The 55970-nt window shown below is 36.6% G+C and overlaps 3 protein-coding genes and 1 pseudogene across 4 annotated transcripts; 2 read left to right on the plus strand and 2 right to left on the minus strand.

The window, feature by feature from the left end:
* Positions 1-7477: 7477 nt before the first annotated feature.
* LOC116106625 lies at positions 7478-8417 on the minus strand. Its single transcript, XM_031392984.1, has 2 exons — positions 8045-8417; positions 7478-7842 (listed from the first exon to the last, which is right to left on the minus strand). Exons 1-2 carry the CDS (start codon positions 8415-8417, stop codon positions 7478-7480), a joined length of 738 nt encoding a protein of 245 aa, XP_031248844.1.
* A 10490-nt stretch (positions 8418-18907) lies between these two features.
* On the plus strand, positions 18908-20810 carry LOC116106589 (phospholipase A2-alpha-like). 2 transcript variants are annotated; one of them, XM_031392959.1, is made up of 4 exons: positions 18908-19156; positions 19242-19284; positions 19416-19541; positions 20608-20810. In XM_031392959.1, the coding sequence occupies exons 1-4, from the start codon at positions 19019-19021 to the stop codon at positions 20715-20717; spliced, it is 417 nt and encodes a 138-aa protein (XP_031248819.1). In that variant the 5' UTR covers positions 18908-19018; the 3' UTR covers positions 20718-20810. The 2 variants fall into 2 exon arrangements, with proteins under 2 accessions (XP_031248819.1, XP_031248818.1); XM_031392958.1 differs by having other exon boundaries at positions 18916-19156; positions 20542-20810.
* Positions 20811-22709: 1899 nt separating this feature from the next.
* LOC116106578 lies at positions 22710-24079 on the minus strand. The gene is made up of 2 exons (XM_031392950.1): positions 23798-24079; positions 22710-23101 (listed from the first exon to the last, which is right to left on the minus strand). Exons 1-2 carry the CDS (start codon positions 24022-24024, stop codon positions 22897-22899), a joined length of 432 nt encoding a protein of 143 aa, XP_031248810.1. The 5' UTR covers positions 24025-24079; the 3' UTR covers positions 22710-22896.
* Positions 24080-32717: 8638 nt separating this feature from the next.
* On the plus strand, positions 32718-54206 carry LOC116106626 (annotated as a pseudogene).
* The last annotated feature ends 1764 nt before the right edge of the window (positions 54207-55970 follow it).

The following is a 55970-nucleotide window of genomic DNA, read 5'->3' on the forward strand; positions in this document are numbered from 1 at the left end:
GTTTGAGAAGAAATGGAAAGGCTTGAAGAAACTCAATCTAATCTACATGACGGCAGTTGAGTTTTTGTTGGGAGTGGAGATACTTGAGGGCTTCATGATCGGAATATAAGATGAATTCTTTTGACAACAAGTAGTGGCTCCAATGGTTCAAGGCTCGAACAATGGCGTAAAATTCTTTATCATAGGTAGAGTACTTCAACTTTGCATCATTAAGTTTCTCACTGAAGAATGCAATTGGTTGCCTTTCTTGAGAAAGTACAACACCAATACCGACATTAGAGGCATCACAATCAACTTCAAACACTAGATCAAAATTAGGTAGGGCAAGCATAAAAGCCTTAGTGATTCTTCAAAGCTCTGTTGTGCCTTGACATTTCATGTAAAACTATCTCCCTTGAGGCATTTAGTGAGTGGGGCAACAATAGAGCTGAAATTTCTAATAAAACGCTAATAAAAAAGAGGCCAACCCATGAAAGCTTCGAACATCATGAAGGGTTTTCGGAGTGGGCCATCTAATAATAGCTTCAACTTTGCTCTAGTCCACTTCAATTCCTTGGTTGGAAACAACATATCCTAGAAAGACAACTTTGTTTGTTATTAGTATAAGTGGGGTGTCTTTTGTAATAAATAGAAACTAATCATGGGGTGTTCTTCGTAAAGATTCAAAACTGCATCAAAACACTGCGTTTTGATATAACGGCTGCATATAAATTTGCCACCAATTCTATAATTGATTCATTCATTCAATTCAGCTGAGAATTTTTGTTTGATTCTTCTGCATATTGTTTCTTGAATCTTGAAATCCTTCAGGGTATTAGAGCCCTAGACCAACGTCTTCGATGATTTTTCAATTTTTTTTATGCAAATTTCTTCTATTCTTTTGCAAATTCAGCTTCTTCAACAATGGAAGGTGATTCAAGTTTTACTAATTCAAGTGTTCCTCCTACACTATCGACGATCTCTGTAAAGCTATTAGAGAGAAATTATACTTTCTGGAAGTCACAGATCTTACCAGCTCTAATTTCACACGAACTCGATGGCTTCGTGACTAGTGAAAGGAGTTTTCCTCCATTGTTCTCGATTGAGAAAACAGATGATCCAGACAAAACCATAAAAAGATCAAACCCTAACTATTTCACTTGGAAAAAGGTTGATCAATTCCTGGTAAGTTGGCTTCTTTCCTCAATTTTTGAATCCATGTTTCGCCATGTAGCAAAATGTAGTATCTCTTATGAAATTTGGAACCTGCTAGAGTTACATTTCTAATATGTATCAAAGGCTAGAACTCTACATTTTAGGAATATATTGCAAACTACTAAGAAAGATTCATCTAGTATAAGTGAGTATGTTTTGAGAATGAAAGAACTAGAAGATGAATTGATTTCTAGTAGAGTGAATTTAAGTGATGAGGAACTGTTATTGTATATACTTGATGGTTTGGGACTTGAGTATGATGTTGTAGTGGTGAATCTAGTTGCAAATAGTGGCAAAAAAACCTTACAAGAAGCACAATTTTTGCTTCATAAACATGAAATCAGTCTTGAACAATAGAACAACTCATTTACAACCTTTCATGATCAATTAGCTTTAGCTTTAATAGCTGCTAAACATAGTTCCAATGAATCCTCTATGGCTCAACTAAACACCTTTTTAATTGCTCCACAAACCAATGCTTTAATTGCTCCCAACACAAATCTTGTTACTGAACCTTCCAAAGATTTCAACTCACAAGCATTAAGCTCACAAACATTGCCTCAGTTTCCCCAAACTATCTTTAAAGGATGACAAAGCTAGACTAATCAGATGGCAGATTTGGTTTGCAAATTATAGAATCAAATTTGAATATATTTCTGGTAAATCTAACTTTATTGCTGACTTTTTGTCTAGACATTTTGCAGAAGATTTGCAGGATAATGGCAGACAAGAAGGAAACTAGAAATCATTTCTCATGCTCCAAGTGTAAGCAACGAGGACACTTGAGAAGGAACTACCCTTTGAGGATTACTTCTACTTCAAAGGTTACTGCTAAAAAGGAAAAAATTGCGGATAAGCAGGTGGCTTCTTCTTCTAAGTAGGTTACTACTGTAAAGCAGGAGGAAGGAAAGAATCGTGACTATGATTCTGATACTTCGGACAGAAGAAACCCGAAATTTCAACGATTGAAGGGTGAAACTTCTACGAAGAGAAATATTTCTGAAAAGAGAGATACTATTAAGAAGGAAACGACTTAGAAAAAAGCAATAGTTTGCTGGTCTTGTAAACAGGAAGGACATGAACGGGCTAATTGTCCACTGTCAAAGATAAAAAATTCTGAGGAATCATCGTCAGGCGCTACAAGCGTGGTGACACCTACTCCACAAAAAAAAGCGGTTAATTGATGCAGATATTTGTGAGAGATTTAGCTTTCCAAAAGGCTTAAGATTAACTTCAACAAGTCAAACACTCTGGGAGGATCTGGAAACCCAAATTAGAATCACAATGGCAACATGACAAGGGGAAGTACAGCTGCAGAGGTGTTTAGAAAAGTTAGCAAGAAGGTTAGCATGGTTGAAAGCTGACAAACTGTTTTATGAGGATGAGGAGTTCAAGGGACTGCCTTACTCTACGAAGCAGGAATTCAAAAACTTGAGGTAATGAGAAAATGTCATTTTTTTTGACATGTCGAATCTCAAACTCGAGAATTTGAACGAATTAATAGTAAAATTGGGAAAAATTGACTTGACGGATTTGGTTCAAGGATTAGCGGTTTATCCTAATAGAGCTATGGAATTGTTCATTCCATGGAAAATCTTTAGAAAATGTTTCTGTAGAGATCTTTTGACTAACGGATGGATCGATACAATACAAATTGACGTACAGGAAGCGATGGTGGATCCGAATATGCCAGATGCGGTTAAGCAGACACTCTGTGTATTGAATCGAAAGGTCGTCACCTTCACTTACATGATTACTTCCTTATTGCAAGAAAGCTACGACGTTCAACCTGTACAGATATGAGAATTTCTTGTAGGAGAACCATGGTACTGAATTATGCTCGATAATGAGGTAAAAATGGGTTCTTATGCACTAGACGAAATTCAAAAGAAAGAAGAGGAAGATTGGACCAGGCTGAATATTGCAAAATTGCTACTGGTTAAATTCAAACTAGAGGAGCTTGTTAAAGCAGACGCTACTGTCCATATCCATAATGGGATAGTGGTAGTATTACCAGACAGGTATGCGACAATCCAGGATGCACTCTTCAAGCATAACCAAGCCCAGTTAAAAACGTTATTAGAAGGGTTTGATTTAGCCCATCTACCAAAGCAGGCTTTAATGGAAGGTACTATTGATCTTTTAAGGATGGTCTTAGCCCACGACCAAGAAGCCCAAGAAGATGAGGCTCTAAAAGATTTTATTGATCTTATAGAAGTGGATAACTTCAAAGATTGATAAAAATATGGAGGATGGAGATTTGGACAACCAAAAATATCCAACACGTAAGACACTGACGTGTATCCAACAAGCGGAAGTAATACGTGGAAATCTAGGATTTTGCCGACAAAAAGCAACGAGCCAAATTCAAAGAAAACCTTGAGTGTTGTGTCATCTAGTCTTATGTAACATGTGTAAATTATAATAATTTACTTTTGTTTAAAACATGGGAGACATGTGGACCCCATGTCATTTTCTTTAAGATAAATGTTAGTTTTTCATTAGGTTAATAGTCAAATCACATTTCTTTTGTGATTGACCTTTTGTTTTATATATTTTGTTTTACCTACGAATTCAAATCTTTTGAAATCCGAACTTCTCTATATAAAGAGAAGCTTTGTATATTTGCAATCAGAGAAAAATTAATAATAGTTTCACTTTGTGAAAAATTCAATCTTTCAATCTCTTGTTTTACTTTTACTGCCTACTCGAAGCAAAGAAAATGTTTATTCAAGACGATTGATACCCAGGTATGAAGTAATCTTTAAAACTGAATTTATGTGTTTTTCTCTCTAATTAATCAACCATGTTCTTTAGTTATTAATTGTAATAATATTTGTAAGACTAGGTATTACAAATATTATGTGGGTGTAAATGGTATCAGAGCTTTGGAAGACAAGGGGGTGTTTATACCTGTTAACTTGTTAAAAGTTCTTTGATAGCATGAATAATTGTTCAAATAATGAAGTCTGTTTAAATAAGACTTGTTTTCATTTGCACTCTTCATTCTTCAAGTCCCTTACAGTATCTAACAGACCCGTACCAGTTTCTAGACTTCTCCAAAAGCTCCTTACAGCTCCCTACAGTGTGGATCTTAAAAACCTGTAAGTATCATTGAGTCCAAAATTCTTGTTTTGTATATGAACCCAGTTAACAGTTTCTCATCCTTCGATTGCATCCGTTACATTCGTAACACAATCAATTATTAGGAAACTTCTACTAGACGGTATCTCCACCATTCTAGGTATTCCCAAGGTATAAACTCCGACCTTATCCTTGTTTATATTCGGGTTTGGAGATTTTCTTTAGGAATCCTTTGAAAGAATTTAAAGGGTTACGAATTCCTTTAAGGGGATCATCTTTAAACTCAGACTCCTTGAGTTTCGAGATTAGCTCATCGAGCTCCGCCTTTTTAGGACCTGGAGTAATTTTTGATCCTCCAGTTTCTTCTCCTTTCCTTTGTTTCTTCATTTCTTCCTCGTAATACCTACTGATTAGTTTAGCATCCAAGGTAGAAATTTCTGAAATATCAATCTTCTGTTTTCCATCAACTTTAGAAACAAAGTCTTCTTCCTTGACACCTTTCATAAAGAGTTTTTCCGCCTTTTCCCAATCACCTTGGGTTTCTTTGGCCACGAACTGTGCATATCCTGGAGGCAATCCGGGATATTTAGCCTGCAAACTGGCTGCGAACTGATCCAAAACATCCTGACCACCCATGGTCAATCTGAATCAGGTCTTAACTCAATTGCAAAGTCCGAATCTTTATATGGTGTAGGATCTGGATTCGGCTAGGATTCGCCGTACCAGTAAAGAATTACCGCCTCAGCTTTTTCCAACCGCTTATTCCGAAGTTCTAGCTCAGAAACTTCAATGGTGGAAATCCGACAAATAAAACACAAAATCTTTGTGCACCCTTGACTAAAAGCCTTTTGGATAGCATCCAAAAGTCGCTTTACCCCTAGCCAAGTCAAATATTCTTCTCGAATATCTAGGTTGCCGTTACAGAGGTCCAACACAACCCGTTTAACCTCTTGTTCAGTATATCTTTCAATAGGTCACACTTGTTCGATGTCGCTTAAAACCAGAGACATCTCATATCTTACCAGCTTAGTAAAATAGTTAGCACACGTTCCAGTGTTTTGACCTTTTGAAGTACAGAATTAACCTTTTCAATCTGGTTCCCGATCTGGGTTATTTCTTTGTTTAGAGCAAATATACGATACACTGTATAATTGACTCTCCTGTATAAGTTTTCAAGCTTTTGGGTCAAAAGCTCTAACTTATCGACGACAGTATTTAACAAACCGATCTTCGGTTTTCCCTCGAGACCATGATCCAAATGAAAACAAGTCTTATTTAAACAGACTTCATTATTTGAACCATTATTCATGCTATTAAAGAATTTTTAACAAGTTAACAGGTATAAACACCCCCTTGTCTTCCAAAGCTCTGATATCATTTACACCCACATAATATTTGTAATACCTAGTCTTACAAATATTATTACAATTAATAATTAAAGAACCTAGTTGATTAATTGGAGAGAAAAACACATAAATTCAGTTTTAAAGATTACTTCATACATGGGTATCAATCGTCTTGAATAAACATTTTCTTTGCTTCGAGTAGGCAGTAAAAGTAAAACAAGAGATTGAGAGACTGAATTTTTCACAAACTGAAAATATTATTAATTTTTCTCTGATTGCAAATATACAAAGCTTCTCTTTATATAAAGAAGTTCGGATTTCAAAAGATTTGAATTCGTAGGTAAAACAAAATATACAAAACAAAATGTCAATCACAAAAGAAATGTGATTTGACTATTAACCTAATGAAAAACTAACATTTATCTTAAAGAAAATGACATGGGGTCCACATGTCTCCCATGTTTTAAACAAAAGTAAATTATTACAATTTACACATGTTACATGAGACTAAATGACACAACATCCAAGATTTTCTTTGAATTTGGCTCGTTGCTTTTTGTCGGCAAAATCCTGGATGTCCACGTATTACTTCCGCTTGTTGGATACACGTCAGCGTCTTACGTGTTGGACATTTTTGGTTGTCCAAATCTCCATCCTCCAGATTTTTATCAATATTTGAAGTTATCAACTTCTATAAGATCAATAAAATCTTTTAGAGCCTCATCTTCTTGGGCTTCTTGGTCGTGGGCTAAGATCATCCTTAGAAGATCAATAATACCTTCCATTAAAGCCTACTTTGGTAGATGGGCTAAATCAAACCCTTCTAATAACGCTTTTAACTGGGCTTGGTTATGCTTGAAGAGTGCATCCTGGATTGTCGCATACCTATCTGGTAATACTGCCACTATCCCATTATGGATATGGATAGTAACGTATGCTTTAACAAGCTCCTCTAGTTTGGATTTAACCAGTAGCAATTTTGCAATATGCAGCCTGGTCCAATCTTCCTCTTCTTTCTTTTGAATTTCTTCTAGTGCATAAGAACCCATTTTTACCTCATTATCGAGCATAATTCGGTACCATGGTTCTCCTACAAGAAATTCCCATATCCGTACAGGTTGAACATTGTAGCTTTCTTGCAATGAGGAAGTAATCATGCAAGTGAAGGTATCGACCTTTTGATTCAATACACAGAGCGTCTGCTTAACCGCATCTGGCATATTCGGATCCACCATAGCTTTATGTACGTCAATTTGTATTGTATCGATCCATCCGTTAGTCAAAAGATCTCTACAGAAACATTTTCTAAAGATTTTCCATGGAACGAACAATTCCATAGCTCTATTAGGATAAACCGCTAATCCTTGAACCAAATCCATCAAGTCAGTTTTTCCTAATTTCACTATTATTCATTCAAATTCTCGAGTTTGAGATTCGACATGTCAAACAAATGACATTTTCTCATTATCTCAAGTTTTTGAATTCCTGCTTCGTAGAGTAAGGTAATTCCCTTGAACTCCTCATTCTCATAAAATAGTTTGTCAGCTTCCAGCCATGCTAACCTTCTTGCTAGCTTTTCTAAACACCTCTACAGCTGTACTTCCCCTTGTCATGTCGCCATTACGATTCTAATTTGGGTTTCCAGATCCTTCCAGAGTGTTTGACTTGCTGAAGTTAATCTTAAGCCTTCTGGAAAGCTAAACCTCTCACAAATATCTGCATCAATTAACCCTTTTTTTTTTTTTTTGTGGAGTAGGTGTCACCACGCTTGTAACGCCTGACGATGATTCCTCAGAATTTTTTATCTATAACAGTGGATAATTAGCCCGTTCATGTCCTTCCTGTTTACAAGACTAGCAAACTATTCCTTTTTTATGAGTCGTTTCCTTCTTAAGAGTAACTCTCTTTTCAAAAGTATTTCTCTTCATAGAAGTTTCACCCTTCAATCGTTGAAATTTTGGGTTTCTTCTATCCGAAGTATCAGAATCATAGTCACGATTCTTTCCTTCAACCTGCTTTACAGTAGTAACCTGCTTAGAAGAAGAAGCCACCTGCTTATCTACAGTTTTTTCCTTTTTAGCAATAACCTTTGAAGTAGAAGTAATCCTCCAAGGGCAGTTCCTTCTCAAGTGTCCTCGTTGCTTACACTTGGAGCATGAGAAGTGATTTCCAGTTTCCTTCTTGTCCGCCATTATCCTGCAAATCTTCTGCAAAATGTCTGGACAAAAAGTCAGCAACAAAGTTAGATTTACCAGAAATATATTCAAATTTGATTCTATAATTTGCAAACCAAATCTGCCATCTGATTAATCTAGCTTTGTCATCCTTTAAAGACAGTTTCATAAAAGTTTTTAAATATTTAGAGTCTATCCTTAAAGTAAATTCCTGACTGATTACGAATAATCGAAATCGGTCAATACATTCTTTCGCTGCTAAAACTTCCTTCTCATGGACATGATAGTTTATTTCAGCAGGAGAGAAATTTCCTGATGCATATCGAACAATCCGTTCAATATTATCAGTACCCTTAGCCTTAAGCACCCCCCTCCCCCCCCCCCAATACAAGTGAGATGCATCACTTTCTATAATGAGCTTATCTTCATCTTCTGGGAGTTTTAAAGGTTTTAATTGCTTTGTCAAGACTTTGGTCCGCTTAACACAGTTAGCATCTTCAAGTGTCAAAACCCAGGGCACTTTATCACTAACCTTAAGCGTCAAGCCATTAATTACATTAGCGAGATTAGAAACATATTCGCGTATGTAATTGGCTAATCCAAGAAATTGCTGGAGCATGTGCTTATCTTCCAGCACATCTGGAAATTCTAGCAACTTCTTTGAGATATGTTCTTGGACTTGAATACCTCCTTCAGCTATCTCAATGCCTAAGAACTTCACCTTGTTCTTAAACTATTCTACCTTTCTTTCAGATAGAATCATTCCGTTATCAAGAAACCTTTTTATCACCAGTCTAAGATGATTTACATGTTCTTCCTTGGTTTTACTAAAAACCAAAACATCATCAATATAGACTACACAAAAGTTAGATAAATCTCCAAAGACTTTATCCATTTTAATTCCTCTGGAATATTGATGGTGCCTGTTTAAGTCCAAAAGGCAGAACCATCCATTCAAACAATCTTTTCGAACAGGTGAAAGCCGTCAAAGGAATGCTTGACTCCTCCATTCTGATTTGCCAGAACCCTGACTTTAAATCAAATTTGGAGAAGATTTTTCCAAATCTAGCTTTATTTAAACAAGCTGATTTATTTGGTATCTTATATGCATCATCAATAGTTTTATCATTTAGTTGCCTATAATCGATAACCATCCGCGCTTTACCTCTTAATTGCTCAGCTCTATTCATGACCATGAATGCTGGCGAAGAGTGTAGACTTTTACTGGTGCGTATCAATTGCTTTTCCAGCAATTCTGGTATTTGCTTACTGAATTCCTCCTTTGCATCAAGAGTATAAGGATAGGATTTGGTTACTATTTTATCATCCTTCCTTTTTAATTTAAGTGAAACATATATACCATTAATTTCCCATAACTTTAATGGTTGATCATCAATGCATGGAAAAAGTTCATCTTTAAAGGATTTTACAAGTTCCTCAATCCTTAAAGAATTCTTTTGGCTCTCGTTTTCAACCTTCAAGATTTTTTCCTTATGTATGAATTTATCTGTGCTCTCAAGGCATGCACCAGAGAGATTATCCTCGTGCGATATACCTCATGCGATCCGATTTGTCTGATAACTAGGATACAACCTTTGAAAGAAAACATTACAAGCTTCATCCACTTCTTCTACTTCAGAAGTTTTCAACCGCCAGTTTTCCTTTTCTAAAATTTAGAAAACAATGTGATCTACTTCTTGCCGTAGTTTCACCGGTCTAAAACCGTTTCTAACTTTCGAAACTTCAGGCTTAGCAAGAATAGGGATTTTATGTCCTCCAAGGATAATGTGGTCGTTATCCTAAGTAAATGGCCTAACTTCTGCTTGACCTCGCAGAAAGCTATTTCCGAGAATAAAATCTACCTCTAAATAATCCACTACTAGGACTTCCCTTAGAGTGAATTTCTTCTCGTTTAACAGTACAACCAAGTTTTCTACCATATCCGTGATCATACTTTGACCTCCATCTACAACCGTATTTAGGATAGGTTTTTCCAATGGTTTTCAAAGCTCATGTGGAAAACATTGCTTCCTTGCAATACATTTGGTTGCTCCTGTGTCTACAAGAATATCCAGAGTATATTTCTCATATTCTGGAAAACACAGTTTAGCACGTATGCATGTGTCAATAGTCCCTTGAACTATCGCATGACAATGCATTTCATGACTCATCATCATTTTCGTGCTTGGAGTCTCGTCTTCATATACTGGGATTTGCACAGATTTATACCCAACTATTTTTCCTGCTATTGCTACTTCCAGCATCACTAGCAGTGTCATCTGTTTCCAGTATATTTTTCCTTGATATGATAGGTTGAATTTCCTTATTCCGCTCTAGAGACACTGAGTTTCTAAGCGTAGGAAAAGTAACCTCTACCTCATTATCAAGTTCCTGGATTTAAATTCCCCGATTTGGGTTTAATTCTACCACGCTAGGCTGCGATGAATATGCCAAAACCTATCGTTTCGGCCACGTAAGAGCCTTAGCATTGACTACCGTAGGTCGAATTGGAATTACAGAATCTTGTCCCAGGCCATGAACCTCAGTATCGACACTGAAGTTCATACGTATAGGATTAACAGAATTTATCAAGCGATAAATTAACTTATACTGAATAGCTATTCCATCACTAGAAGCCATTAAGTCTTCCAGTCCTGAAGTATGAATGCGAAGAACCATAATCTGTTTTAGGTTTGGATCTTGGAGACTAACCATATATCTTGGTTTAACAATCCCGTAGGCATCTGCCAAAGCTACGTTAGCGTGAAAACCTCCAACTAAAGCTTTTCCAAATGTAAGCCATCGTCTGTCCAATAAAGCGACCTGAACAGGTACATTCATTCCTCCACAGAATAGTCCCTGCACATGAATCTGTACAACACCAAGTTATACATAATTATACTTGCCATTTGCCCGTTTGGCAAGATTTCGAACCTTTCGTAGCCACTCGTTGTTCGAGAGTACTAATTCACCATCTCGAGACTAAGATAAAGCAACACAAACAAGTTTTTCGTGTACATCTTCCAAGCCTTCAACTTTAAATAACCACTTAGAGCGTTTCGCGAAAACCTCTCTAGGTGTTAACCTCGGAATTATCCAATTGTCAGGGTTACCTGAGTGATCCTCGTAATTAGATGACACACTAATTACTGAGTTATGATGTTCATCTTCATTTCTAATTGGGATAAGATCATCCTCATCACCAATTCCGCTATTTTTAGGATATTCATTAAGACTACGCGTCCGTTGCATGAATATACCTATGCTTTGTCGAGAATTCACTGGGATAACTATTACCAATAGGAACCTCGCAGAGGTAGTTGCCTTAAAAGCTTTAACAAAGCTTAGGCTTTGTGACAAGTGTCTGTTTGAAAATTTCGTCTATGAATATAGACGTTATTTTTATCAATTGCCTAGTGGCACACAAGAAGTCATGAAAAATAATTTCTTTGCTAAGCTTCCCCCAGGATGGGATAAGGCAACAAACGAGGCGTTTAAACTTCTGCTTGAAAAGAATCAGGTTGTTGATTCTTTGGGAGGAAGAATAGAAGCTGTTAGACAACTCGTGAGGACAAGATGTTTGAACGCGAAGCTGAATAAGGAGGCTATAAGGCTTGAGTTCAATGAATCTTGTTGTCAAAACTTTGATGGAGTGCCAGGACAATATGGTTGTGAGTTAAGGAACTCGACTAAACATCAAGGTTGGAAAACCCATATGAAACGAAAAAGATCGTTCGGTAAAAGAAACTTTAAGCCAAAACGTTTTCGTAATATGGTAAAACGACCTGTTACTAATAAACGGAATCTTTCGGATCATGAAAGATTTATTAGGCGAACAGGGAAAGGTAGACTTAACGCTAAGGAACGCGGAGCGCGTAAGTTTTGTGCTACCTGCCCATCTGGCAAAAACGCAAAAGATTGTAATTGTTGCTAGATTTATGGTGACAAGAATCATTTTGCAGACAAATGTCCTCATAAGGGAAAGAAGAATACGACGGTACGACTTTTGGAAGTCAACGTGGAAGACCAAATTTCTGAATATGAGCCAATTTGGGGATACGAAATTGATTCGGATGATGAGGTTTATGAATTAATTTCGGATTACTCTGGTTCTGATTCTTTAGTTCTAGTGCATAAGAACCCATTTTTACCTCATTATCAAGCATAATTCGGTATCATGGTTCTCCTACAAAGAAATTCTCATATCTGTACAAGTTGAATGTTGTAGCTTTCTTGCAATGAGGAAGTAATCATGCAAGTAAAGGTGTCGACATTTCGATTCAATACACAGAGCGTCTGCTTAACCGCATGTGGCATATTCGGATCTACCATCGCTTCATGTACGTTAATTTCTATTGTATCGATCCATCCTTTAGTCAAAAGATTTCTACAGAAACATTTTCTAAAGATTTTTCATGGAACGAACAATTCCATAGCTCCATTAGGATAAACTGCTAATCCTTGAACCAAATCCGTCAAGTCAGGTTTTTCCAATTTCACTATTAATTCATTTAAATTCTCGAGTTTGAGATTTGACATGTCAAACAAATGACATTTTTTCATTACCTCAAGTTTTTGAATTCCTACTTCGTAAAGTAAGGCAATTCCTTTGAACTCCTCATCTTCATAAAACAGTTTGTCAGCTTTCAGTCATACTAACCTTCTTGCTAGCTTTTCTAAATATCTTTGCAGCTCTACTTCCCTTTGTCTTGATAATTAACATATATTAACTAATTTATTTATTAAAAATTAAAGAAATTGAAGGACACATAAGCAAAATTTGACAACAAAAAGCGAAGCAGCAGACCAAGAGCCTCTCGCTGGAACCTTCAGAGAGAGAAAGGGAAAAGCAGCAGCAAAACAACAACAAAACAAAAAAATTTTAAAGGCAGCTCAACAAAACCAAGATCTTAGTTTTCTTCTTTTACACACCCATATATATATGTTTTGCTGAAAACCAAAAATAAATTATCCTTTCAATTTCAAAATAGTTTGTTTCAAGAATTCCCACACTAAAATGGCCGTTAATTCATCCACTACTGCGCGCTTCCTCTCAACCGTTTCTTCTACGTTGTGTACCTCCTGCTTTCTTCATTCAGACCTCAACCAGACCAATTTCACAAAAAAAAAAAAAAAAAAAAAAAAAAAAAGAGACAAGAGTCTTACCCAACAGTCGTTGGCGGTGACGGAGAATGAGGAGAACTGGAAAAGCTTCTTTTTTCCTGGAAGGGTCCAAGAGAGTAGCGAGGACAGATGCAGAGGGAGTGAGAGATGTCGACTCGAGGGTGAACTGAAGACTTGAGAGTTGAGAGAGATGTTACGAAAGGAAATGATTCACGGTTTAGGGATTTTGCTTTTGGGAATTAAGCGGGTATACCCGGATGACCCGTAAAAATATGGTCCGAGCTGGTTACGGGTAAAAAACAAAACGGGTCTCAACTGGTGGACCCATAACTCACAGCTGATAGCTCAGAAATTGTAGCAGCAGCTTAGTTTGAAGGGGACTATTGAACGCAAGAGATTTCACTTGTTGCTAACTGGTGAAGGACAACATTAGAAATAGGCAGCTTGGTTTGTGGGGGGAATATTGAATACAAAAGTCGAGTCAAAGTGTCAAACTCTGTGTGAAGAATGAAGTGCTGCCGTTTCAAGTAAATAACTGAGGTCAATACGTTGCCGTTTAAAGTGATGAGAGCCACTGAGTGTAAAATATGCATATATGTTGACTTTGTACTCCATCACTGTAGTTAGTTACACTTTACCAATTCAGTAAAGAATTTTCGTTCCTCTTGCTATTTCTCTGTTTTTCTCGGTTTACAGTTACTTCCTCACATAAGCATCTGTAAGGTTAAGTTTTCTGTATATTGGTGAAGTGATACAATACAACACAGACTCTTTATTTCAGAGGAAAATTACAAGGTCAACTGGTGCCAAGCCTTGTTAACCAAAACAGAGTCTCTCAACATATGATTATTGGTAATTTGATAAGCATCAGGTTTGCCAAAAGGGTAGGCTTCATTGATAAAAGAACAATAAAGAAATGATTAAAGATTAATTTTCCAATACCTTAATTTTCGGTAACTTTACAAACAATGTATGAGCTTTCTCTAATATTAACACCTTAATTAATCACAGTTGCTTTAATTAAGATTGAAGAAGATCAAGACCACATGAAGAAGAAGAAACTAAAAGAAAAAAAAAAAAAAAGGTCACAAATCAAAGTCGCAGTCATTAGGATTTCCTTTCATCTTTCCATTACCTGAATTGCCTTCAAAATTAACCTTCAAATCCGTACACAACATTCTCACCTGCACAGATCTTGAACGTTTAAGGAAGAATCCCGAATCAACTTCCCACTATACATAAATTTTCAAAACAAACATTAACCCACTTTTCTTTTTGTTCCTTATCTCCGCCACCACCACCTTATCCGGAGGCTTCTCCCCCTGTTGTTTACTATCCGCCGTAGACACCTTCACCCTAATCGTCTTCTTTTCATTTGAACCAACTACTAACAAAGGCTTATTTTGACCACCCTAGGAAATAGACGACGCAGGAAAATCATCGTCGTCGAGGAAAATGGAATTTTGCATAAGATCAAAAATAAGTTTTGTTCCCCATTGTTTGTTTTCGATCGTTAAATTTCCTTCCCATGAAGATGAAAAGTTATTATCAGATGATACGTTGAAGTTTTTTACGTAAAACGAATGGATATGAAAAATTGGAAACTTTGGACGTACGACAATCCACATAATCAAACTACCCAAGCAAACAAAAATAATTAACAAAATCATTCTTGACGACATCCCTTTGGATAACCCGCCTTTGTCTTGGCGACGGTAAGGCGGCGTATAACACGTATCCTGTGGCACTGTCGATGGTGGTGGTATAAAATGTTGTTGTTGATGAGAGTGATGTTGGTCGTATGAAGAATTAGGGTCAGGGCTAGGGTCAGGGAAGCCTGGTGGATTATATGGTGGAGGACAGCCAATTGCAGGTGGGTAACCTACGGCTGGTGGGTAACCTGTTGCCGGATTTTGATCGGGAGGTACAACGGGCGGAATGCACGTGGGAGCGGTGGAAGTAGCGTAGAAGGGCGGTGGTGGCAGTGGCGGTGGAAGTGGGTGTTTATGATGGTTTGTGGTGGAGGATTGACCATTTGTTTCTCCTGATTCTTACATGATTTGGTGTACGTTCTCCCTCTCTCTCGGAGAATTCGTCAAGAAAGTATGAGAGAGAGGAAAGAAAGTATGAGATGAGAAAGCCAAATCAGAACAAAATGGTAGAAAGAAAGAGTTCTATGTGTATATTTGGCTTTTCACTCCTCTTTATTCACATAATAATTTTAAGTCAAAATTGAAACGAAAAAAATATACATAATTGTGTTTCAAAGTAAAAGTGACAAATATAATTGAATTATTTTACATTGCTTCTGTATTCTTTTAAAATGCTGACCTGTTTACGGTCAATAATTAACGGTTTCATCTAATACTATTAAAAAAAAAAAAAAAAAATAATATAAAAAAACTATAATTTTTTTATTAAAAGAAAGCAGTAAAAAATTTATAATTTTTTACCAGCTAATCAAAGGTAAACAACGGTTGTTGACTTTAAATTTTACATTTATAAAAATAACGATTAATCGCTCTCGTTTGATTGACAATTTGACACATTAAAACTTTCATCGTGTTTTCTCCGGCACTTTTCTTCATTGTCTTGGAAATCAGTCACTACAGGTTCTGTGCTCAGGTTCTTCAACCCATGTTGCTTGTCCTGCAATTTTAATTGGTTCTTGGTGTACACCTGACTTGCAAGCAGGAAGTGGACTGTATACAATAATTCACCACATCAAGGCCACGTTCACCATACAAACGTTCTATGCATCTCAAATCAAAACCAGTCAAGTATCTTCAATCTTCATTGTTGTAGTCTGGATTTTATTCTGATCGATTTCTATCAATAAGCCTTTACCCTCTGAGAAGCTGAAGTTACATACTCCAACAACATATCAATCTCAAATCTATCGTCTTCGCATCTCAATAGGATTCTCCTCCTTTGTTCTTATGCATTTGTTTAGAATAGGAATTCCCACTTCTTGGAGCCACACATACCAACCTATCATTCAGAACTTGATCACCAATCTCCGATCGTGCTTACCGAAGGCATCGGAATATTCTCATGCAGAACCAGTGCTGGAAGAACTTGTTGGCATTTAGAAAGGCATGAACAGGTTTTACCGTATGCTTCTGCTGTTGGTTTCCTCCAATATTTTCTGCTGTTCGGTTTCCTTCAATAACTCTAATTTTGGGTCTTTTCTAATTCACAAGGCAACTTCATGATTCCTCCATCTTATTATCTCCATAAACTAAACCAACATTTCTCTATCAGATTCACACTGCAATCACCATCAGCCGAAGGGGAATCTATTGAGTCCATTACCATCCGATTGAACTCATCAAGCGAATAGGATGACCTTGGAAAAGAGCTGCAACCCATGACGTAGCGCTCTTGTACTGCGAACTTATCTTGATCAATTTGATTCATAATCTGTAGGAGAGTTCTTTATAGACATGTTCATCGTTCCGAAAACGCATTTTCACCTTGTTCAGAAATTCAATGGCTTTTAGATCTCCAACAGGATATTCTTCAGGAGTCCTCTCGCAATGTCATGATCGTCGTGTTGGCGAGGCATGAAGTAGTTGAAATTAAAAACAAGTCAGGATGCCCATCAAACAACTCAATATTCTCCCTGCAAGATCTGCAACTCTCATTTGTTTATCCCTGTAGCCTCTCAATAGCATGCGAAACTTGGCAACGTATCACTTTGTCCATCGAATCTGCCGTGCACTTCCCTGATATAAGCTGTAGCTTCAGTACAAGTTGTCTTTAGTGACTGAACACTGTCATCTCCACTTGTTGCTTTCATCAAAGTCTGATTGAACATTAGGGTTGTTCTCTAAACTAGAGATTATAATTTGCATTGGTTTCGGGGGGGGACTTTCGTGACACTAATATATGTTTCCTGTCAACAGATTAAGTTTAATTAGGGTTTTAGGAATCAAATTAATTTCAGTGGGATTTTCTAAGTTCATTACTTTCCTTTCTTCTCGAGGTGGCTTCTGTTAATGGGACATAATAAATCGGCTTTAATTTAGTTGTTTGGACTTCACAAATTCTATTTATATACCTTCATAATCTATACTTCACCTTTTTTGTATCTGAGTTTTAACTATATTATATTATGAAAAATTTTTAGGAAATCTTAAAGCATGAGCACATTGAACATCTATGTAAACTTAGAGGTCTAACATGTCTATTAAATATATCTTTTGGTATAGGTTTTGTAAATGGATCTACAACCATGTCATGCGTAGATATGTAATTCATGTTCACCTTTTTTTGTGTCACCAAATCTCATACAAAATTGTATTTGATATCTATGTGTCTTATTTTATATTCGGGATCCTTAGTGTATACTATTGCTTCTTGACTGTCAGAATTTACTCTCACTGGTTCAATAGCAACATTAATTATTCACTAATGATTCATGATCTGTCTCAACTAAACAGCTTCTTGCACTGCAGCTGAAAATGCTACAAACTCAACCTCTATCGTAGATAAGGCTATACATGATTGTTTCTTACTACTCTAAGATATGACCTTGCCATTTAGTAAGAAAACATATTAGGAAGTAGATTCTCTTTCATCTAAATCTCCTCCCCAATCAGCATTGGTATAGCCTCTCAAGTGTAAATTATTTCCTTGATAACATAATGAGTAATCAACTGTTCCCTTTAGATATCTTGAAATTATCTTTACTACTTTCCAATATGCTTGTCCTGGGTCGGATTGATATCTGCTTACCAACCCAATAGTATAACAGATGTTAGGTCTTGTGTACATCATGACATACATGAGACTTCCTACCGATCGGGTTTTAAAATACTAAATCAAATATTGATATCTTATATTCAAACTATAAGCATCTTAAAATCAATCGTATTTTAGAATCATTCTTCAAAACCTCCACAAGAGTTGGCTCATAGCCATTTGATTCAGTGCACCTAATTTTGTCCCCCGCGGCCACTTGCTGTAATTTTTTTTAATTCTTTTTGTTTAGCATTATCCAAAAGAGTAAGACTTTTTCCCACCCAAATAACGAGTTAATGAAACTTTTTCATCCACAGACTTTTAAAATATCACTTTACTACCTAAATTTATATTCCGTTTCTGATTCCATCATTGTTGTGACCCCACCTTATCACCATTCTCTTCCTCGATCATCACTCACCAAAACCCCTCAAACCTTACTCCTGTCGACCCTGGCCATTAACCCTACTCTTATCGACCTTGCCAATTGTCGGCAATTAAGCAATTAAGGTTTGCACAGCCGTCCCTCCCAAATCAAATTCCAATCAATCTCAACCACCAAAACCCAATATTTCACTACCAAAAGAGTCAACGACCTCTTTTCTTCAAAAGCCTTGATAGCCTAGACTGAGTTTGCTCTTTGTTTACTGTCAAGCTGGGTTTTAAAACACTGAATCAAATATTAATAACTTATATTCAAACTATAAGTATCTTAAAATCAATTGTACTTTAGAATCATTCTTTAAAACCTCTACAAGAGTTGGTTTAGAGCCATTCGATTCCATGCACCTAATTTTGTCCCCCGCCCCCATTTGCTGTAATTTTTTCTAATTCTTTTTGTTTATCATTAAATATAATAATTAAATAAATGTANTAAACAAAACATTATTGATTTTCAAGATTGATAATGCTTCTGGTTTCCCTAATATCCATTAGATATTTTGATCTAAAACACTATTGCTTTTTATAGAAAATGTCGTCTCCATTGTGAAAAAAAATCTTTGATTGAACTCATGCAAAATTATCACTTTCAAGAACTTGTAATCCAATCCAAATCCCACCATAATTTCATATTTTAATCATGATTTAAAGAGTTTGTTCACGAGATGGAACCCACAACTACCCAAATTGTTTTAATTATTTTAATTTTTTTCTCAAATTATAATACAAAACAAAACAATTTGGTGATGAATGAGAAGTGAATAATACTACAAAAAACATATCACGAGTCACTACAAAACAAATCCAACCCTCATGCATTCACCTCTTTCTTCTATAAAATCCACACCTTTTACTCAAACCCAACTGATCTCTCTTCCATTTTTATTCTTTTAATTAATTTCACCAACAATGTTTTCCACAAATCCTCAGTCCTTGAAGTTTGCTCTTCTTCTCTTCTCTTTCTCCTTCATTGCTTTCACCTTTTCTTCTGCCCCTGTCTTTGCCCTTAACATTGGTGTTCAAGCCATAGATGCAACTGTCTCTGTGGTCAGATTTAGATTCCTCTTTATTTTTCATCTTTATCTCATTCACCAAGAGTAATCTTCTTTGTGTTTTATGTTATCATTTGCAGAGTAAAGAGTGCAGCCGAAAATGCGAATCCGACTTCTGTTCAGGTATCATATTCAAAAACTGTTTTCCGGTCAGAAACTCAGATTTTACACTTCTGTAGATGGTATCTGAAAACCCTTTTTGGAAAGGGTGATTTTGAATTTTTTTTTTTTCTTTTTTTTTTTTTTTTACACAGTGCCTCCATTTCTGAGATATGGGAAGTATTGCGGGCTTCTATACAGTGGATGTCCTGGAGAGAAGCCCTGTGATGGTCTTGATGCTTGTTGTATGAAACATGACGCATGCGTTCAATCTAAGAATAGTAAGTTTATCCTTAAACTTTGTTTTATTGAAAGAAATATTAATCATAAAGTCATCTTCAACAATGGCCCCCTTTGAAATAATATATCATACTCTTATTGGTACTTCAGACGAAGGATAGATGGTACATTATAGACATTATGTGGTGCATAATGCAATTCAATTTCTTTTTTTACCTAAGTTGTACATTGACCCTTGAGACATTTTGGCTATGATCATGTGGGAGTACTGAGGGTATATATATGTCTTGTCACAAGACTAAATGGTGTGCTTGAGGTTGAGGACACTCTTCTTGGATTTATACAAATTTCCAAACTCTCATTCTGACCTGTGTGACCAAGATATTCATAGTTGAGTAAAACTACAGCAACACAGAGAAGATATAAATAATATATTGTATGTGTCGGTGGTTTGGTTCATAGGCATCTAGAAGCCCTTCAAAATATGCCCTTCTATAAACATATAGTCACCGTTGATGGTGCATGAATCAGAGTCATTTTCCATCTCTCATTATTTAATCATTTTCTTCCCCGGATGCCTTTGATCCTTGGGTAATTATTAATGTCAATTAATTAAATTTTGAGTTCATTATTAGATGAAAAAGCTTCCCCATTGTTAGAAGTTTGGTAGATTGTTATTACTCTCTTCCCTTAGGCTAACTTTTGAAAATGAGTTTTATTCAAGCTCGTTTATCATGATATCAAAGTCATATTTATTTAGGACAATGATGACCGTGCACACCGAGTGTAAGGGAAGATATTAAAAGTTTGATAAAATATTATAATGTATATAACATATATGGTTGGATTTCCTTCTTCTTTAAGCTTTTAGGAATGAATTCTACTTAAGCCGTTTATCACTCATATCATGTGATATTATGTGAGCCGATAAGATATACATTTATATAAAATTGGGATTTTGAATAAGACGATATTATTTATTTATTGTTAAATATTAAATTAGTTTGAGATTATGTTAAGTTTAAAGTGTTGTAAATGCAGATGATTATCTGAGTCAAGAATGCAGCCAAAACTTTATAAATTGCATGACAAATTTCCTGAAATCAGGAGGGCAAACATTCAAAGGAAACACATGCCAAGTTGATGATGTTATTGAAGTTATTTCTGTAGTCATGAAAGCTGCTTTACTTGCTGGAAGAGTTCTTCATAAACCATAATTTTTTTTTTTTTTTTTTTTAATCTCAAAATTGGCAAACCAGTTATGTATTATTGATTCACTTTAATGTTCTTTTAAGAAATTTCTTGCATTATTCTCATGTAATTGTTTTGACAAAATGAATGCAAAAAGTTGAATTTTTTATTTCCAAGATCTGAAAATGAAAGCCTAAATATGGCTTAGTTTATACATTACTTCCAAATTAATGCATTGAATCTCACAGCCATCCTATTTCACCAAACTCACATATAAAATTAAAAATATTATTGAAATATTGACAATGACTTGCACATGGGGTGCAAAAATTCAGTTGACTTCATATAATTAGGTTAAATATACAATCAACCAAAACTATGAAGAGGGTTTGCTTGGAGTAATATTAGACTTATAGATTACTTGACAAACTCTTTTCTACAAACTGATTAGTTTAATTGTCTTATCAACTCAACACATCATATATATGTTACTGAGAAAGAAGAAGATGGATTTAGATTCAAATACATGAGAACCATATGGGGAACAAGAATAATCTTTCTTGGATTACTTTTTTGAAAGAGGACACAAATTTCTTGAGTAAGAAAATATTAAAACCATTCTATCTAAAATACTCGTGCAGAAAGAACCGTAATGAAATGTACAGAAAAAATATCTTTTACCGAGAAGTAGAGAGTTTGAACTTTGAACAAAGAGTTTGATGGAAATATCTATTTGTGATGGAAATAGAAATAAAAAAGAGTAATGCTAGCCTTACTCACTCTTCCTACTCATTTCTCTTACTCACCTTTGTTAAAATGTTAGCCTTATCCACTTTTTCACTTTTTTAACAAAGGTGAGTAAAAGAAGTGAGTAGGGAGAGTGAGTAAAACTAGGATTATTCAATAAAAAATAGAAGTTTCCAACTCTTTGTCTACTTTGTACCCCAAATTTCAAGCTACATCACGAACAAGTAACTAAAACTTTGACCCAGCTATGCAAAATGGAGGAAATACATACTGCATCAATTATATTATTTTAACATGCAACTACACTGCAGATTTTTTTTTCAAGGTTTCAAACAGAATGTTTTCAAAATCAAGAGCAAAGCAACTATCGTCTGCAAGACACAAATATGTGATACACAGATTAGCTTGTTCACAAGACAAGCTGTGTGCTGTAAAGCTAGCAAAGCAACTTAAAAAGAGACTTGAAAAAAAAAGGGAAAATCTAAGATGTGTTGGATTATGAAATCACCCAGAAATTAAAGCTACAGAGTAAAAATGGAGTGACTGTGTGGAAGTTCAGATGAGAAACTAATGTTTGACTTGTGCTATAGATTAAGGAATATACTGCCAGTAAATAAGTCCGGACCAATCAAGAATCCCCAAGGAATTCCAAGAATTTTAGTTATACACACATTCCAACCCTCAACTCTCTTTTCTAGGTTCATCGATATTGAATCAATCGAACACACTTCTAACACTGGTTCTATTGAAAGCCCCAGCGTTATAACACCAGATGGTCCAGATATTGATTTTTCATATATAAATTTAAGTAATGTATTTCCTTCATAAAGGATTTTTACATAATACCTATGCTTTTGCACATTTTCATTAGTCCATGAACAGGGTCTACATAGATGCATGGATCCATACATCTTGATTGGAAAAAAATCAATAGAAAAATAAAGGATTGGAATTGATCGAAGCAAGAAACGAAACATGTCCAACTAAATATAACAGTTCCTGGTGCTATATCATCTATTGAACCACAATCACCTGGTTGTGGCACATAAATGAGGCTAACAGGAGCCATTGTTATTGTCAAAACAATCTATTCAAATCAAACAGATTGTTTTGATAAAAAAAGTCATGTCTGAACTCCAGTCTGAATTTACTCCACTCTTAGTATACTTTCATTTTGGTTTAGACGCTGTTCAACTATCACTTTCTAAGTTTTTTTGATGAATTTCCAAACTTGTCTGGTATCCCTATACACAAACACGAGGAGAGAGAGGTAGCAGAATAGAGTATATATTTAATCACATTGGAATCTCATTCCAAAGCTTAAGCTGTAATAACACCAGTACCAGAGACATTCATCAACAGTAAATCTACTAGAAAGTGTAAACAAAGGCTTCGGTAATCTACATACTCCACACACATTTATTCATAATGAAAATAGAATAAAAAGACATAAGATTATTACTCGAAGTTATAGTGCTTGTCCACAGCGACTGAAACATCCCAAGTGCAACTCATTCCTTTTGGGAACACAACCAAGTCACCAGCACCAATCTCAACAGCCTCATTTGAGCCATCAGGATAAACATTAACTTTTCCCTCCAGCAGATAGCATGTCTCTTTCGCCGAGTAAGTCCAAGGGAATTTGCTTGGCGGACAACCCCACCTGCTCATTCACAACGGCATCAATAAAAAATAATCGGCATGAATCGACACAGTTGCATCAATATCATACATAAAAATTCCCATCAACTACTAATTACAGAACCATGAACAAAATGAGGATTAAACATGAACGCAAGCGAATTTTCTTTTAATCTAGAAGAACCCTCTTCTTGTCAATCATGAACAAGATGCAAAACCGACACTCAATCACACTCAGTCTCTCCTTTTTTCTCCTCAATACTGCAAAAGCAACCCATCAAGTACCTAAGATCAAACAATTGCAAGTCATGAGCTTTAAAAACCAAAGTTCAAGGTCAAATGAATTGATCAAAATTCCCATGTCTAAATTTTCATTTTCCAACTACCCTTTGCTCCAAGGAAGACAAACTCACAGGGAAAAAAAAAATAAGAAAGGGGCCATCTAGAGTTGTGAAGACTACACAGACCCACAAAAATCTCAACACAAAATACATAACATTACTGAAACTTCACAAACAATAGATAATGAAAAATCTTAAACCAAACAAACAAACACAAAACCCAAATACAAAAGTCAACAAGATTCAATTTTTCTTTCCTTCTACTATCTTCTTGGCATAAAACAAAACAACAAATCATGAAAGTTCAAATCTTTACCCAAGTCATGAACAGATATAAAAAAAAAAAAAAAACAGAACTTGAGAGGCGAGTGAGTTACTTGGGCCATTTTTTGACACCGAGCTCAGTGAGTTTGGACTCAGGAGGGTTCCTCTCAATCTTCACACCCAGCTTCTCAATAGTCGTAGACATGGTCTCTGCTCTCACTCTCATTGACCTTGTAGTAGTTAAAGATAAAGAGTGGGTATGATTGAAATTTTTTTGAAGTTTAGAGGGTTGTTTTGAGAATAACAAACTAGTATTGATACTTGCACTTGCACATGCCATTGAAGGAGTTTTGGTATTGCTGGAGAACAAGATGATGTGTTTATTTGTGTATTAAAATATGGTTCTTTTGTCTTTTTTATTATCTAATTACAAAAATATAATAAAATAAAATAAAATTTGTGGTGAAACTCCAAGGTGTGTTTTTATTATAAAATCTTAATAAATGTGAACCTTTCATTCGTCATCTATTTCTCAACAATTCATTACTTTTAGAGGGTCATTCTATGATTTTGGGGTAACTCATTTGGGCTCTTTAATCAATTTCTTTTTCTTTTAAATAGAGTGTTCATGCCCAGCTTGCATATACCTTGACTAATCTCTATAAATGATCTCATCGCCATGATCATCTAATTAAATCTTGAGAACCAACTCTTTAATCAATTTCTTTTGTAGGATAATCTAAGGATAAAAAATGAGAATGGGAAGTAAGATTTGAATGGGCACAAAACCATCTTGCGTCTGATGAGGTCCAATAACGAAATAAACATGTCACGGCCCAAGACTTAAGCCCAATTTCGATTAGGCCTATGTTTAACGTCACCTTGTGAACTGCCCACTTTATAAATTGGGGTATCCTACAAGTTAAGTTAAATACAGTTTCGGCCCATTAGCCTACAATAGTCCATAAATAGGAAATCAGAAACCCATTTTATTTCCTCTTTTGTTAAGATCTTGAATCTTACTCAAACGAGTAAACCTAATCTGATAAGGACAAGAAAACATCATTCTTTCCTAATAGGGATTATCTCCCAAAGTAGGACTCAGTGTCCTACCAGTATTCCAACAAAACTCCCGATAATCCTTCTTTCCCTTAATTCTTATTAAATTGCCTCTTTCAGCCTTGCTAACTTGAGCGTCAGAGTGCCTACAGCAGACACTACCCCGATGTTTTTCGTAAGCTTTACGCTTGTCTCTTCGTGTGCGCAGGTCCGGTAGATTGTCAGTGACCTCAACCTCACGAGATCAAACCCTGTTTCCGTAACCGTAGATTTTTTCCATCTACAGTTTGGCACCCTTATGGGACCTTGACAATCATCTGCCAATGATGACTTACAATATGAGAGGAGGCACGGAACTCCCTTCGACTGACATCGTTAATCATAAAGTTTCATCATGATAAGAAAAATTTTTCTTTACTTTTCTTCATTTGTTTTATCTATTCACATATCATATTATATCTATAATTTGTTTTATGCATATTATTTCTATTCAAAGTGTAATATGACCTTTTCAAATTAGAATTATTTCATATGTGGGTGCTCACCTCTTAACTCATATAATTATTCTTCTTTTTCCTTAGTTCTCTAGCTACTTCTATTTTCGCCTTATGTACTTTTTGCTTCTTGATGATAGCCAGACCCTCTTCCACCATTCTTGATATTCTGCCATAAAAAATAAATAAATAAAATAAAATAAAACTCCTGTCCGAGCATCATAGCTATTTTTATTTGCCTCCAACTTATTCTCCACCAACAGCACCAGTACAAAGCCCTCCGCCTCCAACTTATTCTCCCCCACTAGCTGTTAGAGTAGATGCCCTAGAGCCAATCAATTATTGTAGAATTGACTCTTTGTAATAATGTTCATTGATCAATAAAAGGCATTTTATTCTATATCGCGTAAATCATTATTATTGCAATATGTATTGGTATATGTCCTTAGAATGGTAGAGCCGTGACGAGGGTATCAAGTGTTTCAAATCTTGATAGTGAGAACCCTATGAGCACATATGGTGGCCATTCTAGAAACGTCCGTAGCCCCAGTATTATTCTGAACTAAGGGCACAGATAATACGGTAAGGCTATCATAGTGTTGAACGACCCTGTCGAAAGGCAGTGACTGATCTCACTTGTCAAGGTTGTTTGGTGACAACCTGGTGCAACACATGGGTGTTTGTTGTAGGCGATTACACCACAGCAAGTTCACTGGACTGACCCACCAGAGGATTCCATATGGATGGTAACCCCAGTGTCTATGGAACAAATCCTCTAACGAATGGTGGTGCATGTGATCCTTAGACTTGAGATCACCGGAGCGCCTTGTGCACCGATTGGTGTAGTTTGACACTAGCCTAACGCAGTTCTTTTCAGAGCTGTCAATACGGTGGTGATTGGCTGCATCAAGGAGTGTATCAAGACTATGGTGGATTGACAGAGGATTTATCACTCCCGGGTACGGGAGAAAGTTATCTCACGGCGCAATTCAGTATATGGCAATGACACTAAAACTGTGGCCACAGTGGGATTGAGTTGTTGCTCTATCCAGTTTATAATACGGGTCATTGGTCCAGAAACTGAATAAATAATATCGAGAGTAACCGAAGGTTGACACTATTTCTATGCCTTCGTCTCGTCGAGATAACGTATGATGAAAGGATCGAATTGCACGGTAACCATATCGTTGACAGGTAGCTACTTTGCTGAATCCGAATCTATCGGGTGGCCATGATGCCTTGCTAGGGGCCAATCTTGGTCTGTGTATTAGTGAGACGATTAATTGGTGTTAATCGCAATACTATACACTGCCGATATGATGAGGAGCCTAAGGGTCACACACATAGAAGACAATTTAAGATGCAAGAAGAAAGAAGGGCGTTTTCGTCTTTTAAGGCGAAAGGGTATTTTGGTAATTTCACAGTGCAATTAAATTTGCTGAGGTCGTAGCCTTTATTTAATTTGTTAGAAAAATTAAATAAGTGAAATTACGTTTAAATGTGTGTTCGCACATATTTAAATATATTATCATTATTGTTAAATGTTAATATATATTTAAATATATATATTAATTGATTTTAATTGAGATAATGATGGAAATTAAAATAAATCAAATTGGGAGTGTTTGGCAACATGGGGCGTTTGGGTTGGAGCCCAAGCCTATTCCGTATGGGATTAGGGCAAATTGTTTTTAAGTATAAAAGGAAAAGTGTGTGATTTTTTAATTAAGGGTTTTTTCTTTGAAAACCAAAATACATAGCAGCCCCAATTTTTGCCTCTCCCACGGCAGTAACACCATTGCCTAAAATCAATTCAATTGATTTTGTCTTCTTCTTAATCTTGAAGCCAAAGAGGATCTAGCAAATCCCTCTTTGGTTCTTTTAAGATTGTCTTCGTGTGGACTACGCAGGTTCGATCCTACACTTGGATCGGTAGCAAAACGTTCAACGACAAATTTGGAGGAGCCTTCAACGTGCGTTTGTTTCTCTTAACTCATGTTGAATATTTATGCAGATTTTAATTTAATATAAATTGTTAAAATCATACCCTTGATCTTGGCTCAAGTAAACGATCCTATTATATTATTTTTTGTTTCCGCTACGTATACGGGACCGTTTACTAACACTAGCACCCATTCAAAGCCCTTTGCTCTAACTTATTCTCCACCACTAGTTCCAGTATAAAGCCCTCTGCCTCCAACCTGTTATCTTCCTCTCGAAATTCCCCTTAGAAAGTCAGAAAATCCCAAGAATCCTCAACCTTCTTTTCTCTAAAATCTCAGCCACAAAATCTCAACTGTAGTACTAAAAAATACCCCCATAAACATTCGGTAGATATAGTAAAGAAAACAATCAATTTGACCAAAATCCCCCAACATCTTTCAACAGCTGCTCGATCAAAGCAAGAAGCCAGACAACTTCTGCTTTAACTTCAATAATTCATTCAGGAAAAAGGCCACTCTATAAACTCTACTTAGTCATAAAAATTTCTAGTCCCAATTTGGGATAGTTATAAATAAGAATAAACTTCACATTGTAATAAATTATAATTTTTCTAATTTTCATCTTAACGAAAGTTGCCTCCACATAGCAATAATTATCTGTATATTATCAAAAAAAATATGTTATATTACATTAAAGGTTTAAGATTATCTAAAGTTGTTTGGGACAATGATTTATATTTTAGAGTTGTTACCACATCTTTTATCTTGCTAGTATGTAATAACTTGCTAGCATGGATACCTTCTTGTTGAAGCCAAAATATTTTTAGCTTCTCAAGCATGTTTAGAGTTTCATGGCATGAAACTTTTTGTATTTCCGTACTATCATCCTTAGGATTATTTCCTTTATCCTCTTGTCTAATTATAGAAATGATTTCTTCTTCGGTTAAAACATACATGATTTGTTGCTCATTTGAATGATGAAGGAAGACATTAATATCCATTTGATTAGTGTAATGAAATTGTCGAATCTAATCTCTCAATTTTGTACTAACTCTTTTATTTTCTTGTCGAATCTAATCACTCAATTTTGCAATAACTCTTTTATTTTCCTCGTTCATTTCATTTGTAACTTGCAATTCATTGAATCGGGGGTCCTAATTTTGCAATGCTTAAAACCATTGGCAATTGTCTGTGGCTTCACATCAATTAACCATGCATCAACTGCATTTATAGTTTCGTCAATGACACTTATCTTTACTACTTCCAAGACATGGTCTTCTATCCATTTCAAAAGTAGGCAATTGAAGCGTTGAATTGAAATCCTAATACTATTAAAATATAAATTGAAATCCTAATACTGTACTACTAAAACATGAATTAAAAAATAAGAAATGAAAACTATAATTTTTGTAACTACACCTCCATTATGTTATAACCTGCTTATAGTAATAAAATTAGTTAGTCCCATCATTATGACTATAGAGAGGTTTTACTGTATATATATTTCAAACTTCAAAAGTAGCAACACTTTTTTATGCCATTTAATGCACCTTGTTCCCGAAACGGGACATAGCAATTTTTTTTGAAAGGTGAGCATTCTATTCCTACCTCCTACACAATGAGCCCATATTCATGTGTTGTGCTCACATGCTACTCCTTAAAGTTTTATTTGGAACTTTTTATTTTTCTTTTCATTTGTTGAATTGAGTCAATGTCCCAATTCGGCTCGGTCTGCCAAGTTGGCATTAAATAAGCAACACATGAATATTCGTTTCAATTGGCTCTACAAGTCCCGCTTGGCCTACTGAGTGGATTCAGGCAAGGATCTATTCGTCTTGCCTGAGATATTTTCATGCTATTATTTCCATTCAACCTCATGCTTTCAATGTAAATGAGCCCCATACGGCCAACACATGTCACCAAATTCGTTCTCTTGGCATAGGGAACATCACTCGCTCCAATATGACTGATGAATGGTTTTCATTCAATTAGAATTCCCTATTCAATTCAGTCATCTTCATTTGACTTATTATTCATTTGGTTTATTACACATGCTATCATGCATATTATCTCTCCCTATGACTTATTCTCCATTTGACTTACTCGGTTTATTGTTGATAAATGCACTCCATGCATGTCATTTCTCCATCTAAATTTTATTTTTCATTTGGTCTTGCACATGCACGCCATGAATCACTTCTCCATTCGGCTCAGTCACCTTCAAACAAACATCGACAGCCTCATGTGCACAACCTCAAGCTTCATTCAACCTTAATGACTTAAAGAAGATTGATTCAGCATCAGTCGGTTTTAGACGCCATCCGGCCAAGCACCTTCATTCGGTCGCATGCATCTCCATTTGGCCAAGCACCTTCATTCAATCGCATACATCTTCATCCGGCCATGCACCTTCATTCAGCCACATTCATCTCCATCCGACCAAGCACCTGAAATAATTCATGCTTATAAAAGGTAAAATTGGTGCAAAAAATGGTACAAGGTCACATGACATGTTATTGAAACTAAAAGGGTGAAATTGTTATCTTTTATGCTTTACAACTTTTGTAACTTGAAAAGGAGTTCAAGATCTTCAACAAATTTGATGAAAATCCTCAAAGTAAAGTCCACCCCAAGATGAAGAAGAGAGAGCCGACCATGAGAGCTCAAGAGAGAGATTTTCAATCAACAAAACTCTCGGTAATCTTTTTTTCTCTTAATTCTTATTAAATCGTCTTTTTCAGCCTTGCTGACTTAAGCGTCGATGTGCCTAAAATAGACACCATCTTGGTGTTTTCCGTAAGCTTTACGCTTGTCTCTTTGTGTGCGCAGGTCCAACGGATTGTCCGTAACCTCAACCTCACAGGATCAAATCCTATTTCTGTAACCGTAGATTTTTTGCATCTACAAGATTACCTCTAAATTATAGTATTGGGATAATGTTATCTTCACCTAATCAATTATATATCGAAGGTTTTAAAATGGGTGTATGACTTTCTTTCTAAGCCTCAATATTAATTTTCTAAAAAAATATGTATTTTTTTGAACCTATAATTACAAAGGAGGGCATATATTCTTTTGATATACCCTTAAAATACAATAATAACAAAAAAAGATTTATTCAAAAGAAAAAGAGATAATATTATTTTAAAAATAATACTGAAATACATCGGGTGACTATTATATAATGAATAATTTGTGGCATGTAAAATGATGACTAACATATGAAATTTTGAATATATTATCATTGTAAAAAGTATTATTTATTCAAAATGAGCCCACGTGCGTTTAAGGCCACGCCAGTAGAAAAGTTGAAACCCAAATGGCCCAAATGGCCCAAATCTATTATACCTGTATCCTTGAAAGACCTGGTTGACCTCGCAAAGACCCCTTGACCAGGGCGGGTTCAAGGAATTCCCTAGGGGTCGGGAACAGGCCCGGGAATGGGATCCCCAACCCACGCCCATCCTTGTTGTGTCACTATTGGATGTTTAAAAACTATAAAAACTAACTTATTAACAGTGCATTTGGTTCAAGAAATATTTTATTATTGTGAATATTATATTAATATAAAAATAAATTGCTTTGAAGATTATAAAAATGTTTGAAAAAATATATTTTTTTAAGTGCGAATAAATTGGTTGATATGTTATATTGATATGCTTGGTTAGGAAGTAAATGGGTGGGTATGTTACATAAATCACAAAATTTCTTCATTTTAAATATTAATATAATATTTTTTTTTAATCGTATCTTTCAAACTCTTACATTTGAAATTTTGTTAAAACATCATAACCATATAAAACTTTAATTTATAAAAAAATTACCCTTACTCACCCCAAGTCATTATCGGTAGTCAATCATCACAATCGATAATTTCTGGAATGGAGCAAGATCGATCGGATCTGATCGATAAAGTCGTTTCATGATCAAAGATGTGGCCGTGATCTGGCTGTTTTTCACCAGATCAAAGGCCACAAACAGCTAGATCGCCGAGGAAATAAAATTTAATAGCTGGCTTTTTTTTTTAATTTTTAATTCAATGAAAAGTGGTAATGGAAATTGGAAAGGGGAACTTGTGAGATAATGAAAGGTTGATGTGAATGCAGGTAATAGCAACAAGGATGTGCTGGCGAATTTGGCATCTTGCTCGCAAAAAGAAACAAGTATTACTTTTTAAACTTCAAATTCAACTATTTTATCTACAATTTCTTTTAATTTTCCTTTTCTCTTTTTCTTTTCTGTATTAAAATAATAAATTATGATAATAGTTAGTAACATTTTTTAAAGGAGTTATTATGAAAATACTTTAATAATTAAATGGGTTTTAGTTAGTGGATTTCGCGAGGGATTTACAACATGAGGAGTTAATTAATATTTATGAAATTACTACTCTGCCATTCATTTCAACTCAAAAAACTTAACCGCATATGGATTTCTGTTATTATTACAACTACAAGGAGATTTTCAAATTGATTATACCTGGGGGGATTTTTGTTGTAAACCCATTTAGTTATGATATTTGTTCTATTAACCAATATTGGAGTAACAATTTCTTTAAACCCAAACTTTTAGATATAAAAAATATATATATTAAAATTCCAGCCAAATTTATGAAGAATTTTATATTATATTATAGATTAAGAGGAATGCCCAATGATTTTTTTTTTTTTTTGGTATATACAGGGAAAATTATTTCAAAAATTTGAATCCAAATTTTGAAGAAACCAATCATATTTGGGTTTTGATACCAGGATGTCCAACCCAATTGTAACAAATTTTCTCAAAACCTAGACCAATTTTTTGCCCAGTACACTAAGTACATACATAAAATTTCTGAGTACACATTCAATAATGGGCTCAAATAAACAAGTACTTCTTTCCCCACTTACCGGCCCATAGATACAAGGTTCACTTTTGAATCTTGATCACAATCAGCCAATATTGAGATTCAGATTGGTAAATTGAACCCAAATAAATAAATTACATATTATGCGAACTATGCCGATTCATAACTTGCATATGGCAATAAATCACATTGCAAAACTATATCGCTACGTTATAAGTTTATCTTTCAATGTTACAAATCTGTCATTTTATTATCGACATCGAACAATAGATTATCATACATACATACATACATACAAATTATATTTATGTTTGTATATTGCTTGGGAGGATACACAAAGGCTAGCAAAGAGACTTCTAACATTACTGTGGGAAAAGAACCTCTACATTGTCTTGATAAGATATGTACACATTTCTCATCTAAGCTCAATGTTTCTAAGGTGCTGAACTTAAAAGAGAAATGAGCAATATTTATACAGCATTAATTTGGGAAAAGGGGATATGTTTGAGTAACATTACTCTTAATCTGGGCCACATTGAATGCCTACCAAGTATAATCTAAAGGTTCATATGAGAGTAACATTACCTCTGTGTTGTACAACAACCTAAAATAGAGAGAATTAATAAAGAGTTTCTTATGGTGAGAATTACTATTAAGAAATTTATATTATGTTTAATTTTTTGTTTGTAGTATGCATGGGTTGGTACAAGGAGAAAATATGAAGCTTAGAAGAGATTCTGATATTGGTGATCAGGTATTTATTCACAATTTCACATTTTCTTTATTTATTATTTTTGGGTAATACCATTAATCTTTTTAATTTTCATAATTATTTTGTGTATTTATATTTTTAAAACTCTGAACATTTAGATTGTATTGGCATGGTAACCTTACTGAGCTGGTACAAGATCACACTACATTTCTAGTCTAATTCTTGGGTACATTTTTCCAGGTAAAATATGTTGTTGCACTTGCAACAGCCTTGGCCAACACTAAAGGAGTTCATCGTGTGGATCTCTTTACAAGGTAAATTGCCTCACCAGAAGTAGACTCTAGCAATGGCGAACCCACTGAGACGTTGTCTTGCCCCGTCGACGGTAGTGGCAGTTGCGGAGCCTATATCATCTGCATCCCCTATGGTGCTCGCGATAAGTAATAATCTTGGCCTGATCCAAGCTTTTTACTTTGAATATTATCGGAAGAACTGCTTTAATGTTTATGTTACAGGTATATAGCAAAAGAGTCACTTTGGCAACACATACTTGAATTTGTTGATGGTGCAATAAACCACATTGTTAACATGGCAAGGGCTTTAGGTGAACAAGTGAATGGAGGAAAGCCAACATGTCCCTATGTGATCCATGGCCACTACGCTGATGCAGGAGAGTGATAAACCGGCAGTGCATAAAGTTTACACCCTTAAGGGGCGTAATAGACATTAGGAAGGTTGTTAAGGGAGTAGGGTCCACAAAGCACAGGTGTCATGCGTAACAGTCTGTTTTGAGAATATGAATTGTGTGAGTAAGGGTAATTGTGGAAAGGGGATTAGTATTTAATCAGGGAGAGTCGTAGCAGCAGTATCCATCTTATTTTGTTGATAAACAGTGGAGGTTCCTGGCTCCTCGAAACGCCAGGGTTTATGGTTACAATCCAGTTCATTCCATTTTTATCTGTTCCATTCATATTATCTGATTAATACAAATAGTGCTGAGATGCATATTCTGTTTCTTGCATTATTCTGGTTGTGGATTGACTGTGTGTTGGTTACTGTGTGGGAATATTGCTGGTTGGTTGTGATTGAGTTTGTCTATAGGTGATCGTATCAACTGGTATCAAAGCCAGAGTGGGTATGGTAAAATCCAAAATGGAGAATAGGATGGATACGTAGAGAAGGAGATGAATACGGTAAGGAAGACGTAGGAACCTTGAAGATGGGAATGAGAGTGTGGTGGTGTTGGTGGATAGTGGGGCTTCCCACAATTTCGTTTCCCATGAGGTTGTATAGAAGCTAAGGCTGAAGGTGGATAAGGGAACCTTTGTCGTGGTTGGTGATGGATGTACCATTCGGGGTGAAGGAATTTGTAAGGCGTGAGGCTGAAACTGCAGGATTGGATCCAGCTGGAGTTTTTTCCATTTGAATTAGGAGGTGCAGATTGTCTGTTGGGATACATGGTTAGTAGTTTAGGGGATGTGAGTCCAATTGGAAGAGACTAACAATGGAATTTAACTGGGAAGGCAAGAAGTAAATTGGAGGGGATCCTCTACTGGTAAAGACTGAGTCTCACTGAAAACCATGGTCAGTGCTGTGCATGCTGCGAGAACTGGCTACGTAGTGGAGTTTGGAGCCATAAGGCTTAGAAAGCCAATATAGGAGGAAACTGACCCTAAAATATTAGAGGTGATATATTGGTTACCCCATCTGTTTGACAGAACCCTAAATTACCACCACTAAGACCCATGACCATGCCATAACTTCAACCAAGTTCCATTCCACCCAATATCCGACCCTACAAATACCCGTACTTTCAGAAGAATAAATAGAGAGGCTGGTTGGGGAAATGTTGACTACTGGGATTATACAACCTAGTGTTAGCCCGTACGCTAGCCCTGTCCTATTAGTCAAAAGAAGGATGGGAGTTGCGATTTTGGGTAGATTACCGGCATTAACGATATTACAATACTTGAATTCCCAATACCGACCTTTGAAGAGTTACTTGATGAATTGGCTGGGGCAACGGTCTTCACAAAACTGGATTTAAATTCAGGATACCATCAAATTAGGGTGTGAGAGGTTGATGTTCCCAAGACAGCCTTTCGCACACATGAGAGGCATTACGAGTTCCTTGTGAAGCCTTTCAGACTCCCTAATGCACCCTCAACATTTCAACCTAATGAACTCAGTATTTAGACCTGTCCTCCGTAAATTCATCCTGGTCTTCTTTGATAACATCCTGTGTATAGCCCCTGCATCTCCACACACATCCAGCATTTACAACTAACCTTTCAGATTTTGCAGGAGCACAAGCTGTTTGTTACAAGAAAAAATGCTTGTTTGGCCAATCTAAGCTGGAATATTTGGGTCACCTGGTTTCAGAAAAGGGAGTAGAGGATATCCGAAAAAGATGGAGGCCATGGTGTCTTGGCCGCGACCTGCGAATGTGAAGGTTGAGAGGTTTTCTTGGGCTGACGGGTTATTACCGAGATTCGTAAAAGGGTATGGTTCAATCGCACAGCCCCTTACTCGCTACTGAAAAAAGATTCCTTCGCTTAATGTTCGGCACAATCGACTTTTGATAGCTCAAGGAAGCCATGACTACTGTCCCAGTTTTAACAGTTTCAAATTTCACACTCCCCTTTGATATTCAAACAGACGCATCTGGGAGGTCTCGGGGCTGTTTTGACGCAGCAGGCTCGACCTATAGCTTTCCCAGCAAGGCATTCCCCTACACCAAGCGTGAATCGTTATGATGTAAATTGATGGCTATCGTCTTTGCGGTCAAGAAGTGGAGTCACTATTGTGCTTGGCAAAAATTCTTAATCAACTGATCAGCGCAGCCTCCAGTTTTTAAGGGACCAAAGATCAAAAAACCCTGGCAACACAATGGACCTCCAAGCTGATGGGTTTTACCTTGGAAATTCAGTAGTATCCGGGGCTTCCAACCGAGTGGCTGACGCTCTTTCAAGAAGAGAAGACATGACTGATTGGCACACTTTCGCTTTATCTGCGGTACAGTTTTCTAAGTATGAGACATGGCTTCGGAGGCACAAACAATCTGAACTCAAGGAAATCATTCAGACCTTCTCCTTGATTCTTCTAGTCAACCTAATTACCACCTCCGCAAGGCTGCCTATTCTAAAGACAGGCTGGTTATTCCAAAAGGTCCAGATTGGTCTCCACATTATTGGCTGAGTTCCATCAGAGTCCTAGTGGAGGCCACTCGTTTTTCTTCAGGACATACAAGAGAGTCTCTTTAGTAGTTTATTGGGAGGGTATTCGGGGAGATATACAACCTACATTAAGGCCTGCATTACCTGTCAACTTATAAACAGTTGTCGTTAAAACTCGCCGGACTCCTCCGCCCCTTCCCATTCCAGATCAGGTTTTTGAGACTCTCTATGGACTTATCGGGGGCTACCATGTTCGAGAGGAGTGATACCATCTTTGTTGTTGTGACCGCTTGACCAAGTACAACCATTTTTTTAGTCTCGATCATCCCTACAATGCAAGGATTGTCTGCCATATTCGTTAAAGAAGTGGTCAGGCTCCACGGTTTCCCTAATTTCATGGTTTCTGACAGAGACAAACTTTTTATGAGTTAATTTTGGTAAGAGTTGTTCAGGCTACCAGCACTATTCTGAAATTTAGTTCGGCTACCATCCATAGACAGATGGGCAATAGAGGTGGTCAATGGTTGTCTCGAGGCGTATTTTCGTTGTTTCTGCAGTTCTCAACCACGACAGTGGCCTATTTGGCTTACTGGGCAGAATACTGTACAACACAACCTATCACGATTCCAGCAATGACTCCCTCAAGGCCTCTATGGACGAGACCCCCTTACCCTTTTAAAATTCACAAACTACCCTTCCATCGTGGAAGATGTCAATGTCCAAATGACTGAGAGGAATGCCATGTTAAAGAAGCTTAAGAAACATTAGTTGGTGCTCAAGCTCGCATGAAACACAATGCTGACCTTCATCGGCGAGACAGTGCTTCCAGCTTGGTGACAAAGTTTTCCTGAAGCTACACGCCTACAGGTTTAAATCACTTGCCCAGAAATTGATGAAAAGCTCAGTCGCTGTTTCCATGTCCTTACACGTTTGGAACGCATTGGACCAGTGGCTTATAATTGGATCTCCCTCCCACAGCCTGTATTCATCCTGTCTTCCATATTTCTCAACTCAGAAGAGCTTACATCAATCGGTGCCCATCCACCCCTACTAGAATCACTTTCTAAAGACATGGAATTACTGGTCCAGCCAGACGATGTTCTCTCTGTTGCGTACTCTATTAGATAGGTCTAAGGAGGTCTCTCCAAATGGCAGCATTTACTTGATTTTGAAGCCCCTGAGAACCATATGAAGTGATTAAAATGCAATTTCCTCTCATTTTTCACCTTGAGGACAAGGTGAACTTCAAGGAGGGGGAGGGGGAGGGGAGGAGGGGGGGGGGGGGGGGGGGGGGGGAATTAATTAACCATAGTGCATAAAGTTTACACCCTTAAGGGGCGTAATAGACATTAGGAAGGTTGTTAAGGGAGTAGGGTCCACAAAGCACACAGGTGTCATGTGTACAGTCTGTTTTGAGAATATGATTGTGTGAGTAAGGTAATTGTGGAAAGGGGATTAGTATTTAATCAGGGAAGTCGTAGCAAGCAGTATCATCTTTTTTGATAAAACAGTGGAGTTCCTACTCCTCGAAATGCCAGGGTTTATGGTTACAGTCCAGTTCATTCCATTTTATCTGTTCCATTCAATTATCTGATTAATACAAAGTGCTGAATTGCTATTCTATTTCTTCATTATTCTGGTTGTGGATTGACTGTGTGTTGGTCTTTGTGTGGGAATTATTGCTGGTTGGTTGTGGATTGAGTTTGTCTACAGGTGATCGTATCAGAGAGGTGCACTCACGTCTCTGCGCCTTGAACGTGCCAATGTCTGACGGCACTCATTGGGGCGGAACAGTTCGACACAATTGCTTAAGAAAGGGAGGCTGCCTAAGGACATAAATGCAACTACAAGATAATGAGGAGGATTAAGCTGAAGAGATGGGGCTGGATGCTGCGAAATGGTGGTGACTAGCACCAGACGGATGGTGGTATGTTTAAACCTCAAACTTACTAATATAAGAATGTCCTGAATTTTTTAACGTACGAGAATGACCTCGATCCGCATTTGGTCATAGTTCACGTGCTGATCACTTTTGTTGCATCAGGTTATACCACCAAGGATATGTACAACACAAGATTCATTGGAAGGTGATGCTAATCTCAAATCATTGCTTAGCTCTATAGAAATAACAGAAGGCATCTACCCTCCAATATGGTCCGAGGTCAAACATTCTCTCTTCTCAACTTGAATCTTCATTACTAAACTTGATGCATCGAAGTGATTTCGATCGTAGATGTGTTTTAATACCATCTATTTGTTTAATATATTTTCCCTGCAGATAAAACCTCACAAGCTAACTATACTAGCATTGTCTCTCTTGACCACAAGAAAAATGTCACAACATTGCTCAAGGCTATTGGGGAGTGCCAACCCCTCGAAAAGCCAGCCACATGGTAAAAATTGTGTTCACTTCAATGACTTATTATATTGCAGCACACTGATACTGGGAAACAAGATGACATTGAAGAATGTCTAATACAGTTCAGTTGTTCTTACCACTGTTCTAGCTCATCAACAAGTACACTTGTACCATCAGGTGGCTTATCCAAGCATCATAGCAATCCGAAGTTCTTGAAATTTATTGTTTGGCTGCGAAACAAAGGTAAATTGTTCATCATTTTATCCAATGCTCTACAAACACGGAATCCGTGTTGCCTGGTTGGTTAGAATTTTACTGTTCATTGCATCAAAATAGTTCTAAAAGGACACCTGCGACTACCTTTTGGTACTTAAGAAATGAGTGATCAATAATAAGAACCACTCTCATCAACGGCGTACTTTAGGCTCTAGGCTTGCATTGCCGGATCAATCTATGCAACTCCATATTTTCAGAACTTATCAGCTTAGTTAATGTCTAGAAGTTGACACCACTTTAACTCTTCTTCTTCCTTGCAACGATAAATTGCTAACAGACTTCTATGGCGCTTGTGTCTCTTGAAGGGAGTTTTCATCAATCCAGCTCTTGTGGAACCGTTCGGTCTCACACTCACGAGGTATGTCTCTTTGTTCTATTCTAAAACGTTGTATTGACTGAATCCTTCAATTCTTAGTAACACTCTGAATCTTATAAAAGGAGCAATTGATAGACGAGAAAAATTCTGAAGCATATAAACATTTAAGCCTAAATGTATCAAAAAAATCAAAATATTCCACTTGTATCTTGCAGGCAGCTGCCTATGGTCTTCCTATTGTTGCCACAAGAACGGGGAACCTGTGGACATTGTGAAGGTTCCAATTTCTCATCCTTCATAAAAAAGTTGTGGTAGAAGAAATCTGCTAGACTAAATTATGCAGAACTAAAAAATACCTCATTGTATAACACTCCAAACTATGAAATTATACAGAAATAGCTTTGATAGGAAATTTTGGCCACCTAATGAATTATCATAGTATCACCTTATGACTCAGACTGATAGTAACTGAGACTCTGTTAAACCAGGTGCTTAATGATATTCCCCCAGCTTAACAATGGTCTCCTATTGACCCGCATAATCAGAAAGCCATAGCAATGTCCTCCTAAAGCTGGTTGCTGACAAAACATGTGTCTGATTGTCTAAAAAATGGACTCAAGAATATCCACCACTTTTCATGGACAAACACTGCCGTAACTACCTCTCACTATTAGAACAGTGCAGGACCCGTCACCCCACCACACGTCTTGAGATCATGAAAGTTCCTAAGAACCTCCGTAACTACAGATGTGAAGATCTTTCTTTAAAGTTCTCCATAGAAGGAACTTCAAGCTTAATGGGGAGCTTGATGCAGCAACACAACAGAAAAAACTCATTGAAGCCACACCCAGAGGCTTCCTTCAATGGCAGTGCCAGTGTCCCTCACACTCCTGGTAGAAGGCAGATGCTATTTGTAATAGCTGCCGATTGCTATGACAGCAACGGCAATATCACAGAGGATTTCAAAAAACAATCCAGAATGTGATGAAGCAGCAGGATTGAGTATAGGCTTGGCCAAAGTAGGCTTCATATTGGTAACTGGTTCGAGTTTACGAGAGACTGAAGCAATCAAAAGCTGCCCAGTAAATATAGAAGATTTTGATGCAATAATATGCAACAGTGGAAGTGAACTATATTACCCGTGGAGAGACACGTGCGGATTTGGACTACGAAGCCCATGTAGAATACAAATGGCCTGGTGAAATGTGAGATCAATGGTGATTAGCTTGCGAGGACAGAACATGGGAGCTGAGGTTGATGAAATTGCAGAGCACGTGGATGTGCGCGGTTCCAGATGCTAGTCTTACAGCAAAAATCCAGGACCAATGTAATTTTTGTGACAATGTTCAAAAAACTGATATATTTGCAGGTAATACCTTGACAATGCATTTTTGGTAACAAAACTAAAGACGAATTTACATACAAAGGCAGACTCGAAGAGTAGATGCCTTCGCCAAAGGCTGCAGATGAGGATTCCGATGCAACCTTGTCTACACACGTGCAGCATCAAGGTTAAACTGTGTACCACATTTGCATCAAGAAAACAAGCTCTAAGGTTCGACCTCTTTCACTGCATATCATAATATTGTACAGAATCATCAAATAAGATCGATCAATCAGTTGTAGTAAACTGAAAATGAAATCTCTGGTACGTTTGTGTTGCTACCAATTCCTGCGGTATCTATCAATTAGGTGGGGAATTGATCTTTCAAAACTGTAGTGTTTGTGTGAGATAGAGGAGACAGAGACTATGAAACTGCTGGCTGGCCTCCAAAGACTGTAATTGTAAGAGGCACCGTGGACGTGGCAGTGAGAAGCTTCTTCATGGTGAAGAGAGTTCTAAAAGGAAGATTCAGTTCCACAAGACACCCGAACATTGCCCATGTGGAGGGAAGTTATGAAGCCCAGATATCTCTGCAGCTCTGAAGGTTCTTGAGATCAAGTGATTATGATCTTTACTATATTTTCCTTTTAAGTGTTTATATTCTCATCGTTAATGCAAAAGCAGGATATAAAACCATATTACAAGATATACATCTCAACTTGTGAGATATTTCAATTGTACAAGTACAATAAAATACTAAATATAGAATAATATGGAATTTAAATTTTGTGTACATGGCGTAATTTCCTTATTAAAGTCTTAAAAACAATCTGAAATACATTTCGGAAATATAAGCAAAAGAGTCATCATTGTAAAATGCATACCAACCATATGATACAAGGGTATAGTTTTATTTGCAGATGTATGGCAAAACTTACCACTTCATCATATTAAAGCACATCATGAAGTATTCTTTCACTATTAACAACAATAGATGAAGCAGTACTGTTTCTGCAAATATACTACTCAAAACAATTGAACTAGATCCGAGCTAACAACTGAAGTCATTTATCATATAATCCCTTCGCATTATAAGTTCTAAGGTCAATTCCTAGTTTCGTTTCGCATTTGATTACCTGTCAACACGAATTTGTTTCTTCAGCCTTTTGAGTTGACTAAGTTTCATTGCTACTATACTTTTCTAAGATTAAAGATTCACTTCCACCTTGTATTCCTCTCCACAATCACATTTCAGCACATAGGAAAGTCCCTATAACAAGCAGAAGCATCAATTAGAATATGATAGTTTGATATAGAAAAAGTAATCACACGTTTACTAGAATTCGGAATGACTTTTAGCAACTGGAAGGCAAAAACTTTCCCAACTGTGATTGATTTCACAACCATGAGCAACAAAACCCCACTCTATTAAGAGTTTCATTTTTAGCCACCAAATGAGGACCTTTTCTTTTTAAACTTGCTTTGGTCAAAAACCAAAGGCCATTTCAGGTTTTGATCAAGTAAATCCTAAAATACTTTAGTTTCTGTATGATAAAGAAAAAGCTACCAACAGTATTTACCTTGAATTGCTCAATTTGGTCCTTTAGGCATTCCCAAACTCAGATTCTCCAGCCTTATCTGATAGAAGATCTCGTGTTCCTCTTCCAAGGTCTTTATATCCATTGCCAACATCTCTGACTATAGTTACCATATTTAAAATAAGAAGCCATAATGTTTCTACAAACGAGTATATGAAATAGAAAACTAAAAGCCACCACTCACCACTCAACTACTATCCAAAGATATGATGTGTGAACAATATTTCTATTGGGCAACTGATCTCTCCGCAAGAAAACATTATATTCGGCCATAGTTGATTTCATTCTATGTGATAATCTATGCACAAGCCTAAGGGCAATCACATGAAAACATTTACATGATACTGGTTAGAGAACTAACCTTCAATTTGTTTGCCCTGCACTTCACTTGCTCAAAGGAATCGTTCATCTAAAAACTGTCCAAGATTAGCGATGAATATAAGGGTTTGAATAAATTAGAAACAACAGCATCAAGTAGTTTCCCGTGAAAATTAGATCACTTGACTAGGAACCAGATGTATTGACGAGTCCATGTAAGTCTTACACCACTGGGAAAAGCAGAAAACATTTAAGCTTCAAAAGAAATTTTCCCAATAAGGAAGGTAAACCGATCAAAAACAGTCAAAACATAATTCAAGAAGCACTTTCATCCACTCTCAAGAGAATTAGTTTTAGGTACCTAAACTATAAAAGATTCAATCCAAGATAATCAGTGACTTACGTTAGCGTCACAAATTTAAATTGAATTTACTCAATAACATCAATGTTTTACATGCTACACTTGAATTCATACTCTGATCTACAATCAGACAAATAAGAAAACAGCTTTTCACTTGATGTATACTTTACAAACATGAATGGAAGTAAAAAATGTACTTTTGGCATTAGCCAAGACTGGAGACAAAATTTAGCGAATTGAAATTAAATCGAAGCACAAACTCTTTCTACACATATAAACTACAATTATCACCCGGCCCGATCGGGAATTAGTCTCATACCTTTGGGGTGGGGACATCTCTAGGCTTTCACCCAAATAAAAAAAAAAAAAAAAAAAAAAAAAGTTATTGAAATCGAGACATGGTCCATCTACACAACTAGGAAAAGACATATACGTTCAGTTAAATCTTGCTTAGTAACCTTTTGTTCTCCTGAACAAGTTTTAATGTCTTCTGTGCAATTTCGTCAAGCTTGTCTTTAGCAGAAACCAAATTGGCCATCAAGGTCTCCCTAGCTCACTGCTCTGTTATCCCAAAAATTAATTAGAAAATTGCAACACCGTATATCTAATGATATCAATAAAAGTTATTTACCTTATTGTCCATGAAGTTATTGTTATCAATGCCGCACTTCCCTGCAGAAAAGTTAAATAATGAAAAGATAATATGTTTCTGATTATAAATTTTATGCATCATTGACTACAGTTCAGGTCAGAGTTATCAGTTTAATAGACCACCACTCATCATAAGAACATCTGCAATTTTGAGTTAGCTCTTTGTGATAAATTCTGTAAACAAGACAGGATCTTCCCTTATTTCTCTTTCTATGTATGTCAACTCGTTATCAATATATAGATTTTGGGCTTAGAAATCACATGAGCCTTCCCTCTCTATAATGCACACCTGCATTCTGTTGTACAGTTACAAAGTTCTTAGTGAGGCCCAAACTTGAGTGTTTAATAAACATTGTTCTCTAAAGCCTACATTTCCAGTTAAAAGGTCCTCAACAGACATCCCCTACGGCTCGTGAGCGAAAATTCTTGCCCCTTATATGAACAAACCTCCCTAGCTGTCCCTACCACTGGTATCAGATCTTTCATTAAGGGATGTTTGATGACCTTTGCAAAAATAATGAAAAGCATGATAACTACCCAAGTTTCTGACTAGATTTTAAGCCTGCTGATTGAAATTGACACATAGTAATGCAAAGGTCTTTCCAAATATTCGCTTACTGTAAAGCAACCAGCAACAAATTGTATATAACATTCACCTTCTGGATTAAGGGAAATTTGGTATATTGGTATACAATATTCATGTCAAGTGTTTATCATTGGACTTGTTTTAACATAGTAAAGTTTCAGGTAAATAAAAAACTAAAAGTCATCAACAACTAACATTTGCTCGGGAAAATTGTATCAATCCCAAATCACCAGTTCATGGCCAAAGCCAACTTGTTCCTTAAAATCAAGTATTCAGTTTCAGCCATTTGCTCATCACTTTTACCTTTGACCTGAATGATTTCTAATCATAGAATTGCACAAACTTGATAATCTTAAAAGTTTTATCTATACACTATAGTGAAAAGTAGAATAGATGATAGCAATACAAAAGAAACCATAAAACCTATTCACGGTGACATGATTTGAATTTGCAGTTAAAATCAAATTTCATTGCAACAAAATACATCAAGAGGTTGAAGACAATACGAGATCTAATATCTTTAGTACACTAGAAAAAAAATTAGGTTGGATGTTGTGCCAACCTTTAAGCATACAGAGACTACATAAACAGAAGGGATTTCTAAATTCAACAAATTGATCATGCATATATATAGGCATTTCTCCTTTTTTTTTTTTTTTTTTTTTTTTTTTTTTTCCCCTCTCCTTCTTGGCCAGGAAAGAGGCATGCATTAAAGAGAGATGTATCTTTAAGGATGTGTGTCTACTACCACATCTTCAACTGTGAACATTATTCCCAAACCCATCATCACCACTCAAGCAATTCCAATTATCAAAGTGGTATAATCTGAACAAGAAGCTCTTAGGCAATACAGAAAGATATCCAACAAGGAAAACTGAAGACCTTTGTTACCTTCAGCTAGTCATTGAGAACACGCTGGATCCTAAAGACTGATGCACAATCAATTTATCATAAACAAGGAGAGTCAATATCTTCATTCCTTCTGTTTCTCTTATTTGGAGCACATACAGTTATTTGAAGAGAATTAAAAAAGAGGTAAATCAATGAAGTTAACAAAGATTTAGCGATGAATACCGATTTATCTCAGTCATTCTCTAGTCCTGTCAAATTTGAACCAGTCCTACATAAAATATGAAAGAGACCATCATCTGGAAGTTAAATTTTGAAAATAACATGGGATTCAGATGAAGAGGCTCATGAATATAACCTGTTTTGCTTTAATTTAACTTGATATCCTCTGCAACTTGAGTATAGTAAGCTCTGTTGTATTAAGAAATTATGGCAATAACTGTCCATAGCATTCAGTGACTTAATCAATGCAATATATTCTTAAATATTACCTCTTCTCTGCTATTTTTTTAGATGAGCTAACTCTTTCTTGTTGTATAACTCCATTGTCTGCGCATTTAAAGAACAGGATGAATCAAGAATATACACCCTGAGATTGAAGAACATATTCTTCAACAACCCATTTCCCATAATAAAGAAAATACATACGAAAACAGGAATTCCCCAGAGTCAGATATTATAGGATTTTCGCAGTTAGGGTAGCAACCAAATATTATCAGACATATGATCTATTCAAGCCCATAATTATTTTATAGTGTACAACATGAAGATAGTTGTGCAGGAGTTTCTAACCAGTATGTCTAGCTCTTCAATTGTATAAAACTTCTAGCCCAAACGTTTTCCTGAGCAAGTATGGCATAAATATAAGAAGTGCACCATCCGACAACAGAAGTTTTTTCAATTCAGGTTCCTGTGCAGGTGTTCTCGTACATGCAAGTAAGCTACTCAAGGGTGAGAAAACAGAAAAAGAAAATGTCCCATAACAGGGATATTGTAGGCTTCCAACTAGAGGGTCATTCCAGCTCCCGCACAAAGACACACAAAAAATAGATCTCACCTGGTTAGGGAGGACGAATCAGACTCCAGAGAAGCAATTTTTCTCTGTTTTGCCAATATTTGTGCACATATCTACCCTTTTCCTTGTTCATCTTCTCAGCTTCTTCTCTCAGTAACTTTGTGTCAGACTTTGCTGCAAAATAGTGGGAACAGTTCAGCCAATAAAAACAGCTACTATAAAGAACTAATCATAAATACATGTTTTCCACAACTCTATAATGGATTGAACCTAAATGATCAAAATCATCTGAAATTGTATCATGTGGATATTAGAGTAAAAAGGCCTCTGAAAGCAAATTCAATTTTCATATACATTGAAAAAATGTCCTAAATTTGCAGTATACACAAAAACTTTGAAGTACTAATTAATGGAGATATCACTCAAGGTAATCCACATGAACATGCACAAAGAAAATGATTATTATTCCAGATAAGTTTTTGAGTGCTTTCAATAGCAGCACCTAATTAGCAAAACTATTGTTAATCTACAATAGCACTCTGAAATTCATCCACTGTTTCCAAAGCAAAACAAAAGGCAAAGGTTTTCAAATCACTTAATTTTCTGTTAATGACCATAAAACAAGATTGATGTCAAGTGTAGATTACAACTAAACCCCAAAATACCTTTCCTAGACTCTTTAATTTTCTGTTAAGGCAAAGTAACAAAACAACCTAAGGATCATTCCGAAGTAACTGGTGGTGCAGCTAGAAAATTTACAGGATTTGATTGAAAGGATAAAAGTCTTTTTAAAATCAAATTTATTTAATAAAAAAAATAAAATACACAACAACACTCACACTCACCACACAAGCGTACATTGAAGAACTTTTGTAAGCATTTCTGAAAAAAAACACTTTTTGGATGACAAAATAAAACTTTATATTGAGAGCAGTTTCAGAGCTTTTACTCAAACAAAACCTTTTTCTACAAAGGCCGTCCTAGACACACCTATATACAATTTCAATAATCAAAGAACTTTCATATTAATCTCACAGTATTTGATGCAATGAATAAACCACTGTTTTGAATTTATAAGAAAATAAAACTATGAGTTACTTCCAAAGAAGCATTAGATAGTGCTTTAGAAGAAACATTCACATTATAAGAAACACATTTTAGTACTTCTCAGACAATCAATCTACCATTCTGATCGTTCAACCGATTTCAATACTAATATACATGAGCACCAGAATTTTCAATTAAGCAAAATAAATTTCAGTTTCCGATCAAATTAGGATCCTCTCCTAATCTCAATTTCCATGAACTTTTAAAATCTAGAGAGGATTCTTCATATCTCACAAAACAACCAACAAAATTAAATTCATTTTGTAATAATCAATTTATTTTCAACAAAACACAAAACCCTAGATAGAAGAATTGACCGAAAAAGTCATTTTCTTTAATTAACACACTGGTATACCACCACAATTTTAATTAACCTAATAAATTCAATTTTCAAGTAAATCTTTAGAAAAATACAAACAAACTACATTCCTTATCAGTAATAATCATTTCAGGTAAACATATAATGGCGGCCAAAAACGAATTCGTTTTTCCAAAATCCTTATGATGCTAATTCACATTACCTGATACATTTCAGTCTTCAATAAAATAACTACCAACAAATCAATTCATTTCAAACAATCATTTAATTTTCGAACAAAAGAACCACATCTAAACACAGAACTGGCCAGAACGAGGTCGTTTCCATTGACAACACACCTAAATTCATTCTATTTCATCAATTTCGAACTAAACATAAAATTCAGTTCCAATATATCATAAAAGGACAAAAAAAAAAAAAAAAACACAAATTGACCAGAAACACAGGGCGTTTTCCATGAGTAATTGTGGTGATCAGCATTTGCTCTTCAACCGTGACCTTCGCGGTCTGATCCTCCACCTCTGTTTCAATAAGTTCGTAAAAAAAAAAGGTTACAATTCGAAGCCTATTTTGAAGCGTGAATGAGAGAAAGAGGGATAACCGAATGTGAACCGTTCATTTGATAGCGTAAAGTCTTCATGTACTGTAAGTACTCCTCCATCGTCTCGATCTTCTTGCTGTAAATTGTAGATTCGGAGATATTAAACAAGAGAGACCGTTAAGTTTTTGAAATTGAAATGTGAATGTCGATTCAAATTTGTTGGAAGGAAGGGAGGGTAACTGTAGCTATGCTCCGGTTGCGTGTATCATAAATCAGTGGTCTTTTATTGTATATATTTTTTAAATTCGAAAAAGAAAAACAAATAATAACAATTTATAAGTTAACGGTCATTTTTTTCTTTCGGTTTTTTACATTTTAATTTGAAAAATTAAATACCAGAAAGTAGAAACAATTTATAAGTTTATGGTCCTTTTTTTTTTTGGTCGATTTTTTTGGATGCGTTTGATTCCATATTATTATCCATATTTCCAATCCTATTCCTCAAATATTGTTTCACACATTATTTGAAAAATATTACTGTATTTTTTAATTACTTTTATACCCCTTAAGTTTATTAATACCTCTAGAAAAAAAGTTTAAAAATTAGCAAAAACACCCCCACCCACCCTTTATTGCCAGATTCCGACAACCACCGTCGATGGTAGTCGGAATCTGTCACAACGGCTAACACCACGACCAGAATTGGCAGGTAATTCACTGATCTGGCCTTTTCCGGCTAAAAAGGCCAGATCCACTAGCCGTCATTGTCGGTCAACGATGGCCAAGACAGCCAACGATGGACTTTTGCGCCAGTCGACGACCACATCTGGCCTTTTCCGACCAGATCCGTGGTGGATCTGGCCGAAAAAGGTCATATCGACATGTTACAACACAGATCCGACCGGTCTATGTCATAACGCAATTTTCCGGCTAAATTTCGGCGGTGGTAGCCGGAATCTGGCACTGCGGGTGGTAGGGATGTTTTTGTCATTTTACAAAAAAATTATATATTGAGGTGTTTAATTAAATTAGCAAACCTAGGGGGTTTTTTAGAAATTTTTAAATTTTTATATATTGTATATATTTTTTTAATTCGAAAAAAAAAAGAGAATTCGGCCACAATCTTTTGACTTTGATAGGCTCAAGGAAGCCATGACTACTGTCCCAGTTTTAACAGTTTCAAATTTCACACTCCCCTTTGATATTCAAACAGACGCATCTGGAAGAGGTCTCGGGGCTGTTTGACGCAGCAGGCTCGACCTATAGCTTTCCTCAGCAAGGCATTCTCCCTACAGCCAAGCTGAAATCGGTATATGAGTGTAAATTGATGGCTATCGTCTTTGCGGTCAAGAAGTGGGAGTCACTATTTGCTTGCAAAAATTCATAATCAAGACTGATCAGCGCAGCCTCCAGTTTTTAAGGGACCAAAGATCAAAAAAACCTGAGCAACACAAATGGACCTCCAAGCTGATGGGTTTTACCTTGGAAATTCAGTAGTATCAGGGGCCCAACCGAGTGGCTGACGCTCTTTCAAGAAGAGAAGACATGACTGAATTGGCACACCTTTCAGCTTTATCTTGCGGTACAGTTTCTAAGTATGAGGACATGGCTTGGAGGCACAAACAGATCTGAAACCAAGGAATCATTCAGGACCTTCTCCTTGATTCTTCTAGTCAACCTAATTACACTCGCCCAAAGGCTGCCTATTCTATAAAGACAGGCTGGTTATTCCAAAAGGTCCAGATTTGTCTCACATTATTGGCTGGTTCCATCAGAGTCCTAGTGGAGGCCACTGGGTTTCTTCAGGACATACAAGAGAGTCTCTTTAGTAGTTTATTGGGAGGGTATTCGGGGAGATATACAACGCTACATTAAGGCTGCATTACCTGTCAATAATAAACAGTTGTCGTTAAAACTGCCGGACTCCTCAGCCCCTTCCCATTCAGATCAGGTTTTTGAGGATCTCTCTATGGACTTTATGGGGGGCTACCATGTTCGAAGGAGTGGATACCATCTTTGTTGTTGTTGACCGCTTGACCAAGTACAACCATTTTTTAGTCTCGATCATCCCTACAATGCAAAGGATGTGGCTGCCATATATCGTTAAAGAAGTGGTAGGCTCCACGGTTTCCTAATTTCATTGTTTCTGACAGAGACAAACTTTTTATGAGTTATTTGGTAAGAGTTGTTCAAGGCTACCAGCACTATTCTGAAATTTAGTTCGGCTTACCATCCATAGACAGATGGGCAAATGAGGTGGTCAATAGGTGTCTCGAGGCGTATTTTCGTTGCTTGCAGTTCTAACCACGACAGTGGCCTATTTGGCTTACTTGGGCAGAATACTGGTACAACACAACCTATCACGATTCATCCGAATGACTCCTTCAAGGCCCTCTATGGACGAGACCCCCTTACCCTTTTAAAATTCACAAACTACCCTTCATCGTGGAAGATGTCAATGTCCAAATGACTGAGAGGAATGCCATGTTAAAGGAGCTTAGGACAACTTAGTTGTGGCTCAAGCTCGCAGAAACACAATGCTGACCTTCATCGGCGAGACGAGGCTTCCAGCTTGGTGACAAAGTTTCCTGAAGCTACAGCCCTAGGTTTAAATCACTTGCCCAGAAATGAATGAAAAGCTCAGTCGCTGTTTCCATGGTCCTTACACGTTTTGGAAAGCATTGGACCGTGGCTTATAAATTGGATTTGCCCTCCACAGCCTGTATTCATCCTGTCTTCCATATTCTCAACTCAAGAAGAGCTTACATCAATCGGTGCCATCAACCTACAGAATCACTCTAACTAAAAAGATGGAATTACTGTCCAGCCAGACGATGTTTCTCTGTGCGTACTCTATTAGATAGGTCTAAGGAGGTTCTCATCAAATGGCAGCATTTACTTGATTTTGAAGCCACCTGAGAACCATATGAGTGATTAAAATGCAATTTCCTCAGTTTCACCTTGAGGACAAGGTGAATCTTCAAAGGAGGGGGGGGGGAGGGGGAGGGGGAGGGGGGGGGGGGGGGGGGGAATTAATTAACCGATAGTGCATAAAGTTTCACCCTTAAGGGGCGTAATAGACATTAGGAAGGTTGGTAAGGGAGTAGGGTCCACAAAGCACAGGTGTCATGTGTAACAGTCTGTTTTGAGAATATGAATTGGTGAGTAAGGGTAATTGTGGAAGGGGATTAGTATTTAATCAGGGAGAGTCGTAGCAGCAAGTCTATCTTATTTGTTGATAAAACAGTGGAGGTTCCTAGCTCCTCGAAATGCCAGGGTTTATGGTTACAGTCCGTTCATTCCATTTTTATCGTTCCATTCATATTATCTGATTAATACAAATAGTGCTGAGTTGCATATTTATTTCTTGCATTATTCTGGTTGTGGTTGACTGTGTGGTGTGGTTACTTGTGTGGGAATTATTGTGGTTGGTTGTGGATTGAGTTTGTCTACAGGTGATCGTTCAGAGAGGTGGCAGCTCACGTCTCTGGCGCCTTGAACGTGCCAATGGTGCTGACGGGCACTCATTGGGGGCGAACAGTTCGAACAATTGCTTAAGAAAGGGAGGCTGCCCAAGGACATAAATGCAACATACAAGATAATGAGGAGGATTGAAGCTGAAGAGATGGGGCTGGATGCTGCTGAAATGGTGGTGACTAGCACCAGACAAGGATGGTGGTATGTTAACCTCAAACTTAACTAATATAAGAATGTCCTGAAATTTTTAACGTACGGAGAATGACCTCGATCCGCACTTTGGTCATGTTCACGTGCTGATCACTTTTGTTGCATCAGGTTATACCACCAAGGATATGTAACAACACAAGATTCATTGGAAGGTGATGCTAATCTCAAATCATTGCTTAGCTCTAATAGAAATAACAGAAGGCATACCACTCCAATATGGTCCGAGGTCAAACATTCTCTCTTCTCAAACTGAATCTTCATTACTAAACTTGATGCATCGAAGTGATTTCGATTCGTAGATGTGTTTTAATACCATTATTTGTTAATATGATTTTCCCTTGCAGATAAAATCCTCACAAGCTAACTATATAGCATTGTCTCGTCTTGACCACAAGAAAAATGTCACCACATTGCTCAAGGCTATTGGGGAGGGCCAACCCCTCGAAAAGCCAGCCAACATGGTAAAATTGTGTTTCACTTCAATGACTTATTAATATTGCAGACACTGATACTGGGAAACAGAGATGACATTGAAGAGATGTCTAATAGCAGTTCAGTTGTTCTTAACACTTCTCAAAGCTCATCAACAAGTACGAATTGTACCACTAGGTGGCTTATCCGAGATCATAAGCAATCCGAAGTTCTTGAAATTTATTGTTTGGCTGCGAAAACAAAGGTAAATTGTTCATCATTTTATCCAATGCTACAAAACACGGAATCCGTGTTGCCTGGTTGGTTAGAATTTTACTGGTCATTGCATCAAAATAGTTCTAAAAGGACACCTGCGACTACCTTTTGGTACTTAGAAATGATGATAAATATATAAGAAACACTCTCATCAACGGCGTACTTTAGGCCATTAGGCTTGCATTGCCGATCAATCTATGCAACTCCATATTTTCAGAACTTATCAGCTTAGATTAATGTCTAGAAGTTGACACACTTTAACTCTTTCTTCTTCCTTGCAACGATAAATTTGTAACAGTACTCTATGGCGGCTTTGTCTCTTGAGGGAGTTTTCATCAATCCAGCTCTGTTGAACCGTTCGGTCTCACACTCCGAGGTATGTCTCTTTGGTCTATTCTAAAACGTTGTATTGACTGAATCTTCAATTTTAGTAACACTCTGAATCTTATAAGAAGCAATTGATAACGAGAAAATTCTGAAGCATTATAAAAAAATTTAAGCCTAAATGTATCAAAAAATCAAATTATTCCACTTGTATCTTGCAGGCAGCTGCCTATGGTCTTCTATTGTTGCCACAAAGAACGGGAACCTGTGGACATTGTGAAGGTTCCAAATTTCTCATCCTTCATAAAAAAGTTGTGGTAGAAGAAATGCATGCCTAGACTAAAATTATGCAGAACTAAAAAATACCTCATTGATAACACTCCAAACTATGAATTATGACAGAAATAGCTTTGATAGGAAATTTTGGCCACCTAATGAATTAATCATAGTATCACACTGACTCAGACTGATAGTAACTGAGGACTCTGTTTAAACAGGTGCTTAATGATATTCCCCCAGCTTAACAATGGTCTCTAATTGACCCGCATGATCAGAAAGCCATAGCAGATGTCCTCCTAAAGCTGGTTGCTGACAAAAACATGTGGTCTGATTGTCTAAAAAATGGACTCAAGAATATCCAACCACTTTTCATGGACAGAACAATGCCGTAATACCTCTCACATGTAGAACAGTGCAGGACCCGTCACCCCACCACACGTCTTGAGATCATGAAAGTTCCTGAAGAACCATCCGTAACTACAGGATGTGGAAGATCTTCTTTAAAGTTCTCCATAGAAGGAGACTTCAAGCTTAATGGGGAGCTTGATGCAGCAACACAACAGAAAAAACTCATTGAAGCCATCACCCAGAAGGCTTCCTTCAATGGCAGTGCCAGTGTCACTCACACTCCTGGTAGAAGGCAGATGCTATTTGGAATAGCTGCGATTGCTATGACAGCAACGGCAATATCACAGAGGAGTTTCAAAAAACAATCCAGAATGTGATGAAGAAGCAGGGATTGAGTATAGGCTTGGCAAAGTAGGCTCATATTGGTAAATGGTTCGAGTTTACGAGAGACTGGAAGCAATCAAAGCTGCCCAGTAAATATAGAAGATTTTGATGCAATAATATGCAACAGTGGAAGTGAACTATATTACCCGTGGAGAGACACGGTGGCTGATTTGGACTACGAAGCCCATGTAGAATACAAATGGCCTGGTGAGAATGTGAGATCAATGTGTTAGGCTTGCGAGGACAGAACATGGAGCTGAGGTTGATGAAATTGCAGAGCACGTGGATGTGCGCGGTTCCAGATGCTAGTTTACAGCAAAAATCCAGGAGCCAATGTAAGATTTTGTGACAATGTTCAAAAATACTGATATAAATTGCAGGTAATACCTTGACAGATGCATTTTTGGTAACAAAACTAAAGACGAATTTAACATCAATGGCAGACTCGAAGAGTAGATGACCTTCGCCAAAGGCTGCAGATGAGAGGATTCCGATGCAACCTTGTCTAACCACGTGCAGCATCAAGGTTAAACGTGGTAACACTATTTGCATCAAGAAAACAAGCTCTAAGGTTCGACCTCTTTCACTGCATATCATAATATTGTACAGAATCCTCAAATAGATCAAGATCAATCAGTTGTAGTAAACTGAAAATGAAATCTCTGGTACGTTTGTGTTGCTACCATTCGTGCAGGTATCTATCAATTAGGTGGGGAATTGATCTTTCAAAAACTGTAGTGTGTGTGAGATAGAGGAGACAGAGACTATGAAAATCTGCTGGTGGCCTCCAAAAGACTGTAATTGTAAGAGGCACCGTGGACTGTGGCAGTGAGAGCTTCTCATGGTGAAGAGAGTTCTAAAAGAGAGATTCGTTCCACAAGACAGCCCGAACATTGCCCATGTGGAGGGAGGGAGTTTGAAGCCCAGGATATCTCTGCAGCTCTGAAGGTTGAGATCAAGTGATTATGATCTTTACTATTTTCCTTTTAAGTGTTTATATTCTCATCGTTAATGCAAAAGCAAGGATATAAGAACCATATATACAAGAATATACATCTAACTTGTGAGATATTTCAATTGTACAAGTACACATAAATAATAATATAGAATAATATGGAATTTAAATTTGGGTACATGGCGTAATTTCCTTATTAAAGTCTTAAAAACAATCTGAAATAACATTTCGGAAATAAAGCAAAAGAGTCATATTGTAAAATGCTAGACCAACCCTATGATACAAGAGGTATAGTTTTATTTGCAGATGGTATGGCAAAACTTACCACTTCATATATTAAAAGCATCATCATGAAGTATTCTTTCACTATTAACAACAATAGATGAAGCAGTACTGTTTCTGCAAATATACTACTAAAAACAATTGAACTAGATCCGAGCTACAACTGAAGTCATTTATCATATAATCCCTTGCATTATAGTTCTAAGGATCAATTCTAGTTTCGTTTCGCATTTGATTACCTGTCAACTACGAATTTGTTTCTTCAGCCTTTTGAGTTGACTAAGTTTCATTGCTACTATACTTTTCTAAGATTAAAGATTCACTTCCACCTGATTCCTCTCCACAATCACATTTCAGCACATAGGAAAGTCCCTATAACAAGCAGAAGCATCAATTAGAATATGATAGTTTGATATAGAAAAAGTAATCACACGTTTACTAGAATTCGGAAGACTTTTAGCAACTGGAAGGCAAAAAACTTTCCCAACTGTGATTGAGTTCACAACCATGAGCAACAAAACCCACTTATTAAGAGTTTCATTTTTAGCCACCAAATGGACCTTTTCTTTTTAAACCTTGCTTTGGTCAAAAACCAAAGGCCATTTCAGGTTTTGATCAAGTAAATCCTAAAATACTTTAGTTTCTGTGATAAAGAAAAGCTACCACAGTATTACCTTGAATTGCTCAATTTGGTCCTTTAGGCATTCCCAACTCAGATTCTCCAGCCTTATCTGATAGAAGATCTGCGTGTTCTCTTCCAAGGTCTTTAATCCATTGCAACATCTCTGACTATAGTTACCAATATTTAAAATAAGAAGCCAATAATAGTTTCTACAAACGGTATATGAAATAGAAAACTAAAAGCCCCCACCCACTCAACTACTATCCAAAGATATGGATGTTGAACAATATTTCTATTGGGCAACCTGATTCTCCGCAAAGAAAACATTATATTCGGCCATAGTGATTATTCTATAGTGATAATCTATGCACAAGCCTAAGGGCAATCACATGAAACATTACATGAACTGGTTAGAGAACTAACCTTCAATTTGTTTGCCCTGCACTTCACTTGCTCAAAGGAATCGTTCATCTAAAAACATGTCCAGATAGCGGATGAATATAAGGGATTGATAAAATTAGAAACAACAGCTACAAGTAGTTTCCCGTGAAGAAATAGATCCACTTGACTAGGAAACAGATGTATTGACAGAGTCACATGTAAGTCTACACCACTGGGAAAAGCAGAAAACATTTAAGCTTCAAAAGAAATTTTCCCAATAAGGAAGGTAAACCGAAATGCAAAAACAGTCAAAACATTAATTCAAGAGCACTTTCATCCACTCTCAAGAGAATTAGTTTTAGGTACCTAAACTTATAAAAAGATCAATCCAAGATAATCAAGTGACTTACGTTAGCGTCACAAATTAAATTGAATTTACTCAATGAAAATCAATGTTTTACATGCTACACTTGGAATTCATACTCTG

The sequence above is a fragment of the Pistacia vera genome, unplaced genomic scaffold (assembly GCF_008641045.1).
Source record: "Pistacia vera cultivar Batoury unplaced genomic scaffold, PisVer_v2 Contig52, whole genome shotgun sequence".
NCBI lineage: Eukaryota > Viridiplantae > Streptophyta > Magnoliopsida > Sapindales > Anacardiaceae > Pistacia > Pistacia vera.

Bases quoted from the DNA above. Each gene is read 5' to 3' on its own strand.
- LOC116106625 (XM_031392984.1), bottom strand. From the start codon at position 8,417: ATGCTCCAGCAATTTCTTGGATTAGCCAATTACATACGCGAATATGTT. The intron at 7,843-8,044 runs GTATTGACCGAT...CTTTTTGTCCAG, and splicing joins AGTTTTAGCAGCGAAAGAAT to ACATTTTGCAGAAGATTTGC.
- LOC116106589 (XM_031392958.1), top strand. From the start codon at position 19,019: ATGTTTTCCACAAATCCTCAGTCCTTGAAGTTTGCTCTTCTTCTCTTC. The intron at 19,157-19,241 runs GTCAGATTTAGA...TATCATTTGCAG, and splicing joins TAGATGCAACTGTCTCTGTG to AGTAAAGAGTGCAGCCGAAA. The intron at 19,285-19,415 runs GTATCATATTCA...TTTTTTACACAG, and splicing joins CGAATCCGACTTCTGTTCAG to TGCCTCCATTTCTGAGATAT.
- LOC116106578 (XM_031392950.1), bottom strand. From the start codon at position 24,024: ATGGCATGTGCAAGTGCAAGTATCAATACTAGTTTGTTATTCTCAAAA. The intron at 23,102-23,797 runs GTAACTCACTCG...GTGAATGAGCAG, and splicing joins GGTGTCAAAAAATGGCCCAA to GTGGGGTTGTCCGCCAAGCA.